General features: G+C 36.4%; 5 protein-coding genes across 8 annotated transcripts in view; all 5 read left to right on the forward strand.

Annotated features, from left to right (window-relative positions):
• Positions 1-11162, forward strand: part of LOC131435053 (uncharacterized) — a 14815-nt gene extending 3653 nt beyond the window's left edge. The window contains exons 2-3 of the mRNA XM_058602538.1: positions 9744-10767; positions 10841-11162. Coding sequence (XP_058458521.1) covers positions 9744-10767; positions 10841-10854 — 1038 coding nt within the window. The 3' untranslated portion in view covers positions 10855-11162. The remainder of the gene's footprint in view (positions 1-9743; positions 10768-10840) is intronic.
• Positions 11163-14635: 3473 nt separating this feature from the next.
• LOC131434100 (uncharacterized) lies at positions 14636-16040 on the forward strand. Its single transcript, XM_058600745.1, has 2 exons — positions 14636-15950; positions 16010-16040. The coding sequence occupies exons 1-2, from the start codon at positions 15472-15474 to the stop codon at positions 16038-16040; spliced, it is 510 nt and encodes a 169-aa protein (XP_058456728.1). The 5' UTR covers positions 14636-15471.
• Positions 16041-34885: 18845 nt separating this feature from the next.
• Positions 34886-43764, forward strand: LOC131437738 (antifungal protein-like). Its single transcript, XM_058607277.1, has 3 exons — positions 34886-34954; positions 43299-43410; positions 43478-43764. The coding sequence occupies exons 1-3, from the start codon at positions 34937-34939 to the stop codon at positions 43612-43614; spliced, it is 267 nt and encodes an 88-aa protein (XP_058463260.1). The 5' UTR covers positions 34886-34936; the 3' UTR covers positions 43615-43764.
• Positions 43765-47531: 3767 nt separating this feature from the next.
• Positions 47532-49140, forward strand: LOC131437986 (uncharacterized). Of its 4 annotated transcripts, none has more exons than XM_058607711.1 (4): positions 47532-47647; positions 48462-48588; positions 48760-48962; positions 49026-49140. In XM_058607711.1, the coding sequence occupies exons 1-4, from the start codon at positions 47633-47635 to the stop codon at positions 49080-49082; spliced, it is 402 nt and encodes a 133-aa protein (XP_058463694.1). In that variant the 5' UTR covers positions 47532-47632; the 3' UTR covers positions 49083-49140. The 4 variants fall into 4 exon arrangements, with proteins under 4 accessions (XP_058463694.1, XP_058463695.1, XP_058463696.1 ...); XM_058607712.1 differs by having other exon boundaries at positions 48462-48552; XM_058607713.1 differs by having other exon boundaries at positions 47542-47678.
• Positions 49141-59123: 9983 nt separating this feature from the next.
• LOC131438718 (zinc transporter 7-like) overlaps positions 59124-61418 on the forward strand; it is a 4373-nt gene continuing 2078 nt past the window's right edge. The window contains exon 1 of the mRNA XM_058608924.1: positions 59124-59386. Coding sequence (XP_058464907.1) covers positions 59372-59386 — 15 coding nt within the window. The 5' untranslated portion in view covers positions 59124-59371. The remainder of the gene's footprint in view (positions 59387-61418) is intronic.

Raw genomic sequence — 61418 nt, forward strand, 5'->3', positions numbered from 1 at the left:
TATTACGGGGCGGCATACTCCCCAGTTAGTAAGGGGACATAGGGAGGGTGGGACCTACACAGTATTGAATTGAAATTTGAATACATCATTGGTTTGTGGCATACATCTTTTAGACACATTTTGCGTTCGATGAATCTTCATGTTTTGCAGCTTGTAGCAATGAAGAGATTATTCTGGATTGGGATGCTTCGTTGGTGTGTTCTGACGTTGATGTGACGTTTTTGGGTAGCTTCCAGCAACTCAGTCAGTTCAAGGCAGGTGCATGCTCCGAAGCATCGTTTACACAGGCCATACTTCCAGCAACGTAAAGAAGAGTGCGGTAGAGCTGTAGACGAGAAAGAGATAGGGAGAGCACTAAATTTGAGCATTGATAGTTTTCAAGAAGTTATAGATGAGAGTCATATAAGGAAGATTTCGAGTTGCCAAGACGTCGCGGACTGGTACGAAGGGTGGTATACCTCGGGCCCGAAGGGAACCTATGAGTTGGGACCTGGCATCACAATACTCGACACATGTCCAAACAACATGTTCGATGTCATGATAACCCTCACCGCAAACGCAGACACCACTCTCAGCGAGCCCCACACGACGGAGATGCGCGCTGAACATATAATGATTAGACATGAGCCTTGACATTACACGAATAAAGTCTCGGCTCACGTCTAACCCCCGGAACCAAGCTTTCGTCGATACCTGTGGGACTATTGAGTGTAACCATCGTCCCAGAGTTCCACTATTCCATGTATTCTGCCAGCTGGCTAGAGTTTTCTGACGACAGCAACTGAAAAATTCATTGAAGCAGATTGGTCTTTCATAGATATCACCTTCTAGTGCGCCCACCTTGGCTAACGAGTCCGCCCTCTCATTGCCCCGTATGGAACAATGTGAGGGGACCCAAACCAAGGTAATCTGGTATGATTTTGCAGATAAAGCACTCAATTGTTCCCGTATTTTCCCCAGGAAATACGGTGAGTGCTTTCCAGGCTTCACTGAACGGAGAGCCTCAATGGAACTGAGACTGTCCGATACAATGAAGTAGTGATCTGTGGGCAGAGTGTCAATGATCTCAAGGGTATACTGAATTGCAGCTAGTTCTGCGACGTAAACTGAAGCTGGATCACTGAGTTTATAGGAAGCGGTGAAATTTACATTGAATATACCGAAGCCAGTGGACCCGTCTAGATATGATCCGTCAGTGTAAAACATTTTATTACAGTCGACTTCTTTAAATTTATTATTAAAAAATTTTGGGATCTCTTGAGGGCGTACAGGATCCGGGATTCCACGAATTTCCTCTTTCATGGATGTGTCGAAAAACACAGTAGAATTAGAAGTATCCACAAAATGAACACGATTGGGAACAAACGAAGAAGGATTTATATTCTGAGCCATGTAGTCAAAATACAAGGACATAAAACGGGTTTGTGAATTAAGCTCGACGAGCTTTTCAAAGTTTTCTATCACCATCGGATTCAAAATGTCGCATCGGATTAGCAGTCGATATGAGAGATCCCAGAACCTGTTTTTCAACGGTAAGACGCCCGCCAGCACTTCAAGACTCATCGTATGGGTTGATTGCATGCAACCCAAGGCAATACGTAAACAACGATACTGAATTCTTTCCAGTTTAATGAAATGAATATTCGTAGCGGAGCGGAAACAGAAACATCCATATTCCATTACTGACAATATCGTCGTTTTGTACAACCTGATCAGGTCTCCTGGGTGAGAGCCCCACCAAGTTCCGGTTATTGTACGAAGGAAATTGATTCTCTGTAGGCATTTTCGTTTCAAATACCTAATGTGACATCCCCAGGTACCTTTGGAATCGAACCAGACCCCGAGATATTTAAATGTGAAAACCTGAGCTATGGTTTCACCCCCTAGTTGAAGCTGTAATTGCGCAGGTTCTCGCTTCCTTGAAAATACAACCAGCTCAGTTTTCTCCGTAGAGAACTCGATACCCATTTGAAAAGCCCATGTCGACAAGTTGTCGAGGGTATCTTGCAATGGTCCTTGGAGATCGGCAGCTTTGGGTCCTATAATAGACACAACACTGTCGTCGGCAAGTTGTCTTAGCGTGCAAGATGTGTTGATACATTCATCAATGTTATTTACGTAAAAGTTGTATAAAAGGGGGCTTAAGCATGAGCCCTGAGGAAGACCCATGTAACTGAATCGCTTTGTCGTCAAATCACCATGCTCAAAATGCATGTGTTTCTCGGACAATAGATTATATAAAAAGTTGTTCAAAACTGGTGAAAGACCATGCTGATGCAACTTCTCAGATAGAACGTTAATGGAAACTGAATCGAATGCCCCCTTGATGTCGAGGAAAACTGATGCCATTTGTTCTTTACGAGCAAATGCCATTTGAATTTCTGTTGAGAGCAACGCTAGACAATCGTTCGTTCCTTTGCCCCTGCGGAACCCAAATTGTGTACCTGAAAGCAATCCATTTGTTTCGACCCAATTGTCTAGACGGAAGAGAATCATTTTCTCCAACAATTTCCGGATACAGGAAAGCATAGCAATCGGCCGATACGAATTGTGATCGGAGGCTGGTTTTCCAGGTTTTTGAATAGTAATAACTCTCACTTCTCTCCATTCGTGTGGGACAATATTACCCTCGAGGAACTTGTTGAATAAATTCAGCAAGCGCCTTTTGGCAGAGTCGGGCAGATTTTTCAACAAGTTGAATTTAATTCTGTCTAACCCCGGGGCTCTATTGTTACACGACAAGAGCGCAAGTGAGAACTCTACCATCGAAAACGGTGTTTCGTTTGTATTCAATGTCGCGACGCGGGATATCTTCTGTTCCGGAACAGAATCAGGACATACTTTCTTAGCGAAATCAAATATCCAGCGGTTAGAATATTCCTCGCTTTCGTTCGCGTGATTTCGATTGCGCATGCGACGGGCCGTATTCCAAAGAGTGCTCATTGCTGTTTCTCTCGTTAATCCGTCAACAAACCTTCGCCAGTAACCGCGTTTCTTAGCTTTAATAAGACTTTTCATTTGAAATTCTAACGCCGCGTATTTCCGATAATTATCTGGAGTTCCGTTCTTTCTAAACGAGATGAAGGCTGAAGCTTTTTTCGTTTTCAGCTCTGAGCACTCTTTGTCCCACCATGGGTTGGGAGAACGCATACTAGTTTGCGCGCTAGGTACTCGTTTCGTCTGAGCTTGAATTGCGGTGTCAAGAATCAAGCCAGCCAAAAATGTATACTCTTCCTCCGGAGGAAGCTCCTGTGATGTTTCTAGTTTCTCAGATATCGAGCTCGCGTAACGTTTCCAATCAATGTTTCGTGTGAAATCGTACGAAACATTGATTGTTTCCGATGGTCTTCCACGGTTGGTGATAGAAACTATGATCGGCAAGTGATCGCTACCGTGAGGATCACAGATTACCTTCCACTTGCAATCTAACTGTAGCGAAGTCGAGCAAAGGGATAAATCCAGCGCACTTGGTTGTGCTGGCGGTCTAGGGTTCCGTGTCATTTCTCCCGTGTTTAGAATTGTCAAATTGAAGTTGTCACACAGATCTTGGATTAACGAAGAACGATTATCATCATATAAGCAGCCCCATCCTGTACCATGCGAGTTAAAGTCCCCTAAAACCAGCCGCGGTGAAGGAAGAAGTTCTATGATGTCTGCAAGCCGACGATGCCCTATCGAGACTCTGGGAGGAATGTAGATAGAAGCTATACATAGATCTTTGCCTTTAATATTAATTTGGCAAGCAACAACTTCAATTCCCGGTGTCGAGGGGAGGTTAATACGATAAAATGAATAGCACTTTTTAATCCCTAAAAGTACCCCTCCATAAGAGTCTTCTCGGTCCAGGCGGATTATGTTAAAATTATGGAAGTCGAGGTTGATGTTAGAAGTAAGCCAAGTTTCACTCAAGGAGAATACATCGCAATTATGAGTATGTATTAAGTGTTTGAAAGAATCAAGTTTTGGGATGATACTTCTGCAATTCCACTGAAGCACAATGATCATATCTTCGATTCTCAGTGGTAAATTATCCATCAAAAGATACGATCGCTGCAAGGAGGGGCCATTGTTCAGTCAACTGTTTTAAAAATGTCCTTACTGTTGGCAGTAGAGCAGTTAGGAAGCTTTTCAGAGGATCAGTAATATTGAAGGCTGTTAATATCCAGTCCACGATATCAGAAAATTTCAATAATCCAGCGTTTGTTGGATTTTCTGGTTGTGCTTTGGGGTCATTCGGGTTTTTTGATGCCCCAGGAAGTGCTGGGTACTCCTTATCATCCCTAAGTTTTTTTAACCCAGGAGGTGTTTGCTTCGGTTTTGAGTCAGCACTTTTTGTTTCCGTTTGGTTCTTTTGTGACGAAGAGGACAGTCTGAGGCCTTTACGAGGAAGCTTGGGAGAAGCCAGATTTTGTCTTTTCCTGCTTCCTTCAACCTGTGTGTAGGAAGGTCCTTCGCCTGGGTCGTCAGAGGTATCCTCTTCAACTGGCAAGATTGCAAACGGGTTCTCAGGGGTCGATGGAGTGGTTCTTTTTAAGATTTCCGCATAAGAACGTTTGGAACGTTCTTTCACGGATCGCTTCAATTTCTCCGCACGCTGTATGTACGTAGGGCACACCGAAAGATCATGAGGATTCTCCCCGCAGTAGCAACACTTTTCCACTGCTCTTCTGCAGAGATCGTCCTCATGGGCCTCTCCGCATTTGCCGCATCGCAGTTTGTTGCAACAATAGGTTGCCGTATGACCTAACTGTTTGCAGCTTGTACAATGCATTACCCGCGGTACATACAGCCGAACAGGTAGACGAACTCCACTCACTACCAAGTAATTTGGAAGTGCAGATCCGGCAAAAGTCACGCGAAATGAGTCCGATTGGTAAAATTTACCATCTATCGATTTGGAGTGCAATTGCTTGCACTCCAAAATTTTCACTGGATGAAGGTCGGGGTTTTTGAAACGGCCTACCCCGTCCTTCATCAGATCTTCGATTGTCAGACTTTCGTCACGGACCACACCGTCGATCTCCACCACATGAGACGGGACGTACACGCGGTACTCCTTCGTGAACAACTCGTTGGTAGCAATCGCGTTTGCTTGCTTCAGGTCGGACACAACAACGCGTAACTTGTTTGGCGAAACCTTATCTATTGTTTTTATTGCCGAGTAATGTTTTTCCAGGTCCCGAGCAATATTTAAAACTCTGAGAGACTTTAATTTGGGCCGGAAGTATACCACCCACGGACCCCCCGAGCCATCATCTTGGTAAAATTTTTGGCGGGCAGGCAATATCTTAGAGGGAGATGGAGGCATCGGAGAGGGAGATGGCATCGGAGAGGGAGATGGTATCGGAGGGGGAGATGGTATAGGAGGGGTAGATGGCATCTCGGAAGCAAACTCAGCCTCTAAATGTTCTTCGTTCATTCGTTCAGCTTCGCCCTCCTCCGAGACACCCCCACTGTCATCAATATTCATATTTAAAGTGCGGGAGTAAAGAAGTCTCCCGCACTTGAAATGAGAAAGAAAGAAATAAAATGAAAAGAAAATATATGAATAGTAAAAGTTGAAAGAAAAAGTTTGAGAAAATACTTAACAGTATGTCACGGTAAGCTGTTAGGTGAGTTGCTCCTTCACTCCTTCGTTGTGCTTCAGCGTGACCTTGACTCAGGATTTGGCTGCTGCGATGCGGGTAGCAAACAATAGAAATAACTGCTGCCCGAGGATAGCACAATAGCGTCTACTGTTGATACCGATACAAAACCGGTGCACAGACAGAACTCACTTGCGGGGATGCTACTTTTTATCACTTTTATTTAATGCCTATACTACAGCCTCTGCTGTGATAGGCACCTTCGTCTTACCGATGTCGATTGTTAAAAAAACGCGTGTGCTCACTTCGAACATTCGGTTACGAATGCTATGATTCGACTTGATGATTCTCATACTAGGTTGCAATATTTAAAAACCCTTGTGTGGAGCATTCACATACATTTTCATAGACACAAATTATACAAAGGTTATAAGCGCATAGTTAGAATAAGCGGCAATAGTAAAATGATTCTATAGCAATTATCCACTGCCCATACAGAATCGGATCGCGAAACGAGAATAAGCGACCGTTTGTTGCTTCAGAGAGAATCCCCACAGCAGCGTGCTAGCCGTTGATTCTCAGACGGTTCACCGAGAGAAATTCGCTCTCGCACTAGTGTCTATTCTATGTTAAATGTAATATGCCGGTTTTTTTGTTGTTGTGATGATCTCGATTCTCTTTGATGGCACCGATTTAATCGTGGAAGAGTTGCGAGTGAGCATTCTTCGATGCGATAAAAGCCATCCTTGCTAGTAACACTATATAATTAACGTTTACAGAAGACGGATGTAACCATAAAACCGCTGTTATCTCAAAGTGATGCCTAATTACGCAAAGCCTTGACAGAAACAAAACAAAGATCGCGGTTGAACTCAATTTGTTATATTTCGATGAAAAATCTTTTTAGGTCAATAGTGCCTTGTTTGGTATCTTTTCACGCTTTTGCGTTAGCGATACATAATTAAAGCGTAAAGCCTTTTCAGGTTGACGCGGCCGATGCAAATGGTGTGGAATGGTCCGATGACGACTCGATTGAATCGCCCGATCGCACTTCAGCCAATCATGTCAAAATACGCGTTTTTTGCCTTTCTCATGTAGAAAGGTTACGCAATCACTTGAAAAACCGACTAGTGAAAAGTGTCATATACCATTCGACTCAGTTCATCGAGCTGAGCAATGTCTGTGTGTGTGTGTGTGTGTGTGTGTGTGTGTGTGTGTGTGTGTGTGTGTGTGTGTGTGTGTGTGTGTGTGTGTATGTGTGTGTATGTGTGTGTGTCAAATAATCTCACTAGGCTTTCTCGGAGATGGCTGAACCGATTTTGACAAACTTAGATTCAAATGAAAGGTCTCGTGGTCCCATACGGAATTCCTGAATTTCATCCGGATCCGACTTCCGGTTCCGGAATTATAGGGTAAAGTGTGTTCAATATTGTACACCGTCACTTAAACCGGCGAAACAAAACACGTAAAAAAATTTCTAAACTGGTCTCAAAACTACACAAATCGAAAGTCATTATCAGTAGGCAACTAAACAAACCGATTCCGGCTATCCTGGTTCCCGGTATCCGGTTCCGGAAGTACCGGAAATAGTGGTCATGTATACCAAAATAGATCTCACTTATCTCAGCGATGGTTTGACCGATTTCCACAAACTTAGATTCAAATGAAAGGTCTCGTGGTCCCATACGGAATACCTGAATTTCATCCGGATCCGACTTCCGGTTCCGGAGGTATAGGGTAAAGTGTGTTCAATATTGTACACCGTCACTTAAAATATTTTTGGATACAACAAACATTTAAATCGTAATTTAGAGTGCGTACTAGAAGAGTTTGTGTGTCATGTTAGTTGGTGGCCGTACGAACCGACTTTGGTTTGTGGAAATGTGGATGACTCACGCAATCAAAGCATTGTTTTATTCTAGTTAATGCACAAACAATCTTTTGGTTTGTTTCAAAAATCGAAGAGATAAATTTTGAATGGAATACCACAATATTATATGTACATGAGAAAGGCATCATTACACCACTAGGTGGATTAAAACAGGTTTTATTTGTGCTTCAGGGGTTGATTTTGAATTTTTCATGTCTTCAGAAGAATTTCTGTTTGATATGGTCCGCTTCTTTTAGTATACTCAAAATTGTCATTAATATTCCTACAAGTGAGTCATTAATCTCCTACAATGTTCAAACATGCTTTTCTTTAAAGTGTGTTTCATATAAATTTAACCGAATTTATGTTGTGACTAATAATTTTTTAATAGTGTTTTGATCATACTTTCAAATTCGAAATTCGAAAAATGCATTGAAAAAAGTTATGATGGAAAAACTTTGGGGGTCTCTAATAAACTATGCATCATATCTCGACACCAATGCATTTTAAAGTGTTCATGTCTTCGACATGTTTTCTTGTTTAAATATGATCTACAACTTTCCTGAAGACATAAATACTCTATTTCGTATTGTGTTCAAAAAAATTTTTTGAACTCACTTGTAGGTGGATCAATGACAATTTTGAGTATACTAAAAGAAGCGGAACAAATCAAACAGAAATTCTTCTGAAGACATGAAAAATCCAAAATCAACCCCTGAAGCACAAATAAAAAAACCTTGTTTTGATATGATTGGGACCACTGTGGATCGGGCCGAAAAGGGTCGACAAAATCCTCCGGGTGTTTTGCTTTTTGGTTTCCAATGATTGGTTACCAAGAAATGTGATACCCACCAACAAAAAAAAACAAATCAAACGAGTTTGAGTAGCTGTTTTCAGAGCCGCCATATTGAAAAAAAATGTATTAAGTTTTATATATGCATTTTTATCTGTAAAAAGCACAATTTTGAAATATTGTATAAATCATAAGCGGAAATTGGAGGAGCCTGGCCTTAGAAGGTGTTTATTCCGATATATTTGTGCTATTGTATATTATTTATGCAAAAGATAGGAATTTCGTAGCTAACAACATCCTTTTGCTCGATTTGCTCGTTTACTATGTTTAGATAATTTTCTCATAAAAAAGTTATAATCGAATTTACGTATTTTTCGCTTTTAGCAAAACACTAACGTAAGCGCTCTCGTGCAGTAAACCCAGCCCAACATTAAAAGATCATAGCTCAGCTGGTTAAGTGAAATCAAAATAATGCACCAGTGTAAATGAAACACTAAACATTAGATTGAATTATCGTAAAGATTAATTATAGTTATAGTAAACCGTAACCAAATAACGGAAGTTTGAAGTACCGCTTTTTACCCACACGAGAACGTTGTAGGGTTAAAATCGTGTAATTTTTATTCTGATAGAGACTGTATTTTGGCAACATCCAATTTTATCGTAATTTGAAACAACCACGTTTCGATTCGAAGCTAATACACATTCGCTTCGTAGGTGGATTGTTCTAATAGGAGCAGTCTATGAAACGGATTTGATAAATCGATTTTTAATGCTATTTGCAGATCGATAGACGCATATTATCGGAGAACATAAGTGCAAAGAATCAAAGCCGAATTTCAAATACTTTCGGAGTTATAGCTCGTTGAACTTACTTCCACTCAGCCATGAAATATATGTCTTCTCAAAGAGATCATGAGACCTATTATTAATGATATTATGAGCAAAATGATTTAATTCATGAAAATTTTTATGGAATTTGCTAACAAAATTCATCGTTTCATGAGAAATAATGTTTCATGATTTTCATGATTTCTTAATCACCATGATCACTGGCAACGCATTTGTATTCGTGATCCTGACTTTCAAGCGCGTGTTCTTAAAAGCCCTTTTTAGAGTTCGTTCACACGATGAAAGCAAATTGAACCATCATTTGTATATTTCAGACTTCTTCTTCGAACTATATCGAGAAAGAAGACAATTTTTTTACAACCAGTTTCGGAAGATATTTAATATGGTCGCCATTGTGAATTCTTTGTTTAAAAATAAACACATTATCTAATCCTCAAACTTGCATCTACAGATATTCTAAACGAAATTTTTAAGGCTTTTCTTTTTCTGTTCATCAAAATAACGGAAACAGTTTGACACTCAACCACGCACATAGAGTTAGAAAGCCTTTTTGACCCGAGAGATAAGAGCCATCCGGAATAATCATGCTTTAATAAAAAAACATTAAAATATTTCTATTTGTTTATTCTCTTTGTCTACGTAGATAATCATCTTCTGTGGATTACTGATGACATCATCATGTTTCCGGTCACACTCTAAGAGGGAAACGACAAGTTCATCCATCTCACCCGAGCTTTTGGAGAAGTATCCAAATGGAGCGTTCGATGACAAAAAACCAGTTCCAGATCCGAGCAATCAAGATTTCAAAGAGTACGTTAATGTCCTAACCCGGTTCGATGATTGGGTAACCGGTCACACTCATGTTCGAACTCCACAGGAGGTACTTCCGGACGACGAATTCAATGATTTGAAACCTCCAGTAGATCCTAATAATCAACGTTTCAAAGATTATGTGACTGTGCTAACACGTTTCGACGACTGGGCTACTGGTCACAATCACGTTCGCGGGCCACAAGATATTCTTCCGGATGACGAGTTTCATGATCTAAAACCGTCAACGAACCCAAACAACACAGCCTTTCAAGATTATGTAAAAGAGCTAACACGGTACGATTCGTGGATTACTGGACAAAAGGTTCCTATTCCAGCGGACCCTAGTACGGATGCATTACATCAAGATATCGGCAGCTTTGAGCAATCAGATGCAACTCGGAATAACAGTGATGAAGAACAGTCTTATAACGAGTATGCAAAGACGTTGAAACTTAATATATCTACTCCAACGTTCCCAGTAGGAACGAGTCAGGAAGATGTTCCGTTCAATGATAACAAACCAAGTATTCTCCCTAGTTCTGCGTACAATGATTATGTGAAGGTGCTAACACGTTTTGATCCATTTATTACGGGTCAGAAAGTACCGATTCCAACTGATCCGACCACAGATGCTCTACACCAAGTCTTTCGAAGATCGTTAATAAGTCCTGAACATCATTTCACTGATCAGATTACCAGTAATTCCCCAGAAAATCCAACCGCCAATCAAGCGTATAACGACTTTGTGAAAGAACTGAAGCGTTTTGACCCATGGATCACTGGTCAAAGGGTTACCATTCCACGAGACTCCGTAACTGATGCTTTACATGGGATTAGTAAACGGTCATTCATTGGTAGTGATTCCAAACAATTTTCTCGAACTCGTACCAAACGAGCAATAATTTTTCGTCCATTTTTCGTCTACAGGCAGCAAGAACTGAAGAAAGTTGTCAATAAAAATCGTGCTTCGAACGATACAAGGACAGATCAAACTGGTTTGCAAACGTGATAATCAACATAGCATTGCAGTTCAAATATTGTTCAACATTGATAGATGGTTGATGAGATAACAGTAATTCGAGTGTGACATCTTTGTAAATAGTGTAAGTAGTGAAGCGTATATGTTCATTTTTGAAATTTGAAAGGAAATGATCTGCATTGATAATGTATTTGAATACAAATCTGTTTGCTATACTTTATTTACAAGAACAATTTATTTTGACAACGAACAATGACCAGCCCTAATTTCACGAAGCTTCGAATATCGCGTTTTCACATTTCGTGAACTTTAATATCATAACATTCAAAAACTATTGAATTGTAAACCATCGATAGGTCCTGAAATATGTGAAGCTTATTCGAAAATTATAGCTTAGTCCAACAAGTTGCCAAGAAACTGGAACTATCCGTTGAGACCATTTTAAAAGAGAAAAACCTATTTTAATCCACCTAGTGGTGTAATGATGCCTTTTTCATATTACTCATTACATCATAAATATAACCGTGAAATTCGCAAAAACAACTGTTTATTGAATAGGAATAGGATAATTTGTTCGGATCTAATCTCACAAACTCTATAAATTCTGTTTAGCCTGTAGTTCCGGAACCGAAAGTAGTATCCACAACAAATTAAGGAATTCCGTATGAAACTGTAAGACTTTTCTTTTGAACCTATAAGTTTGTGAAAATCTATTCGGCCATCTCCAAGAAAAGTGAGTGAGATCCTTTTTGCAGTTTCTAATCACTATTTCCAATTCTCCCGAAACCGGATTCAGATGAACGGAATAGCCGAAGTTGGTTCGTTTGCTACCAACAAATTGGAACAGTTTTAAACGTAGTTAAACTTATACTTACTATCTCATGCTCTATTTCGTTTAAACCAATCTAAAACAAAATCTCACGAAACGAACCTGCGTTTCTGTTACTCCTGCGTGCTAAACAGCACGAATCAGCAGCATGAAACATGTAGTAGGATTGTTATTATTATTATTGACATCACTACACAACGTGTACAAAATAGAACAAAGCACGCCTTGTTCGTTTTGTGTTTTCTTCTTCTTTCGGTGTTGTACATATTGTCACTCTATATGGCGATTTGAAAACTTTGACACTCATTGCCCTGTAACTGCGGAACCGGAAGTCGGATCCGGATGAAATTTCACAGTAGGTTTAAAGACAGTATGAACTTTAATTCAAATCAAGATTTGTGAAAATCGGTTCAAGCATCGCAGAGAAATCGAAGTGAATTTATGTCGTTTTCGTTTTTAAATTGCACTACACTGGTGTAGCGAAAGCTGCACTGAAACCGTTCGTTTTTACCAATTGCACTACACCAGAGCTACACTTTTTCTGCACCGATACCACTGGTGTAGCACTCATCAAAAGTTTGGTGTAGCTCTGTGCAATGGAATCGTTTATTGTAGTCAATGGTTACTGTTTGTTTTCGTCATTTTTGTTCGTTTATTCATGCCTCAGTGTAGCACTGCACCGGTGTAGTGCAAATTAAAAACGAAAACGCCATTAGTTTTAGGAGTTTTTCTTTTCCGCTTTCGGTGCTCTCGGAACAGGAAAAGAGGGGACCAGCAGTGCCGAATTAAGTTTTTATGCCCACAAACTAACAAGTTCTGCAAACTAGAAGAATTTATCAGACTGTTTTATGGGGTTTGTACCTGTTTTTAACCATCGTTCGTGGAAAAATACTAATAAAATTGGTAATTTTCCACTTATCACGCTTTAGTTCCGGAACCGGAAGTCGGATCCAGATAAAATGTTCCAGAAAATTTTAGAATATTATAAGACCTTTCATTTGAATCTAAGTTTGCGAAAATCGGTTGAGTTGTTCCAGAGCTAATTGAGTGTAAACTTTTTCTCAAATTTTCACATATTACCATATAACTCCGGAACCGGAGGTCACATTCAAACGAAATTCAATAACAAGCTATGGGATTATAATACCTTTTATTTGAATCTTAGTTTGTGAATATCGGTTCAGCCATCTCTGAAAAAAGTGAGTGCATATTTTTTCACTTTTTTGGTACATATCATCCTCTATCTCCAGAACCGGAAGTCAGATCGGAATGAAATTCAATAGCAGGCTATGGGACTATGAGACATTTCATTTGAATCTTTGTTTGTGAAAATCGGTTTGGCCATCTCTGAGAAAAGTGAGTGCATATTTTTGTTACATACACACACATACACACACACACACACACACACACACACACACACACACACACACACACACACACACACACACACACAGACATTTGCTCAGTTCGTCGAGCTGAGTCGAATGGTATATGACATTCGGCCCTCCGGGCCTCGGTTAAAAAGTCGATTTTCACAGTGATTGCATAGCCTTTCTATATGAGAAAGGCAAAAAAGAAACAACATCAAATAATACAAGATCAAAACCATAATGACGTCCGCTACAGTTCGAATTAAAAAAAAACAGCGATGTTGGATACTTCATATATTATTGAGAAAGCTTTTAAACCGTTGAATATTTAGGAAAGAATAAAGACCTATAAACGTAATAACGATACCGGCGCCACTGTTTTGAAACGTTACGTGAGATGTTACTTTAAGATAGAAAAGTAATTGAAACGGCGAAATTTGGCAAAAAGATTTTACGTGGTAGGTTTTCTGCGGTAAAAAATAGTTTCTGTGGTAAAAAATAGTTTCGTATTTTTCATCATGGAATTGCATTTAGTTCCTTAGATCCGTCAACACGACTGTTCTGGTCAAACGGTGCATCCGCTGACTACACTTATATTACCTTGGATCTGAGTTAAAGATCATATGTAAGTCGGAAGGCATTGCAGACAACTCTAGAGAAGCGAATTGTGGGAGTTTGTTTTCTGAATAATGAGACAAATGTAACTATCATACGTATTACCGTTTTCAAATCGGTTATTGTTAATAAAAATAATAATTTCAAATCAAAACATCCTCTTTCGTGAGCGAACAATTTCCCGAGTAAACGTTTTAACAATATCCGATACTGAAGTCCCGGGAAATCTTGATTCACTGTTCTTATTATTTGAAACTGAAGAAACATTTTAAACGCTATCGCGCGGAACGAAAAATAACTTCCTTATTTTTTTTTCTCTAAATTGAGTGCTGCAGTACGTAGAAAAACGAGTGAATAGGATTTAGACAAAATAGTTGATTCATTACAAAGGCATATTAAAATCATCCGAAAGTTCTATTTAACAGATAAAGTACGTATAGTAATTATTCTATAGATTATATCAAATCATTTTAAATTACCTAACAAAGGTTAACTATAGTATTTATATTTGCCATGAAAAATGATTAATTGGGTATACTAGTTGATCTGAGCAACCGAGAAAGTTTATTGATTTATTTACTTCAAATCTGCAGTGTAACTTCTTCTATGGATAATGGAGTTAGGTGATCATACTATATTTTTAGAATTTTCTTACTATTTATTTAATGTACCGATCTATGTTAACTCTGTTATTGACATTACACTATGAACGGATCTTGGCGATAGTTGATTTTTATCATTCAATTAATAATATTCAATGACAAGCAACACCATTGAAGAAGAAAAAAATACCAAATAAAACTTTGCTCAGAATGGAAATGAATAAGAAATCATTCTGTCGATGCATGAAATACTCAAGCATGCATAGATGTTTATTTGGTGAATTAACATCTATTTTCATGCACATATTTGGAGCAGACAATTAAACATATAGTTACTTTACAATTCTCTACGTTTCTATATAATCTAATCGCAAAACTAAGCGTGAAATGAAAGATACAGTTCTATTCATTGAGAATTCAATGCAGTCCAACTTAGTTTTGCATCGATGGTGGTTTTCAATCAAACTTTCGATTCTACCCACGTTTATTCCATGTTACTATTGTTTTACATGTCGTGCAAATTTCATTATTTCTTTCTGTGTGACAAATATGCTGATCATGTTAGTAGATGATTGCAAAACACTATGGCAATAGCGGAGTACTCCGTTACGGACTCAGTGGCCAAGAGACACTGAAAACTAACTTTCAATGATTTATCAGATATGACTGAATTGCACACTTCAAAGGATCTTATAACTCCAGTTACAGTTCCAGAATTATGGGGCAATGAATGTTAAACATATCTTATCATCGAAAAGTCTATGACGTAAAAAAGTTATGAAATTTGCAACACTTGCCTTGACTTGATTTGAGTAATACGGTAAGTAATACGGTTCATCCCACCACTTTACAGTCTTCTGTTAGAAGAGGAAGAAGGAAGGAATAGTGCAAAGTTTAAGCATTAACGGGTTCTACCTGTTATTTGTTGATGCACATAATAATTAATATTTCTAACTGCGTTCATAATAGCAATCTACTCTGTTGCACAATTTGTTATGCTGAAACAAAACTCGTCCGAATTGTTCGTAATGAATCGTTTCCTCCAGAAAATGGTCAAAACTAGTTTACGCAATGTACAGGTAATAAATAAGTTTGCCATTTCAGTTCCAGTGCCCTCAGTTCAATTCAAACATTCTTTCGTTCAACTTGTATGATTCAAAATGTTGCTCAAGTCATTGGTGATCACCGTTTTCCTGAGTTACCTGTGTACGTTCCACTTCTCACAAGCATGGATTATTACTCGAGCCATAGATGCTCAAAAGGCTCTTATCGAACGTGAGGAAGCTCTTTTGGAACAAGCCAAAGTTGCAGTCAAAGACAGAACAGATAGCGCTTTAAATACTGTCAAAGAAGGCTTGATGAATGTTGGTGAACAAATACTCTATTATGTTTCATTTCCTGTACGCCTAGGCGATCAAGTTAGGCAAGGATCAAGAGGAATGATAAACAATGCGCGAAGCATGTTGCAGCAGTACATAGTTACTAGCCTGGCACCGAGATTTACAGAGACTGGCCGAAGTCTGAACGATACAAGTAACATGCCTCTTCTGAGGATAAATGAATCTCCAGAGGAATCTTCTGATAGTCTAACGACAGATAATATTTCTACGAATGTGCCTTCGGATGGATCTCTTCATGAGTGAGTACAGCCAGGAAAATTTATTTATTCGTTATTAAAATAAATCAATATAATTTCAGAATCACTTCTAATGATGCGGAAACAGTATGATCTTGATTGATGAATATCTTTAATAAATAGGAAAATGTACAAAATCAACTAATGATATGTTTTTATTAGTGCAAACACACCACTCTCATATTAAACTCGTATTTATCAAAGCAATCACTGTGGAAACCTACTTTCCAACCAGTATTCCAAAAAGTGGTACGAAATCATTACAGCTGGTCCCAAAATTTTATTGTGTCTTGCTAGTTGTTGGAAAACTCGGTTCTGTTATACCGGTCCCCAGTTGTCCGTTTAGATTGCACCGAGAAAAGAAACTTTTAATTTTGAAATTCATATTTCGATTTTATTTCACCACTTGACCAATTAAATGTCATGTGAATTTGTTTAATAATTCTCTGCACACGGAAAGAAATCCGTAACTGTTATAATGATTAGAAAATCATGAAACCATGAGCAATAACTGTTCTCACATGAAAATTAATCATGGTTCGAAAATGCGTTACTCTAATTTTCTATCCGGATATCACTTTGAACCCTCTGCCTCAAGTGATATGATAGATTGCTTAATAGATTAATGGTAAAGCATAAAGCAGACATTGCAAAGCAAGACCTACTGAAAATTTTTACTTGATCCTGAAGCATGTTCATTTAATAATCGTGTTGTTCCCTTTCTAATATAGAATGGTTGTGCAATCACTTGAAAAATGTTGTAAACTGAACTCAAAACCGTCATTCCCAATCTTAGGGTTAAATGAAAGGTCTTATGGTCCTACCAAAAATTACTGCATATTTTTGGATACAACAAAAATTTAAATCGTCGTTTAGAGTACGATGACAAAATCTTATGAAATATAATAAAATTTGAATAAAAACTAGCAGAGTTTGTACGTCATGTTAGTTGGTGGCCGTACGAATCGACTTCGATTATACCGGTTCCCGGGTTTTCGGTGCCGGAAGTGCATATAATACTAAACCCACTTCGATTTCTTAAGGATGATCTACGCGAGCAAAGCACTGTTTCATTCTGTAGGTTATACTAGTTAATGCACAAACAATCTCTTGGTTCCTCCGAAACTCGAAGAGAAAATTTTTGAATAGAATACACTAAGGTCTCTTTTTACACGGTTTTTTTCGCACGGTTTTTTTATACACGGCTTTTTCTACAAGGATTCCGGAATTAACACGGTTTTTATTTACACGGTTTTCGCAATTAACACGGTTTCTGATGAGAGTTTAAAAGGAACTGTCATTTGTTTTTTGAGAAAAAATTTAAAAAAGGGAACTAACGATTATGAGAGCGAATTTAAAGTTTGAAAGCTAACTAAAATCATTCATTCAACAATTCACGGGATCATTGACTGTCGTTCCATAAAATGATTTGATGTCTTTAGATCTTGAATCCCTGTTGTAAATTACACGACAACGTCTCTTTTGCTCAGTTGTGGTGTATGATGTCAGCATCGTCATTGATATCATCGAGAATTTCGTAGCGTTAAAGAACTAGTCGGATTTACTAATCTCGTCAACTCTTCGTCATATCAAACAGTACAGTATATTATACCCATTTGAATTCTATAGCTCTAGTAGTATTATGATTTACGCCGATGAAATGAGTTTCTTCAGCATGACACATAGTAATAACTTTTCTAATTTGATTCATAGAGATGAATTCTTCCCCTTTGATTCTGTCGCTGCGTGCATAGATCTTCACCCAATACCCATGTCTTCCCTCTCAGTTTAGTTGAGAATTACTGTTAAGATCGTTAGTGTTTACTACACATCGCACCTTCGGAATTGAAAAGAACTTATTCTCAAGCTTTTTTTGTAGTGAAAGTGTTTATGGGTTCTAATTGTACGTATTATCGTTCTTTTGAAAACTGAATGCAATATACAGAAGGCATGAGCCATTTAGAATAATTTGCTTATCGTACAACACGTTTCCTTAAGTGTTTTAATTTTAATTTGTCATCCCATGTGTTTTATCAAATATGACTGGACCCTTCTCGTAACCTCAGGCTGTTTTTTCAGATTTCCGTTTTTATTGGGAAATAACAGTTACATTTTCACAGTTATGTGCACCTTGCATAAATTTGGGGGTTAAAAATAATCTTTTTTCCCTTCAAATGATCAAAAGTTATATTTCATCCAAAACAAAACAAACAAATAATCAAATCTGCGGTTTTTGGAATTATAACGTCCAATTTTCCACGCGGTTTTTTTTGCAATTAACACGGTTTTCTTTTACACGGATTTTTTTTAACACGGTACGTAACCCCCGTGTAAAACGAGACCTTAGTGTACCACAATATTATACATGATAAAGGCATCATTACACCACTAGGTGGATTAACACAGGTTTTTTACCCACCGGCTGATAGAGAATTAAACATAACATAAAAATAAAGACAATGAACCGAAAATTGTCATCATAAGAGACTAAGCACGGGTACGCTTTTCATTTGACAAACATCAATTTTACATTCTGTTTGAATGTATTCTTACATATTGTATGTGACCGTTGTTGCTAGAATAATATTCCGAGAGCTAGCGTAAACCAAAAAATAAATTCGATTGTGAATTTGGAACACCATCTAACGAAAATGCGAAAAATATTTTTTTCAACCACATTGATTAATTTGTTTCATAGATATAACAACATAAGCTGTATTGATTCACCTAAATATTTTAAATAAGACGATTTTGCGAACGATGTTTTGAAAACATAAAAGGAAAAATCGATCCGCGGTATTAGCAAGAATTCAACGTAGAGTTTCTTTTCAAGAGGTTTGATTCACACGTGTTTTTTTCATGCAGTTCGTTTAAGTTTTTAAATTCTGAAACACAAAATCAAAACTGAAGCAATAAACGAAAGTAAACACGTTATTTTAGGCGTCGTTTTCAAAAACATAATATTCTAATTGTTAATGATTCTGATTAAAAGAAGTTCGTCTTGCTTTTCACTGAATTTATGCAGGTTGCAAAAATTACCATTATGAAGCTGTCATAATGTTATTTGGGATGGGTTTTATTTGCATTCGTTTAATGCGCAATCCGCACTGCCAACGGTTTACTATACTGATAATTTCATAATTTTTTTCTAAACGGATTATTTATACTTCCGATTTGCATATTTCAACGAAAAATAATTCTAATAGTCCTTTTGGAAACCCTTACAATGTAATCGGCCATTGATTTTTCTGCGTCGCTCACGTTTCAGTGTATTTCATCTCGAATGCAAACGACCAGCAGCTGGATGATGACGCAATCGCTTATATATTTCATTTCATTGAAAGAAATTATCAAAATGCTGTACGGGATTCATTTCTGACATTCAGAAGGACCAAATGGTCTGTAGGAAGGATCAAATTGTAGAATTGTAGCAACAAATATAATTTTGATGTCGGTTAAGTCCGGATTTGCATATTTCAGTGAAAGTAACTATCAAAATGCTGGGTTTCATTTCTGGCATTCAGAGGGACCAAACTGTAAAACTGTCTTTACGATGTTAAACATTGTTCGGGACATTTTTCTCGAACGTGATGCAGCAAAATGATAGCTAACGTTCGTTTGGTGCAAATTTCGCACAGCGAAAAGTGCACAAAACTAATTTAACTATTCAAGATTTACACTAAACGGATGAGTTTCACCTTCGATTTGCAAAGAAGCAATCTTAATAGTTCTTTATATAACATTTAGAGCCATTAGAACGGCTGATTTTGTATAATGTTATCCATCGTTGCGATTGTACAACAGCAGATATGCTCACAGAAAAACTAGTTGTTATTTTTCCGCATTTATGCTCAAGGAACGAAACCTCATATTCGCCATTGACCAACACCTGTTGAATAATGTCAGGTGTAGTTCAACTGTCTTCGCGTAGATGGCATCCTGCGCACCCGATGTGTCTCCGTTCATGGATTTTTTTGTTCCTGATTTTTAGTGTCTAAGGCGCCACCTATGTCTCAAAACATCAACCAAAAGCGTCAAGTCAGAAACCTAAATTCAGGGACTAAAATACTTCTAAAAAAATTTCGAATTTGAAATAAAACTTTTATCAATTTAACTCGTAAATTTTTTCAATCCGAATACTTTTGTGGATGTCACTGCTCGTATTGTGTCGTTATAGGGTAAAATGTGTAGTTCGCCATATATGAATAATATATTTTCATCAGTCGTTATATGGACGATCAAAAATAACACTTTGGGCATAGTGTTTGGCACATTGTCGCAAAGCTGATTTACCGGTAGCGACAACTGCCAATGAAAAATGGAACCAAGAAAAGGAGGATTCTTTCGGAAATTTTCATATCGGCAGTAGTGATTTGCAACATTTTTATCGTTTATTCAAAAGTACAAATAGATATTGGCAATAAAAGTACACTCGAAGTAAAAGAAAATTGATTTCAAAGTGATTACTACTCCTTTTGTTAGTGCAAACTACGATTAAACATGGAAAATCTTCAGAAATGAGTGAAATTGGGTAAGGTTAGGTTTTTTCGGATCAACATTTTTTTAAACAGAAACCAGTGTAATGTTGATTTCTCGAGTACTAGAATGTATAGCGATCGAGAACTATTTATTTCGGATACTTTATTTGTTATTTCCAGGCATTTGAAAAATGGTATCAAACCAAGTTTAATGCTCTATTCAGAATAAACGGTAGATTTCGCACAATGAACTAAGATCAACATTACCACCTCAGAGTAAAAACTTTTTCTTCAACTTCTACTATGATTGTTCAAATGAATTTGCCCGTTTTCAAAAGAAATCGTTGAGAAGGTGGAGTAATTAGAAATTTTCCTACCGATTTGGCAGCTCTTGCTGAAAGTATCATCTCTAAACAAGCAGCGCCTCTACATTTCAGTTTTGCGACAGTATGCCAATAGAATCATAAGGTAGGTTGTATTATATTGAGTTGTTTTGTAGTTATGTTCGATCATATATACAATTTATCCTTTAATCCCTTCCCCCCTAGAAATTTCTCATTAAACCATCTTTTTCAGAGATACTCATTAACAGATCGGCTGAAAAGTTCGTATCGTTTCTATGAGAGGGCGCCATTAGAATTAAATCCATACCATTTTCAGTTAGTACCAACCTTCAAAAGATACGTGTGTAAATTTGACAGCTATCTGATTATTAGTTTGTGAGATATTGCATTTTGAGTGAAGCTACTTTTGTTATTGTGAAAAAAATGGAGAAAAAGGAATTTCGTGTGTTGATGAAACACTACTTTTGAAGAAAAAAAGTGCCGCCGATACCAAAAAATGGCTTGATGAGTGTTATTCAGACTCTGCACCGGGCGAAGCAACAATTCGTAAGTGGTTTGCAAAATTTCGTACTGGTCATATGAGCACCGAAGACGATGAACGCAGTGGACGTCCAAAGAGGCTGTTACCGATAAAAACGTGAAAAAAATCCACAAAATGATTTTCAATGACCGTAAAGTGAAGTTGATCGAGATAGCTGACACCATAAAGATATCAAAGGAACGTGTTGGACATATTATTCACGAATATTTGGATATGAGAAAGCTTTGTGCAAAATGGGTGCCGCGTGAGCTCACAATCGATCAAAAACAACAACGAAAAACCATGCTGAAATTGAACGAATTGGGCTTCGAATTGCTCCCTCATCCACCGTATTCTGCAGATTTGGCCCCCAGTGACTTTTTCCTGTTCTCAGACCTCAAGAAAATGCTCGCTGGTAAAAAATTTAGAAGCAATGAAGAGGTAATCGCTGAAACTGAGGCCTATTTTGAGGCAAAGGACAAATCGTACTACAAAAATGGTATCGAAAAGTTGGAAGATCGCTATAATCGCTGTATCGCCTCTGATGGCAATTATGTTGAATAATAAAAACGAATTTTGGCAAAAAAAATGTGTATTTCTATTAAACGATACGAACTTTTCAGCCGAACTGTTATATCTACCCTCTACAAACATCCTGAAGACCATATTTGAGTTTTACATAAAATATGTATGGCCTTCAAAAAGCATTGATTCTCGTTAAATTAGATAAATTATACTATGACCCCTACTGCTAAGAGCACTTGCTACACACTCTCACTCCTAAAACTGAAGATCATGAAGTACCTGTGCCAAGTTTGGAGACAATACGTTCTGTAGTTTCGGAGATATGCCGTTGTAAACATTACCCCCCTTTTTAAAGGCACTTGCTACATCCACCCCCCATATAATCATATCATATGTATGCAAAATGTTTCTATGGTCTTCAAAAAGTATCGATCCTCGTCAAGCTATATGCATTTTCCATGGCCCCCGCTGTAAATGGCACTTGCTTCGCTTCCTTCTCTATAAAAATATACCTATGATCATCTCTGAAACGCAGTACCTGATTAAAACAGGTTTTTCAAAATTCATTCAGATTTGTTTTATTTCTCTACTTCTTCCAGTTCATGTAGCAATTAGATAATCACTAATAAGAAAAACTAAAAAAAATAAATTAATGCTTGAATTGAATTATGCAAATTGTATTTACCTTGTCCCGGCAATTTAGGTCGTATCGCCGGCGCCAGCGCCGTAAACCGTCCTCGTAAAGTCCTCAACGTTTGAATCATTCCCCTTTGAAATACAAAAAAAGTAAAAACGCGCTTATTACATTTGAATTAAAATACTTTCTATATTCGAAACTGAATTGTTACGTTGTTGTTACTGCTGCCGCATGTTCGGCTGCCGTTTATACGGCTGTCACTATGCCTAAAGTATTATTTTTGATCGTCCATATAACGAGTGAAGAAATTTTTTATTCATATATGGCGAACTACACATTTTACCCTATAGCGACACAATACGAGTAGTGACATCCACAAATTCGGATAAAAAAACTTTATAAAAACTGTTATTCATGAATCGATATCAATTTTTGGTTCCTGGCTTGACGCTTTGTATTATTATGACATAAATAGCACCTTAGGCACTAAAAATCAGAAACCAACAAAAAATGTTTCCTGGATTTTGGTTCCTGGCTTGATAGAAGCAGACCCTGTCAGCTTGGAGCGATATTAATCTTCAGTTGTGCAACGCTATCGCACGGCATCACATTCAACATATCATGTCAATTGCATGGATGCGCAGTGCTGCTATTTTGGATCGCACGAATTTGACATTTCTTCTATATAAGAGATTCGATGCGGTCTCGACTGAGGACGCCATGCTAGCGAAAAATAATGTTGCCAATAATTTGTTCAGGAAAATTGAGAGCTGGATATCTTGTTAATATGAGGTCTTTGATACAAGCCAACAGGGTCTATTTATAGAAACGGTTGATTTTGATGTTCCGTGTTTGTATCTATATTTTCCATATTCAAACAATGTTTTCATAAAAAAACGTGGTATTAACAACAATCTTATACCCTTTTCTATTCGTTTCATGAAAGAATTACTCATTCAGAGAAAAAGTTATTAGGAAATAAAATCCACTAAAAATTAGTTAAAAAACGTAGGGGTCTAGAAAAACATCAAGTACAATTAGGTAACTTGGATTTTTTGACTTCACACTGAGATACAGTGGGCACCACAAATCATGAATTCTAAAACGCTTCCTCGAAAATTAGTTCTCAATATTTTTTCACTTTCATATTTAATTTTTTTAACGATAGCTTTAAAATATTGCAAAAATGGTGTTTTTTCATACATTAGACTTATGACAATTTTCTTATTTTGTTGTGGTCGGCTAACCGATGAGTTTCAACTGCTCTTTATTAGCGCAATTTCTACTGCGGTGACGTTATAAGGTTCTACCGCAGAGAACATAAATTCAAACTCATACAAACTTTTTTTAAGAAATCTGTGTAAAGCATACAAGTGAAAATTCGTTAAAAATCGCAGTTGCTTACGACTTTGCATGAGTTATTATTGCCTACAAGATCGAACGCAAGAGCCCATAAGCGATTACTGGGCTGTTCAGAGCCTCTATGAGCGAATTGCTGCAAACGTTGAATTTCTTACGCACATTGCGATCTCTTCTTGGATGTCTGTTCTCTCACTTACTACTCGCAATGTTAGAAAAAGCAGATATTTATACCTGGCTTCAACCTAGTTGCGGTCGTTCGCCGGAGCATTCCGCTTCATAAATCTTCGGGAAAAAACATATTTAAAAAAAAAGAGCTAAATGAAATAATACTTCTTTTTTGAAATTCTGCTTAACGAAGGCGGAAAAAACTGGTTGTATTCCCAAGATAATAAATTATCTCTTGATACGTAAGTATCGACATCCACTACCAACTAGTGCTACCACTAAAAATGAAAGTCTATTGAACGCTATTGAGCGAAATGTGCTTTATGCTTATTGGAACTGTTTTTATTGTGTTTTTCTTTTGTAAAGTTGAAATTAAAATTTTATCAAAAATTGTCCTTTCTCCACCCGAAGTTCAAATATACTACTGGTATGTACTCTTTATTTTAAAAGAACTAGTCTAGTAAAACTAGTCCAACGGCGATCCGCCTCGTATTTAAAATGGTTAAAATGGAACTGTCTAAAACTGCTTGCAGATAAATTATCGGCAATAAACATTCATTGGACCAACAGTTTAACGTGTTAGATCAACAGTGGATTCTCTTTGGATTGTTTTTTCTTACAGGAAATAAAATGTTTAACAGATTGCCTATCCACAGGCGATATCTTTATTTTTATGGCTACTCAAATGCTGACACATCAAAGCATTTCCCATATAAAATATTATTTCTGCTTATGATTGAAACTCATCCTTCTATTTTAAATTGATTTTTAGTTTTCATACATTTACATTCCAAATGTGTGCTGAAATCTATAGCATATGTTTTTTATAATAGTGAGGATTTAATGAGTACATACTTTAAACGTGTTTTAGTGTCATACTCTCAATAGCATGTTCATACAAGCACTGATATTATTCGCTATACAGAGATAATAAGAGGTTTAGTAAATATGTTCAAATATGAATGATATATTATCGATTGTCGAAGGGTAACGATTCATCGTAGCTCCACCATTCATCTCATATACTAAAACCAATAGTTCGAATGAAATCTGATATCTCCGTCATGCGTTGTCTCAAAGGATAAAATAAAAATTTGTGCATTTGTTCCGAATTAAAAATCACTTTAAAGGTAGTATTGAACATTGTCGAGATTTTTTTTGTTATAATGCAAAAGCTGAAGCAGAAATATTGATTCTGTTCATAACACAATTCGTTGAGACTTAAAAATCTCACTATAGATGCTCACTTATAGAGCTATTGAACAGATTACTACAGATTACTATAGAGAATAAACATCTATCCGTAAAATAGAATGGTGACTCTGAAAACGATGACTATTGATTCCGTTTTTTTTTCTATATATAAAATAATGTTGGAAAATGTGTATGTAGTAAGTGTTCTCTGGTATGCACGAGCTTGAGCGACCACCCCTGGTTGCTACTCCGTTACTGATCAGGATTAGCTGAAATTGTACAGGGAGTTGCTAGATGATTCGACCTGGGACTGGTAAATCATCCTTCAATGTACATCTTCTGGTAATCCCAGAATTCATTGATCAGTATCGGCGCCGGCCAGGCCCGAACGTAGATCGACTAAGGAATGGGAAGGGATGTCAGTCCAACACTTGTTCTTACTAGAGGCCGTATATACTACTGCACACTCCACATATGTCACGGGAGAAGGATATTTGTTAGTAAAAATTCAGTATTTGTATTATTTGCGCGCGACTCAGTATGTTCCGGTTTCAAGATGCTCGGATGCACCACTAAACTCACCGACTTCCTGAGTGAACGTTTCAACAATATCCTATATTAAAGTCCCGGAAAGTCTTGATTCACAGCTCTTAGTCGAGGAAACTGAAGAAAAATTTGCAATACTATACTTCCCTATTTTAATGTGGAACACATTTTTGTTTTCTATATAGTGGTGCAAACTAGAAACTCAAGAAAAATACATGTAGAAATGTGGTCAGGTTTTGAACAATTACAGCTCAGTCAATTTTGTATCAATTATTAATATCATGTCACCATTTGTTTGGAAATATTTCTACGCATTGATTTGAATGTTCATAGCCATGTATTTTTAATAGTATATAATTGAAATGTTGATTAATAGCTAGCAGTGTCCTATTTTGCATGCAAAAAATCTCCGGCATACCGGATTTCCCTGCCATAGTCGACGGTTTTGAAGGAGTAAGCGATATATCAAAGGGAAAGCAGCGCTCTGATTGGTCAATCGTTGCAAAAGCGAAGCTGTTGGAAGCACACGAAGCTATAAATATAAGCAAAATTATAGCTAACGTTTCAGTCCTACACGTAGCTTGCTAGAGGTAGGTTGTTGCTACACAGCAAGACAAAAAGTGCCATAAAACGATTTGAAGCTTTAATTGGTATGCCCTGATCTTGTGTCATGAAAGATTGGATGAAATCCCATGTTATGTCGTTTCGCCTGAGAAATTGACAACTACCCCAGTGTAAATTTTGAGTGCATAAGATTAATTTCTGATTTATATAAGATGAACTCGATTGATAATGAGAAAAAGTTTATCGCTTCAATCGAAATCGCAGAATGGTAGTAATGGATGGTAGAGAAACGCTATAAAAATAACTACTTGCATACAAAATTTGAATACAAGCTTGGCGAAAAGAAGCTTAAATATCGATATCTGTATCGCAAGCATATGCAAACTTATAATTGCATACATTTGGGCTATTAATGTAATTTCGTCGGCTAAAAAACAAATACAAATCATGACAAATATAATCCATATTTTGAGTTCGCGTGTTCGGTGTTGGTTCATAATAAAGACTAAGCAGACTCTCGTGCATTTGCAGATTCAAAAGTGTGACGATTAATTGAAAATGTCGATCATTAGAAATTTTGGTTGCCTTGTTCCACATTAATGGCTCGAACAACCCCATGGGGCTGATCCTTGTAGTTTTTTATAAATGAAATTAAGTGATACAAAATAAACGAGTGAATAGGATTTAGACAAAATAGTTAATTCATTGCATTGACATATTGTAAACAGTTGTTATAGAATCATTTTAAATCACCGAATAAAGGTCAAAAGATTTCACGCGCGTCTTGATTCTTTATTATTTCCGCTTTATTATTTAAATTATTTATTAAAATTATTAATTGGTTATATTGGTTGATCTGGCAGCCGGCTACCGAGAAAAATATTTATTTATTGTTTGAAGTATTAATATCAAGTAGTTTTTGCTATGTATTCAATATACCGATAAATGTTATCTCTGTTATTAACTTTGTAATATCAACGAATTTGCGCAACAGTTGAGTTTTATATCATTCAATTTATAATCCTGAAAGACAATCAATAGCGTGGAAGAAGAAAATATACCAAATAAAACATTTCTCCGAAGCTAGACAGAAATTGACAAGTTGAATGGAGTTGAATGAAGAGATAATTTAGTAAAATAGAGTAATCAGGAATGTAACATTGAAAATATCTGATAACTGAAAGGAAAAAGAAACTCCTGTAATTGTCGCCTTCTACGACATGGAAGCAGGAACCCAGTGGATCTATTCTTGGTTCGTTTTTTTTTGTCCGCCGGATTCCACACGGCATTTAGGCTGCTAATATGTACTATCAATCTCCTAGTGGACCCCAGCCCCTTAAGTGACGTTTATGCGAAGGTTTTAGGGTACATTACATTAACAAAATCCATCGGGAAAAGGAAGAAAATAAAGAAAATTTTTTTGTGTTGCAATGTTGGTCCGCTGTAGAGCAAAATTTAATTACTAGCTCATTAGTGAAGTATATTGGCGCACAACTAGCTACTTTGTATAGAAATATTACTGAGCCTACATAATCCAAGTGCTTCACTATTTCGTTATGAAGGACAATACTTCTATCTGTGCGAGAAAAAAGGCGGGTGGGTAATGTCACAGACATAACTGGATGTCGTGAACACGAAAACAACTGACAAGTTCCTTAACACCTCCGAATATCAATTAGTTGATCAATTGTATGAATTATGCAAGCATACCCCTTTTTCACAGTTTTTGCACAAACAAAGAAAGCTTCACTTGATCTCGATTACTGTGAATTTCACACAGCGAAAAGTGCACAAATCTAACTAAACTTTTTTAGATTTGCACTAAACTGAGGATATTTACCTTAGACTTGAGAAAAACAATTCCTAATAGTTCTTTAGAAAACTTTTAGAGCCATTAGAACGGCTGATTTTGTGTGATGCTCTTCACCGTTGTTTTTTCACCAATGAAAATGACTGGCAGCTGTGACGTAATCGCTCTTGTCGGAAGCGAAACTAACTTTGCAAACGACACAAAATACATCTGCTCGCAGTGGCGATATAATCCAAACTGATTCAATTTTCGCTAGGAGCTTTCTTTTTACGTGATTTTGTTTGTAGCTTTTTCACTATTGGGCGGTCCTAACGGCTATAAAAATGGTCGCATACAGAATTTTAATGTCGATTATTTCATCTCGGATTTGCATAATTTATTGAAAGAAACTATCAATATGCTGTAAGGATTCGTTTCTAGCATTCAGAATGACCAAATTGAGGAACTCACTACGATATTCACCACTTTTCGGAACATTTTTCTCGAACGATTTGTTGTACAGCAGCAGATATTTTGTTCTCTTCCTGAGAACACGTTCTGATTGGCTGGTGTTGACATGGGTCAAATGAGACAGGTTTTTCAATAGTGTACTATTGAAATACTTCAATGCTTTTGCTATACACGTTTAAGTTGAAAAATTTCGATTCTATTGGTAGTTAGATTATATAAATCCCTTCACAGATCACTGAGCTACGAGCTTTAAAAATACGAGAAAGACAAACGCGCCTTATGAATTATCCTCTTTGATACTCGTTTATACCAAACATTTCAGAAAAGTTTAATTTTGAATTATTTGAGATTATGTCACACAACTGAAAATTTTATCATAAAATTGTGATCATATTCCCGATGGCATGTAGCAAAAATTATCTTGATTCGTTAGATACAACAAGATATATTCACGATCAAAAACTTATCACTCTCTCAGAGGATAAATTTTGAAAAGGCACCCCATAGTAAAGTAAGTCGTATCCACGACAAAAAAACTATTCCATTAAACTTCAACGATCGTGAGCAATCATAACCACGTTCTTCTGAAACCAGCTTTTGCATAGGTCGTTTGATCACTTTTGAGCAGTTAGACGTTCATCGGAATAGCTACAGGTACAGAAATAAACGGAACAAGTGCAGAATGTACAGGAACACATGTAGAAGGTACCTGAATAGGTACTGATAGTACAGGAACAAGTAAAAGAACAAAAATAGAGTACTTAAACAAATACAAGAACAAGTATAACAATGAGAACAGGTACAGAAAGTGCAGATAGCACAGGAACAAGTACATGAACAAATAGAGAGAGCTGGAACAGGTACAGAAAATACAGAATAATGTGCAGAAAAGAACGAAAGTACAGGAAGAAGTGCAGAAAATACAACAATAAGTACATAAAGTACAGAAGCGAGTGCAGAAAGTACCTCAACAAGTACAGAAAAAAGATTAAAATTTAAAAGTTAATGGCAAATGTTATCGAAGCAACAATATTGACTGGCAAAGTAAAAAGTCGAAAAGATTTTATTCGACGCATTTGGATTTAAACTTCAATCTCCCATCCGATTGGTTTTCCTGTTGCCGCCAATTAAGCTCAATGGTAGTCCTTAGAAGTTTGTGGCATGAATTTGGAATTATTTTTACATAAACAATTTTATGTTGGCTGTTTGCGTGTCGTCAAACCATCGGTTTTATAATACAGCATCTATTCCCAACCTGTGGTCCACGATATAAAAAGGTTATTAATTTTGTACCAGTCTCTCTACTTTGAAATAACTTTTTAAGGTCAAGAACAAGGCAAGGAGGATGATTGATTGTTTCGATTTGGTTTGGGCTGTAAATAAAATTAAAATAAATCGTTCGGCACGTCAGTATAGACATTGCATTTCGATGCAAAGAAAACAAGTGTTCTGTAAGTAGCAGAAACTTTACGTCTGCTTAGCGGTTCAAATTGAACTGCCGAGTTTTGCATAAAGCAGTTCAATTTGAACTAGTATGCACTGATGAGTCAAAGACGAAACGTAAACATATTAAAATAAATATTTAGCTTTCATAAATTTTAAGTGTGACACGTTTTCTAATAAAAAATTGACTGTCCGTTATCAGTAGTGAGATATATATATATAAGTATTTTTTTGTTATTCATTGGAAAAAACAAATATGGCAGATTCATCTATAATAACTATTACCATTGTATAATATTAAGGTATTTTTACTACTCTTACAAGCTCGAAAAAATACAAATAAAAAAGTTCTGTGGATACATTGTTTTTTTTTATTGTTTTTTTTTTTAATGAAGAGATACTGGTCAGTTGAGTGATTGTGGTATTTTACGACATGGAGACTACACACTTAATTTCGTTAGGTAATTCTTGTCTCTTTTGACGAGTTTTGAACAGCCGAACTACCGAATATTTCCATTCTACTGATATATCAGCACAAATGAACATTTGTTGACAGCAATACCTCAAGGTACCGCAGTGATAAAACGTGAATTTTACCGATAAAATCACCTACCGAGATTTGAACAGCTGAGGTCGGTAATCCAATTTAAGTGTGTACACACTTAATTTCGTTCGGTAATTCTTGCCTCTTTTGACGAGTTTTGAACAGCCGAACTACCGAATATTACCATTCTACTGATATATCAGCACAAATGAACATTTGTTGACAGCAGTGCCTCAAGGTACCGCAGTGATAAAACGTGAATTTTACCGATAAAATCACCTACCGAGATTTGAACAGCTGAGGTCGGTAATTCAATTTAAATGTGTAGAACCCAGTGCACCGGCTATTTTGACGCAGGATTCCACACGGCTTCTAGGCGGGTCCTGTCCGGAGAATGATAACAGGAATGATCAATATCCTAGTGCGTCCCCAGCCCCTGGGTACTATTGACAATGAAAGATTATGAAAAATCATAATCATTGCAACAATCTATAAGCAAGAAGGTGAAAATAATGAGCGCAAAGTTGACACAAGACAAGGTTCATATGAGCAAACTGAACAGTTAATGTAAGTGACACTTCGTCTTCGACCAGAGAAGTCGAATTTAAAAATTTGTTTTTTAATAAATGTGTAATTTTAATATAAGATTTTCGTTTTAAATTCAGAAAGATTCAACATCAAATTTGATGATTCAATCGCGTATCTATCAATTTGTCAAATATCGGTATACTACACACTTAAATTAGATAACTGATCACAGCTGTTCAAATGACGCTAGGTGATTTTTTCAGTAAAAATAACGTTTCATCACAGCGGTACCTTACGGTGCTGCTGCCAACAATGGGTAATAGTATACATTTTGAAATGAGAAACTGTAGTTTCCATCTCTGACTATTAGATTATTCATGATAACATTACATCAGACTATGGAAAGTGGTGCAAAGTTATTAAGAACAACACATAAATAATGAAACAATTCACTGGTGAGAATTTTGTGTTAATCATTTGGGATATTTCGTGTTGTAGAATGTGTAACCGACACTATCTGCTACCACAGAATACTAAAGCCGACCTTAATATAAAACATTTGCCAATCGCAGCTACTGTTATTATATTTGAACTATTGACATTCCTGCAACCGATGATTTACTCTTAGCTGATAAAGGTTGTTGAATCACTGATTTCTATACGGAGTTTACATCGTGCAGATATATTGGTAATATTTTTATTTTAAGGATCTAGAGTAAACCAAGTTTCCTGGTGTTAGAAATTTGTATATTACTTACTTCATGCTTGATACGTATTTCATAGATCTACACCCCAAACCACAAAAATGAAGATGGTACAATTTCTTGCACTTGCAATGGGTAGTATGGATATTAATGGATACAATCAAAGTTAATTTTTAAGTCCCTGCTTTGAATATATGATATTCTATTCCGCTGGAATTTTAATAGAAGGTATATAAATCTTTATTTTGAAGCAAAATTTGCGAGAGAAAAACCATATAGAAATGCTTTAGTTGCTGATGGAATGTGTGGTAGTGCAAGGAAAAAGAAACCAAATTATTTTTCACTAGCAGTTTTCAGCAAAATGGAAAGGGTTTTGTTCAAAGTTTCTACTTTTCTTGAATTGCCATTATACGCAGAAACGACTGATTTTTTTCATTTTCAACTATATGATAGTTTTATCTGATCAAATCCGGAAAAAAGATGGTGGAACTTGTTTTTACGCACTCATTATTGACATTACCTAATAGGTAATACCTATACGCTTGCAAGGTGTCTTTCCCCTTAAAGCATTATTGTGCCAATATATCATATGAATCATATACATATATATCTTACTGTCAAATGTGATTATATCACATGACCATTACATTTAACAATCACGATACTAGATAATCGCTATGTCAAATATCCATTATGCCAAATGACATCATACCAAAGAAACTATTTGTTCATTCTGTTAGTACACGCAGAAAAAAATTGTGAAAATAAATAAATATTTACCGAATAATGCTAATGATTTTTTTCTATTGATATAGTGACAATAACAATTCTAGCTTGATTCAACCAATGTATTTTTTTAAACAACCAACATTTGTTTGGAACAACCACATTCTAGTTAAAATCAAGCATATTTTGTTTGAATCTGCGATATCTCGGCTTGAAACAACTAGTTTTTGGGTTTGATGTGCAACTAATCGTTTTGCTGTTTTAAACAAGCGGGATTTTTCTGCGTGTAGATAGATATAATAACCAGAGGTGCCGTTTATACAGATTTATCTGTATTATACAGATTTTTACATGCTCATACAGATTATATACGGAGTACAGATTTTATACAGATTACCTTAATTCAATACAGATTTATTCAGATCTCACAAAAAGTAAGAAAGGAAAAATTAAACTTTTCTGTCTGAGCTATCTTTTAGTATTTGATTCCAGTGACGAGATAAAAGTCTGTCACAATTCATGGACAAATCACCAATTGATATGGAAATCTGTTGTGAAATCCATTTATATTATAATTTGAAACCAATTTGAACTGATATTCAAGGAAGTAATGGCATCATGAAACTTTACCGTCAAACTGAGAGCTGTATGACCCGACTTGACGTTGCATATTGGGCGATGAAATTGTATGTCAAATAATGAAGTCAACAATTTCCAACTAGGTAAATATCTCGGTTGATTTTTCGGAAGGCCATAAGAGCAAGTGACAGTTTCTCTTTGACCACTTTCTCTTCTATTAATTACCAAGCGGTTTACATGTTTATCACCTAACTCTTTGTATAGAATAATGCCCGAAACTTTCGAATTTCAAACAACTGTGAAATCCAAGAAAATCTTTTTAATCGCATCACAATAATCGAAAGAGAGAGTAAACAAAGATAACTGTCACTTGCTCTTACGGCCTTCTGCAAAATTAACCAAGATATATGGAATTACAATTCAATTGTTGTGGATAAAAAAAACTATGAAATTTCGTCGTTGAATATTCTTGTGAGCGCGGCAATGACTGATTGAGTCAACCATCCTACAGCCACGTTATAATGGAATAACATCTTTTGGCATCATTTTGTGGTACGAATTTCATTTTATGAGTGAATACAGATTAATACAGATTTTTTATACAAATATCTGGCATCTCTGCTGCAGACAGAGTGGACGCGAGAATTTGTTTCGAGCTGGTGACATTAGCAAACCTAAAGCGGGAATGATATTAGCAGCAAATCATTGGAGCCCTATCAGATTCGATAAATTCGCTCACCTATATTTTTTTGATAAAAAAAATAAAAAAACGATGAAATTTCGTCGTTGAATATTCTTGTGAGCGCTGCAATGACAGAGGCCACGATTGAGTCTACCATCCTACAACCACGTTATATTGGAATAACATTATTTTGTGGTAAGAATTTCATTTTATTAGTAAATACAGATTAATACAGATTTTTTATACAAAGCAATACAGATTTTCTATGAAAATATCTGGCATCTCTGATAATAACACATAGGTGTTTTCAATCAATCCTTATGGCCTGTTTACACTTCTGCTGGCTGCCAGCATGCTGGTGTCAGTGTACTGCCCTCTTAGGAAAAAACGTTCAACGGTGGTCCAATGATTGAACGTATTGGACCAACGAAGGACCACCGTTGAACGTTTTGCCTAAGAGGGCAGTACACTAACACCAGCATGCTGGCAGCCAGCAGAAGTGTAAACGCTACATTAGAACCGAAATAGAAAGAAGTAAATTATGAGTATTCTTATCAGAACACGGACACTAAAAGAGAATCAAGAATAAGACATTTAAAATTATGTGTAAAACCCCCCGGAATCGATTTGTTTTCCACAAAAAAATCCTGGCAGGAACGAAAATATCGAGTGACAATACAATACTTGTTTGCTCTCCACAACTGGCTGAACATCAACAAATAAATTGACCGACTGGACGAACACTTGATTGTTTAGGGTAAGATGAGAAACTATAAGCTGACAAGGTTATCTTAAGGCGACTGGCTATTTGTAAACAGAGCGCTTGAGAGCAAACACCCATAACTTTGATCTCATGTTTTCATTGATTCATCTTGTCTTCCTACCGAATTGTGGTGAATGAGTATAGCCAAAATAAACCAATTTTTTCGATAACGTTTGACCACGTACTTCAGAAGACTGGGCAATGACACATTTTTTTCGTCTTAAAATTAATGCTTATTTGCTGTGATGTTCTTCCGTGCCGCTGAAGTCACTATTGCTTAACCGTCAATATAATCCATGGAGCCGTTGAAAACGTATAGCAAATTGGGTATAAAAGCTTGATGACAAAATTTCAGCGGCATCAGTACGCGTCTTAGTTTTGAATTAATTAGTAGTTTTGTGCAGTTGCAAAATTCTTTATCCAGCATGGCTAAATTCTTAATGGTATGTTGATCAGGATAATGCCACCAGATTAAATTTGTAGTTAATTTGAAAATAAATAAACGTGAAATTGTTTTGCGTTTCTCATATAAAAAGATTATGCAATCACTGTGAAAACCGACGTTTGAACCAAGACCCTGTGGGTCGAGTGTCATATACCATTCGACTTAGTTCGTCGAGTTCGCAAAGTGTCTGTGTGTGTGTGGATGTGCGTATATGTGTATGTAACGTTTTTGATCACTAACTTTTCATGAAGATGGATGGGCCGATTTTCCCGAACTTAGATTCAAATGAAATATCTTTTGATCCCTTACAATTTCCGGAATATTATTTGGATCCGACCTTGGTTCCGGAATTATGGGATAAAAAATGAAAGATCTTATGGTCATATACAAAATGCACGAATTATGTTTGGATCTGACTTCCGGAGTAAAATGTGCAAAAAATATCAAAATATGTGTAGGGGAGACCGGGACTAGTTAGCCGGGGGCTAGTTTCATCTGAATCCGATTTCCGGTTCTGGAATTATAGGGTGATTCGTGTAAAAATTCCAATTTCAAAGTACTTACTTACATTTCTCAGCGATGGTTTGACCGATTTTCACAAACTTAGGTTCTGATAAAAGGCCCTTCAGGTTCCGGATTTATAGGGCAAAGTGTGTTAAAAAATTTATACCATCACTTAAAGGGGCGAAACGGAAAACGTGGTAAATTCTAAATCATCCTCAAAACTATTCCAACCGGTAGTCGTCAGTAGACGGCCAATTAAACCGATTTCGGTTTTTTTTTCAAGAATTGAAGAAAATTATTTCGAAGAATACCACATATTATGATAGTATGATTGATATGAGAAAGGCGTCATTACACCACTGGGTGGATTAGAACAGTTTTTTTGTGAAACGATTGATTGATGCAATGCCTTAGTTGTGTAAATATCCCAAGTAGCATGTTAAGTTGCTGTCCTGTATATTTCTACTGATTGTGCAATTTATCAAGTTAATTTATACCACTATTCTATAGTAACTGTTGTGTTATGGAAAAAGCGCAATTTTTCTGTGTTGTGCAACATACTTTCAAGTTCATCCGTTATTACGAACATTTATTCACAACGATTGTGCAACTGATACAAAAACTCATGCGTCGATCCCATCAAAAACGCAGTAATAAAATCAGCGAAAAAACAATTGTGAAACTCGTGCAATCTACTACGTAATGTGAACAAGAAATGGAATGACGTTTACAAAAACATAACAAACATAATTTCCAATAAATAAGTTTCACATTTGATTTTCAATACAACTGCTCTCAACACAAACATCTGGTAAAATAATGTCCACATGCAAAATGATAATGCTACATATTGTAGAATTGATCTTTTGTGTTTTCGTAAATGAAAAATCGACAACGAACTGCATTTTTATGGTGAAACATCTATTCGTACGCCCGAAATTTTCAAGCGCCTTTAAATTAACGTGTTTTGATGATTGTACACAAATTTCTGTGAAAATAACAGTCTTATTTTTAATGCGAATCATCGGAATGGTGTTTAAAATACGTGTATTCAAACATTCTTTAAAATTCTCAGACGATTTTGATCAAACTAATGTGTAAAAAAATCTCGAAATGATTTTTCTTGAATATTTTCCAATATGGCATCGATTGTAACAGTGAGTTGAATAGAAAATGGTTCACCCAACGTAATGACATATATTATCTAAATAACAGGAAACATTAACTTGTTAATATTTCGGAAAGAAATTCTCTACGTTTTGTTTTTTATCAGTTTTAATCTTCTAGTTGAATTAAACAACAATACAGTATAGTCATTTATCTTAGAGGGCCAGACTTTTGTGATATACACTGTATGTATTATTTTGGCAAATCCGTGTGCTGGAGTTGCAAAAACAAGTTGCACAAGCGGTAATATATAAATAATATATTATATCTTCTTGTCACACTATGATGAAATTAACTTTCCGTTAAATAAGTGATGGCAGGTTTGCTTAATTGTTTTCGCTAGATGAAATCCGAATACAAATTATCTGATTGATTTTTGTTTTCATTGCGTATATAAAGCTGTATTCCTGCAACTTTTATGATAATAATCTCATGTCTGCAAGTTTTGCGTTCAATTCAAACAGATAAATCTTGCACAACTTTTTTGTAAGTTTTGAACTTTATATAAATGTTTTTTTCTAAAACTGAAGAAAACTGCGCACACTGATCTAAAAATTCATGAGGCAGCCAAAACAATGCGGACTCTGCAGAAATATATTTTTTACAGCATTCGGCTTAGCATTTTTTGCCTTGCGGAGAGCATCAATCATTTCACTAATTTTTCTTCCACAAAAGAGTTATAGTAATTTCGACGTATATTGTGCCCGGTACAATTATGACAGCCGTTTGGAAAGTTTTTGATAAGTTGCACAATTGTTACACTTACTCCCGTTTTACATGACGATTTACTGCACAATTGTTTTAGATGCACTTAAAGTTGTTCTACAGTGATTTTTTCGGTGATATTGTGACACTTAACAGTGATAAGTTGCACAACCAATTTTAGAATATATTTCTAAACATATCTTACATAAATAACATTTCTAAATCAATTGTAAAACATCTTGAAAGATCAGTAAGTTACATTTGCTACTTGGAATGTAGGCTCGTGTACGTTCTAAAACAGATATATCATTGCATGGTACTGAACTTATTCAATTAAATTTTAGCTTTTTACTAGTTAACAATGAATGTGTATGATCTTAACTATGATGGTTTCATCTGTTGATTTAAGTAGTATTAAGTGTACCCAATATTATTGTATTGTATTCCTTACTCTTCTTGTAACTATCATGCGATTGGCGAAGCGCATTTTGAATGTTTGATGTGCAACAAGCTTCTAAAAATAAGTTCAATAACAGTTGTGCAACTAATCAAACGTCATGGAAAGCTCGATATGTTTCATATCAGTAACACTTGATCAGCGAATATCGAATTGGAAACTACTCGAATCAACATATTGCACAACCAGTTTTAAAACCCGATTTGGAACTTAACTTATTCAGATTTTCGGAAAAGTTTCATAAACAATACTCCTACAAAAAGGCTTGAAAAAATCAAAACAGTTACAACAAAACAATTATTTACGCACTCGTTAAAAATACGCGTGAAATTACGTATCTAAAATATCTAACAAATATTACCATTCTAGAACAATATTCTCACAAGTTACCTGAAATTACTGCTTGGGTAATATTTATATTATTAGTTAGAAGTAAGTTTTTTTTTATTCAAGATTATTTTCTTTTTTGTGAAATGCCAGGGCATTTCTTATATGTACTTAAGACTAAGATGATTTCTTTAGTTGTTACATTGTCTTATTTGATTTGATTATCGTATGTTAATTATCGCATCTTTGGGGGATCCAGTTTCCAGCTGGTGGTCGTCAGTGGATTAGGCAAGTAATGGTTCGTGATAATAGTTCGATAGTTTGTTGATTTGATTTTAATTAAATTTCCAGATCACACGTTCATTCAATATTACAATGTGTAAATTCAGTTTATAATTTAAAATATTCTTCAAGAAAAAGGAAAAAAATATATACCACAAGAACCAAACTCAACCTAGAATCAAGCTTGAATGAACAATAGCGTTGAAAAAATAACTTTCGTTTGGCATTGTCAACTTTTTGAAAGCGAAAGATGAGCAGGAAGATTTGTAAGCGGCATTGGGGTTCGATGAGTTCTTCTACACGTAGGAAAAAATTGTTAATATAACCAAATTTGGATTTCACGCAACGATTTTTTTGTTAAAATAGTGACAAAAGAAAATCTGGCTTAATTTAGAAAACATTGCCGCTTGAAACTACAAAACATGATAATCAATTTTACTCAGTGGGTTAGTTTGTTTCGATCGACACTTTGATAAAAACAACAAATATTCTACTTGAGCGTTCCTGTAAATTTCTTGGCAAACTATTTCGCAGTAAATTCAATTTGAAAAATTTGTTAAAAATGAACGAACTTTGGATAAAGTTAAGAATTTTTGCGCTTTAAATTTACAAACTTTTAGCTAAAAAAAATTACCTAAAATTTAGCTATTTCAACTAACGCTTTTGTTTGTTGAAATCATTTTTTTTTGTTTTTAAGAATAAAACGATTTCTTTGAAATTAATTTACTAGGTAGTGTTTTATACCTCTTTTAATTCGTTTTAAAATTCCTTAAAAACAATTATTTATAATTTTTAAGCCGTTTCGTCATTGACGTTGGTATATGGTCGAATTAGACCGGCCAAAATAAAGATAGAATAATTTATGTAAAGGAAATGTGTTATGTTATGATATACAAATTTATAAAATATTATTAATTATCAATACATACACTTTATCTTATTTATCCGCGGGAGACTTAAATGCTCTGGTTTATTCACGCGAGAAAAAATTGCGCTGGTTAATATGAAATAAAACTGATATGGTTCATTTAAATAGTAAACTTAGTTTTATTAATACACAAATAAGATCATAGATCTATTGAACCAAGTTTTTTTTATATAAAGCTATAACAGGATTGAGTCAACAAGGACATTGCCGTTTGCATTAACTCAATTTTAGTTGTCATGTAATAAATAGTTAGTTTATTTCAACAATAAACTAAATCTGAACAAATATATTTTTCGTTTGGTTAAACCAAAATTTTGATTCAAATCAAACAGAGATCATTGTTTTTGTTGAAGTGAGAAATTTGTTTGTAACAGTCATATTCTAGTTTGAAATGAATATCAGTCTGATCAGAGAAACTCTGCAAAGAAGTCTGATCAGAGAAACTTTCCGAGGAAATTTTACATTCTACTAGCACCTCTAGCTACTGTCTAATAAGACACACTTGAATTTAGTATTTTTTCTTGGATTGTTTGCAGTCTAGCAGGTTTCTGTAACGTCTGAAAATATATTTCGTCAACGATTTTAAACTATTTCGTCTTATTATCATCTTATTTTACATCTGGAAGACGCCAGAAAACACACAACAATTTAATTCAACTATACTATCCTTAAAACTGTTTTCCAGAGTAAATCTAACGTAAAGGACCTGTTGTACTGTGGTATTCAAAATACAATTTCAAGGATCACGTAGAATACACAATTTTCAAAGCTTCTAAGATGTCTGGGTTTATTATTCTTGTCACACTGGGACTTTAGTGAAACATATTGTGAACGGAATCCTTCTGTCATTTTGCTGTCTGGGCTTCAAACTACCAACGCACCGAAACTATTAAGTATATATTTCTTCTTTTCGTAGGCTTCCTTCGAAAGATCTCTGCAACCTTCCAAGCTATCAAGAACAATGTAAACTTATCGATCTTGATGTTGCTATTCGATCGCCATTCTCCAGTGCAAATTTTCGTGGCAGATCAATTACAATATTGGACTGATTGCAATTCGTCTTCAACTCATTAGTGCGCTATCAGTTTATTTTTTAAGTTGCTGGCGTGACTTATAAGTTCAACATAAACCTTTAAACAGACGTAAAATTAATGGCACATGCAAAACTCATTCCTGTAATCTTCGATCTCATTAACTTATAAGAATTCAGTACGCTCTCATTTATTACGGCTTTTATGATCCTTTATCCAGTATATGTCGTTTTCATTCGATTTTCCCACTTATTTGATTTGCACCTGTTTCGCAACGCTATAAAAGTTTATTTGTAAACTCCTTCCACAGTATTTTTCGTTACGTTCTGCTGTCGGGGCAGTTGTAAAACTTTGTACTCAGCTTACGATAATCGTTTATATGTATCTGTTGGATTACTAACTGTAGGCATACATAGATTTCCCATTGTACGGAGACATTACCAGCGCTTCAAGTGAGAAACGGGTGCACTTTTTCCATTAGCTACTGTCATAAATCAAATAAACATAGATGTCCCAGTGTGATAGCATAAATTAAATAAACCTAGATTCCCCAGTGTAATAGTAATAATAGTTGAGCAACCCGTGACAGCAAAAGCACCGTCTGGTGGAGAATGGGTGCGTAAATGCTCCTGAAATGCATGCATAAAGTTGCCTGCGCATTTAACACACTGCACAGTGGTTCAAAAGCACAATTTCACGCTCTTAATTGATAACTCATAGGATCGTGGTTTTTGAGGTACAGTATCTTCAGCAAAGTTGCTCAGAATTATAGACGCCATCTTTTAAGAAATTTTATTTATGTGATTAATCCTCCTAAAAGTGAGATAAACATTTTATTTTAGCTCAGGGTCAATATAGGGGCTAAGTTACTTCGACAAAGTTGTGCAGAAAGTTATTTCAAACAAGTTTGCTGAAAGTACTATTCCCGTAACTTGAGTGTAACTCAAGATATAATGTATTTACGAAAAGGATGTCCAAAAACCAGTTTTTGTAAGAAAACATATATATTTTCAATTTATATGAGTTTTTCATGTTATACAAAGTTTTTCGTCCTTAAAAACTACACAACTTATTCGAACATACTATGCTGCTATCATTTCAGTTTAATGAAATATAGTCATTTTTCATGTTATTTTTAATAAAATTCTAACTTGTCTATTATCAAAAGGCGCAGGAAGGTGCACATGAAACTACTTACATATTAAACTACTTCAAAAGGGCTTTCATACCGTGGTTGAATTACTCGTCTGCGATCGTCTGCAGGCGATATATGTTCTTTTCAAATATCCTTGTCCTTGACATTTTCAATGATAAGGTTCATTGTATTTCAGATCAGATTTCAGTATATATTCGTTACCATGGAAACTCTTACAATAAAAGGTTTTTATGGACATCGAAGTCTACAAATAGAAAAGTTTAGTAATAATTACAGACGGTTTTTTGAAAGTAACTGTCCGACGTTTTTTAAAAGTGAGATAAGAAGCCACGACTTTGAAAAAAGGCAATCATCATGTCGAATTACGTTATGTCATTTTTTGGTAAGTTTTTTCTATAGAAAAGCTCTGTGGATAAATATCTTCTACTCATCATTTAAAGTGGAGATCGATAAACGCTTGCTATATTGTACTGTTCATAATGATTAGGAAGTTTCTTTTATACAGATGTCGGGAGTATTATACACGCGAGCAATCCAGATCACTTACGAATCGGGATCCCATGAATTGGTAATTAGTTTCATTGGATCCTTTGGTTACAAATATTCGTGAATGGCCAAAACAGTCCAAGAAGAATCTGTCGAACGATGCTAAGAGTCTTTTAGCTGGTTAAGAACATTGCCAACTATCATAAAATGAATACAAATAACTAAAAAATGAGTTTTGATCATACTTCTCTCGACATAACTTAATTCGATTTGATGATGACTTTTTTAAAAGTTGTGACAAAACATTTACTAAACTATTCAATTTATAGACTTCAATGTGCACAAAAAAATAATATTTTGTGGAAAGTACCATAGTAATGAATATATACTGAAATCTGATCTGAAATACAATGAACCTTATCATTGAAAATGTCAAGGACAAGGATATTTGAAAAGAACATATCTCGCCTGCAGACGATCGCAGACGAGTAATTCAACCACGGTATGGAAGCCCTTTTGAAGAAGTTTAATATGTAAGTAGTTTCATCTGCACCTTCCTGCGCCTTTTGATAATAGACAAGTTAGAATTTTATTAAAAATAACTCGAAAAATTACTATATTTCATAAAACTGAAATGATAGCAGCATAGTATGTTCGAGAAAGTTGTGTAGTTTTTAAGGACGAAAAACTTTGTATAACATGAAAAACTCATATAAATTGAAAATATATATGTTTTCTTACAAAAACTGGTTTTTGGACATCCTTTTCGTAAATACATTATATCTTGAGTTACACTCAAGTTACGGGAATAGTACTTTCAGCAAACTTGTTTGAAATAACTTTCTGCACAACTTTGTCGAAGTAACTTACCCCCTATGTTGACCCTGAGCTAAAATAAAATGTTTATCTCACTTTTAGGGGGATTAATCACATAAATAAAATTTCACAAAAGATGGCGTCTATAATTCAGAGCAACTTTGCTGAAGATACTGTACCTCAAAAACTACGTCCTATGAGTTATCAATTAAGAGCGTGAAATTGCGCTTTTGAACCACTGTGCACTGGGGAATCTAGGTTTATTTTATTTATGGTGTAGGGCTTTTTTGCTCCTAAAAACTATAGATAAATTACTAAATTCAACCCAAGTAGGCTGTTTCTACCTTCCAATATTACTTTCATTTCGTGTTAGGTCGGAAGAATGAGGTCGTATTTTCGTAATCATCAACGAGCCTGGGAAACTTAAAAAAACAGTATATAACGGAAAACGAAACTCTCAATTCAATCTTTTTTTCATTTTAGTTGTTCACATTTTTATTACTTGCTCTGGTTGCAATTGCTTCTGCGCAGAAAGGACATAGCGGCCATGGCAAGCAGGAACATGGTAACCATGGCGCAAGCATAGGTCACGGAGGTATTTTGATATGCTACCACTAGAAGACTCATTTGACATAATTGGTTATTTATCTTTTATAATTAAGGTGGTCGACAAGGACATAGTGCAAATCATGGGCATGCTCAACCGCATGGACATGCACAATCTCATGGACACGCTCAAGCTCACGGGCATGGACATAGTCAAGGTCACGGACATGCTCACGGTCATGGTCGATTCTAACGATTAGGTGGATAACATTATGTAAGAGATAGGCTGCGTAAAGTGTAATCCAACTAAGTGTGTAAATGACTTTAAGTAAATTAAACTGACTAAATAATTTAAAATATCAACATACAGTGATTGAATAGATCCGAAAGAAATTAACAATATCGGAAACAGTGTATGAAGTCTATTTCGAAAATATACAAAAAATGCAAAAATAAGCACTCAATTTTCTTGGAGATGACTAAACCGATTTTAATAAATTTAAATTCAAATGAAATGTCCTAGAAGGAAATTATTGCATTTTATTTGGATACGACTTCCAGTTCCGGAATTACAGAGTGATTCGTAAAAAATAAATTTGTTTCTAACTACAAATGGCGATGCAAAATAGAATAAAATCCTTTAAGCTAGTCCTGTAATTCGTACAATGTATACGTCTTATCTATTTTCACAAACTTAGGTTCAACTAGAAAGTTAACTGCTATTACGTTTCATCTGGATGTGACAGCCGGTTCCGGAAATACAGGGTGGACTGTCATAAAATTTTCAAACTGTCATTTAAACCGATGACGCCAAAAAGGGAAAAATTGTGCTAAATTGGGTTCAAAACTGTTTCAATTTGTTGATTATGTTAGTTGCTGGTAAAACATACTGATCTCGGTTATATCGGTTCGCAGTTCCTGGTACCGGAAATACTAGTCAAATGTCCAGTAAGGAACTCACCAAATTTTCCTAGAGAAACCCGTTTTTTACAAAGCTGTAAGATTCAAATGTAACGCCAATATTATTGAATTTCATTCCAATCCGACTTTCGATTCCGGAAATACAGGGTGAAGTGTGCTTAAAATTTAAAATTTTCATTTAGAACGTCATGCACGATGCAAAATAAAAAAATTCTACTAAATTTTGTTTAAAACTGTATCAATTCATAGCTAATGTTAGTTTACGCCCTAACAAGATTCAAAGATTGGTTTTTTGAAAAACACCGCAATAATATTTATGAGAACATAAGTAATATGAGAAAGGCATAATTATTCCACTGCTGCTATTGCTGCTTAAAACTAGAAAACATGAGAATGTGGATTAGTTTATTTTAATCAATCTTTGATGAAAATAACAAACATTTTACTTGTGCGTTCATGACAATTTTTTGACAAACAGTTTTCCAGTAAATTCAATTTTAAAAATTGTTTTTAAATGAATGTACTCTAGATAAAGTTAATAATTGTAGCTCTTTAAATTTGCAAACTTTTCAGTTGAAATAAATTAACTCGAATTTAGTTATTTCAACTACGCTTTTGTTTACTAATTTCATATATTTTTGTTTGTTTTTAAGTATAAAATAATTCCCGAAAGAAAAAAAAATGTTGATTCCAAAAGTCTTAGAACTGCATGAAACGTCGAGATTTAGTGTCATCTCGAAATTTTTTTTTATATCGACTTTCTGGGACTTAGAAAAAAATATCAAAATTAAGAATCCAGAAAGTCGTTTTTCTCATAAAAAAATTTTTTTTGGGATAACATTAAATCTCGACGTTTCATGCAATGTTAAGATTTTTGGACGGTAAAAATATCTTCGAAAAGTGCACACACACACAGACATTTTCCGATCTCGTCGAACTGAGTCGAAAGGTATATAACACTATGTGTCTCCGAGGCTCCTTTCGAAAGTCGGGTTTTCCAGCAATTCTAATACCTTTCTATAGAGAAAGGCAAAAATATCAAGTGAAAAATGGCCCAAGACGGCCGACTCTCCCTTTCCTTCGCCAAACCATGTCAGAATCGGTCGACTATTTCGACGGTAAGGAATCGTGCTAAAAATAAATCATAACAAAATACCTTACAAAAGGACACTGTTCAAAATCTTCCAAGTACTAAGAAACAATTGCATACAATAGCATAAAAATATATAAAATTTGTCTTACTTACATCACATCGTCATGCAGCAACATTTCGGCATTGAAACGTAAATGATAAGTAAAACATATACAAATATCGTTTCGGATCCAGATGTCCCATGAAGACTATTTTGATCAGAACTGGCCCAAACAATATTTGAGGTCTAGACCTCTTTTTGCCCTCGGCGAATGACCTCATGGTTAAAATCGAGATGAAATAAATTTATGTACAAACGACGTTTTCTCATTACAACGAGTTGAATCGATTTGTATATGAAACTTGAACCCTTCAAGCCGAATTCTACAGCTTTTTGATGTCATTGTGAAAAAATAAAACATAGAAACTCTACCGAGAGGATAAATTTAGGTCAAACGTATCAATACTTCTTCTTTCTTTCGAATTGTAGAGTACTAGTTTGAAAAATAAATAAAATTACTCCACAGCCCGGTTCACCCAAATGCTGTTTTACAAGTAATGGACAACAGTACAAATGAAGATTGAGAAAGAAATCGCATCATTATTCAAGTTTACAATCGAAATCGTTGATTCCTGATTCCTGAAGCTAACACATTGATATTGTTGAATGATCGTTGAAATGTAAATAATTACAAATTCGTTCAGTTCCGCTACGATTGACGCTTGTAATCAATATTGTTTTCTTTTTCTGATGCACGTGATGTATACACAAGAAAAAATTAATAAGTTCATAGGTGATGCAAATATAATTTTGACACAATTCAAAGGACGTAATTCATCGAATGACTGAATTTTACAAGAATGACTTATGTCGTTTTTGTTTTTAGCGCTGCACCGGTGTAGTGTAGCAGAGACTATATTCGCTCCACTTTGGGTGTAATCAAGGCATCCTTTTCTTCCCTACACCGGTATAGTTCCACCGTTAAAAACGAAAATGCCATTAAATATTGATCAGCATTTGAAAATATATCAGAATGCATGGACCTTGTGTTAAGTCAACTGTAAAAGTTTGTCATCTTCGACGAAGACATATGTCGGTTTCAGAAGAAGTAAATTCAAACGATTTTTGTGTGTACGTAATATGACGCAGTATTTCACTTTGGTTATGATCAGGGCCGCCGAGAGAAAATACGGGCCCTTTGTTCATGTATTGGTCTGATGGGTTCGCCAAATTTGTAGATCGTCCTCAACGATTTTGAATTTATCGGCCACAGAAAAAGTAAATTTACACGATTTGTTTTGGGTGTGTATGTATTATATAGAGACAATAATTTAAATAGTAAGAAAACCGGTCACTAATTTTTTTACATAAAATATTTGAAATGACAATGACTGTAAGATTAAAATCTTTAAAACCGAGCTCTTTTGTGTTTTTACCTATCTCATATAGAAAGGTTATGCAATGTTATGTTATTATCATCTGAAAAATCGACCAGTAAAAATTGGCCCGGAGGATCAAGTGCCACATACCATTCGACTCATTTCGTCGAGCTAAGCAATGTATGTGTGTGTCTGTGTCAAATAATTTCACTAGGTTTTTTTAGAGATTGAAGAAACGACATTCCCAATCTCTAATAATGGTCTAATGGTAGATCTTGGTAAAAATCGTCTAAAATCTTCAAAATTTGAATGAAAACTGGTAGAGTTTGTTACCAGTTCTCGGGTTCCGGTGCCGGAAGTACCTACTATAGTGAAACTCATTTCTCTTTCTCGTGTTTCATTCATTCTGAAGGTTATACACAAACAATCCCATGGTTTCTTTCAAAAATCGACGAGAAACATTTTGAATAGAATATCACAGTATATATGTATTAGAATATAATTGATATGACAGAAGTGTCATTACACCACTAGGTGGCATTAAACAGGGTTTTTTTTTTTCAGATAAAACCATGTACTTCTTTGTCGTAAAATTATAGCTCTTCTTGACCCACTTGAAAGGTGAAATAGGTGCTATGCAAATACAGAGACGTATTGGTGCAGGGATTCCCAAAGTAAAGAATCAGCCATAAGAATACAATTCAATCGCATTTCCCTATAAAAAGCATTATCAGGCATGGAAACCGATCATAGAAACAGAACATTTCAGTCGCTACAGTGCCTGTTGCATCAGGAACAAGTTAAACGCGGATCGAATCTAATACAAAATTTCATCAACATGTCTAAATTTATGGTATGGCATTAATCTGATTAAGTCTACTATCGTGAGTACTATCATAGGTGTTTTATAAAAACAAAGTGATACCGTTTATGGAATGAATATGTTTTAAGATGTAAATATTATTAGATGATGGTTCGTTGGATCGTTTTCATTATTTCATGGACATATCATGTTGCTTTCATGAACAGGATTAAAATAGTTCGAACAGTTACTAAAAGTGTTTGCGTCAAATTATTAACGATATTTGAACATTTAGTGTTTTTTGTGATATTCATTTGAAACTCTTTTATGCTAAAATTAGCCCTTTTACACGATTTTTTTTGTCTTGATTTGTCAACGAATGTGAACCAAAAAAAATTGCATTTTCGGAGTGGCTGTACAATTATTCTTTTAACTAAAATATAATATTTTTAAATATTAGTGTGCGATAATTTGTGTTATTTGTTTTTCGAAAACTATTACTCGATCACGTGAAATGAAGAAAAATACTTGAAAAATAAAATTTTAAATTCAACTAAGTTAAAAAAAACTTTCGGTCTGATGTTTACGCTTGTAGATGTTGAGAACAAAAATGCTAAGAATAGTATCGGGAATTCTTATTTTGGATTTCAACGAAGTTGTCTTACAAGTGTTTAAATTCATCGAGAAGGTGCAAAGTCAAAAAATTTGCTTCCTAGGCTTAGGATATAATCCAAATTAAACTTGAGCCCCATTCTACAAACTCTAGATCAAACTCTGATCAATACTTCTATAAAATGTTTCCTGTTTTGAATTGTGTGTGTTTTTTAACACATGATAAATTTAAAATTACTTTTTACTTTCGCAGTTATTAACAATCTTCGCTGTTTTGGTGGTAACAATGGCTGATCATCACAATGGCGGAGGTGGTGGTGGTGGAGGAGGATATGGTGGCTCAGGTAAAAGCGGTTACACCAAGAAATACGATGGAGGAGGTTTGTAAATTGGTTTGCCTTTTATTCCATACGATGTAGAAAACTAATGAAATCCTTATAGTTGATATTTGAATGGTAAATTCTTTAACACATAAATAATTGGCAAATACCTACAAGATAGAAATTTACATTTTTACAAAAACAAAATGTAATAGAAATATTGATTGTTAGGACATGGGCAACAGGGATTCGGTCAAGGAGGACACGGACAGCAAGGATTTGGTCAGGGAGGACACGGACAGCAGGGATTTGGCCAGGGAGGACACGGGCAGCAAGGATTTGGCCAGGGAGGACACGGGCAGCAAGGATTTGGCCAGGGAGGACATGGCCAACAAGGTGGGCATGGTTTTACTCACGGACAGCAGGGAGGTCACGTAAGTTTTGAAAATAATTGGCATAAATTAAATACTTACGAAGTTTCACTATTTTCATCCTAGGGACATGGGAAAGACCACGGACATGATCACGGTGGATACAAGAAGCATGGATACTAAAATAAATTAAAAAAGCTTTGAAAAGCACTATACACAATAAATCGTTAAAAATACCGAATGAGCGTATTTTTTCTGCACCGATACTGCGCCATTTGCAGTTAAGGTAGCCTCTAGTTTAAGCACAATTAACATCGTGGAGTCAGCACCTACTGGAGTTGTAGCACAGAAAGGCTATACTGCTTTCAACTTTTTGACGGTAGTATCACATAGCTTACTGAACAGCATTTTTTCCACTGACCGTTCTTTGACCATAAACAAAAGGGTAAAGTTACTAGATAACAGATAACGAGATCAGAGATATAATATCCATATGATTTTTTGTTCTATGATCCGATATTCTTGACAACAGCGACATTGCCTGTTAAAGTTCTACTTACAAACTTAGGAAAACAGGCAATAATAAAAAGTTCCATAAAAACGTTTGTATCATAAGGCAATATACATAAGTTTTTCTTCGCCGTAGCATCCACAATACATGGTACTTTAAAGCTAATATATTTCGAATATCATAAAAGTATGTCGGAATACATTAGTTAATCTAAATTGTATTTTTATCAAGCGATTTGCTATTATAAATTCCATTAAATAAAAAAAAGATTTATTTTGTACATGATTTTATGACTATTTCAGGTTTATTTGTATCAGTTCATCACATTTTATCAATATAAGATAGCTGGCTATTGGTTGAACTAATGGAAGAGGAAGGAGTCTAACATAAAATAAAAATTAGGCTGAAACTCCAATGGTCTTAATGAAATGATAAAGAAGTTTCATGTAAGGAAGGTTACGACAAGCAAGATTGTCGCGAATTGGGACATTGGATGGTCTACCTTGAGTACGCAAAGAATTTATTAGTTGAGATCTGATATCACGGTACTCCACGCATGTCCAAACGACATGATCAATATCGTGATAACCTTCTCCACAAGCACAATGATTAGTCTCGGAAAGTCCAATTCGTGTAGTGATTGGAAATGAGTCTGGACATCACACGAATGCAGTCCCTACTCACATCCAGTTCCCTGAACCATGCCTTTGTGGATATTTTAGGAATAATTGAGTGCATCCACCGACACAGATCATCTCTATCCCAAGAAGCTTGCCAGCTGGCAAGTGTGCTTTGGCGAGATGCGCTATAGAATTCGTTAAAAGCAATCGGTCACTCATAAATTTCACCCTCGATAGCACTACGTTTGGCTAAAATATCGGCTCTTTCATTGCCTGGAATGGAGCAATGAGCCGGGACCCAGACTATAGTGATTTGACAATTATAATTCAAGATGTCGTTCAAGCGCTGTTTTATTTTTCCTAAGAAAAAAGGTTCATGCTTGGCAGTCAGGTTTGAGCGAATGGCTTCAATTGCACTTAGACTATCTGAGAAGAGGAAATAATGGTTGGGAGATAATGTGACGATTACACTCAAGCTGTAATGAACTGCTGTTAACTCTGCTATATAAACAGATGCAGGTTCTTGAAGCCTAAATGAGGCCGAAACATTATTGTTGAACATACTAAACCCAGTAGCCCATTCAATTCGTGATCTGTCCGTGTAAAACATTTTCTCAGTTTTCTCTGTCTGAACTTACTTGAAAATATTTTTGGGATTTCCATTGCGCATGGATGTGTCGAAAAAAATTAGAGGGTTGTATTCAAGACACGACCGAGCACTATAACATTAAAAATGGAACGTTTCTAGGGTCTTCATAATACATATATACAAAAATAAAGAGATGATGATACACTAAACTAAAAACTTTTTCAATTGACCAATTACAAACTTGCTCTAGTTTAAACGCTTAGATTGTTGGCGAATGATAAAATTGACAATTAGATTCTTTCTTGATAATTAATTATATTCAATTTTGATCCCTTTCCACAATTTTTTACATTGTTAAGATTTTGAATAACGTCCTTTAACTAGAATTCAAAGTTACTTGAAAGCTCAATTTTAGATACAAACAACCTAAAGATTTAATCCTGAATATAGTTAGCAATATTTAGTTACTTACATAGATTTTCGCTTTGGCATATTAGGAATATACGAAATGGATACGCAACAAAATTCAGAAATTTTGTTCATATTGTAACTTGATGTTATTAACACATGAATGAACATTGTCATAGTTACAACGCGTGTAGCCATAAGACGCTTATTGTTTTGAAGCAAATAATAATTGAACTGAAACTGGCGGTTAACCAAATTCTACGAGGGTTCCTATTCAAACGAAATCGTAGGTAAACTTACCTTGAGTTTATCTTTGATATTATATGATATTGCATCTAATTGTACTGTATGTGTGAGCTTGTGGAACTCATTTATACTACTAAACCGAGGAGACCGCTTTTAGATAAGTTTCAGAATTTAATTTTGAATCTTTTGAAGCGTTTAATTCCTGGTGGGACAACAACTTGTTCAGTCACATATAATGAAGAAGAAGTATCTATGATTATCATCATAACACAACTTTATACTGAATCCATTTTCGCGCCACCGTTTTGTTCGTATGGGAATGGAGATTTAAGTATGCAAACCGATCCGTTGACAAATTAAAACATTTTTAAGCTTACAATATTGAAGCTTTGGAATCATTTAAATGAGGAAAATCCATTAACAAATCATCGAGGAACAAGCGCTGCAAATTAGATCCGAATTAGATCTATTGCCGATAATACTAAATTAGCCTGATAGTTACCAGAGAACCAAAATAAAATACTCAATTCAAATAAATTTTTCAATGGAATGCAATTGAAATATTCAAATGAAGTTAGCTCATAAGTTTAAGTTAAATGTTTCCGAATCGATTGGTTGTTGAATTATATAAATCCATCAACAAATGACTGAGGTATGAGCGTTCAAAATTATGGCAGAAAAATGTTACGCGATTAGTTTTGCATGTTTTAATTTGACACCCAGTCTCGGGAAGCGAAGTGTAAGGCATTTTTAATGGCAAAATCGACCAACAATTTGCTAAATACATGGGATATTTCAAAAGAACCGATAACCACGCTGATTCGGTTCTTCAATAGCTAGATGATATATAAGATATTCAATCGAACACGAAGCGGTGTTGTGCAGACAGCAGGAAATTTCACCAACACATAATGCAAAAGGGACAATCCAGCAAGTGAACGCATATACAATCCAGTCATCAGCTCACTGGACGAGCTACTTGTTTCATTCGCAGTCAAACATCAACTAGGCAAAGAAATATTGTGCCGCCTATATTTATAGATTTCTCTTCATACTACGCAGAACGATGCGGTGTTTTTTATGCATGACGCAAAGCCTCCTATGCCGAACAAGAAGTTGACGTCATTTTGTAAAGCAGGGATTGGTGGATGAAAACATAGGTCGATTCCAACAATTTTTTCAATAGTATGCTTTTGAAATACTGAAACGACGTCGTCATACATGTTTAAGTTAAAAGTTTCCGAATCGATTGGTTGTTAAATTATAACAATCCATCAACAAATGACCGAGTTATTAACGTTCAAAATTATGACACAAAAAGGTTACGCGGCTATTTTTAAAACTTTTAATTGACACCCGGCCCCGTATAGTGAAGAGTAAGGCATTTTTAATGCCAAAAAAAGTTGAGTCAGGAGGACAAGTTATCTAAGGTATCTTGCATCTTTGATTTCAGTCTAGGGTTACTAGACAATATCGTTCACGTAAATACAGATGCCATTTGTTGTTTTTGAGCGAAGGCAATTTGTATGTCAGACGAAAGTAATGCAAGGCAATCATTCGTCCCTTTGTTTCTACGGAAACCAAACTGAGTATCTGACAACAAGCCGTTTGTCTCGACCCAAGTATCGAAACGTCGACGAATATTTTTTTCGAACAATTTTCTAATGCAGGACAACATGACAATAGGTCTATATGAGTTGTGATTGGAAGCTGGTTTCCCCGGCTTTTGAATGATGATAACTTTCACTTGCCTCCAGTCAAGTGGCCTCAAGAAACTTGTTGAAAAATTCCAACCCAGGTCTCGTGACCGTAGAGAACAACCGGTCTAATGAGCGTTTTGTATATGGTCAATTTTGTGCGGTGGCGTACTTTTCTCGATCGAAGGGTATTTCTGAGTCCAAAGTACGCACGATTCCCTGCCAAAATACGTCTATGAATTTCTCTTCTGGTGTATTCATCGGCGGTTACCAGTGAGCCCAAATACACGAACTCGTCAACCACCTCGATACCGTCAACGTCTATCAATATTCGTGGTGGGAGGCGTAGTGTTTCTTCTCTAGAGCCTCTTTCTCTCATGTATTTTGTTTTCGACGCATTTATGGCCAGTCCGATACTCCTAGCTTCAGCTTTCAGTCCGATGTAGGTTTACGTCATCTTCTCAAGGTTACGTGTCACAATATCAATATCGTCAGCGAAGCCAAAAAGTTCTACGGACTTTCGGAAGATCGTGCCACTCGTGTCGATCCTCGCTCTTCGAATTACACCTTCCAGGGCAATATTGAACATGATACAAAAAAGTCCATCACCTTGACGTAGCCCTCTCCGAGATTCGAAGGGACTCGAGAGTTTCCCAGATACTCGGACGTAGCACATCACTCTATACATCGTTGCTTTGACCAATCGCGTCAATTTATTCGGGAAACCGTATTCGTGCATTATCTGCCATAGCTGTTCTCGATCGATTGTGTCGTATGCCGCTTTGAAGTCAATGAATAGGTGATGCGTGGGTACGTTGTATTCATGACACTTCTGGAACACTTGTCTTATCGCGAATATGTGATCCATAGTGGCGCGGGCTCCAGTAAATCCCGCTTGGTACCTACCAATTCCTTAGCTATTGGTGATAGACTACAGCAACGGATTTGGGAGAGTACCTTGTAAGCGGCGTTCAGCAATGTGATTGCGTCGTAATTGCAACAATCTAGCTTAACGCCCTTTTTGTAGACGGGATATACCGCTCCATCCATCCATTCCTGCGGTAGAATCTCCTCCTCCCAAATCTTAGAAATCATCCAGTGCAGCGCTCTAGCCTGGTAACTGGTCATTGCCCGTGGCTTTGTTGTTCCTCAGCTTGCCGATCTCCTCACTTATCTCCGACAGATCAGATTGATTTCTGTTCCGTTCTCTGTATCTTGTGCTTTGCCATTCAGATGCTCGTCATAGTACTGCCAAATACAAATTATAATACGGAATACTTCGAAAAATTTTCAAGGACACATTTTGCATCGTGCGGTACACTGTCATGATACACTGTCAGAGTGACAATGTACTTTAGCGAGTTTTCTATAAAACTAGCAACACTGAAGGGTAAGAACAAGTTCACCATAGTTACTGTTTATTGTAGTGAAAAATTAACTTGAACTATGTTGTTGTGTATGAGATATGGTGAGAATTTTAATTGTATGCATTCCTATTATTAACGTTCTGTTACTTGCAGGGTTTAACAGTTTATTTACCTATAGATCAGTTTTGGAGAGCACTTTTGAAAAAACACTGAAATGCTTCTTAAGAAAAACTACCATGACAACCGACAAATACACAGATCCTAGCACAGATTAATCAGACGCTAGCAATGTTTTTAAAACGGGCAGAATGGTTATGTAATTCTCAAGCGAATCATTGTCTCCAATAATATCCACATCCGCTTTGAAACCAATTTATATGAATCAAATGCCTATTGATATTTCTGCAAGTGACTATTACAATAATCTCAAAACGTACACATTTGGCAGATTATCACTTTATTTACCCGTAGTTAGCAGTTCAGTGGAAATCGTTTCGAATGCTAGGCTGACTCACGGATTCATCATTCCTCGCCGGCAGACCAACGGAATCGGTCTCCAAAGTGATATGGAATGTTCTCAATCCAACTGCATGTTCCACTGTCTAGTCTGTTGGGGTTGCCGCTAGCTCAACATTTGGTTGCGATCGCCATACTTAAGGCTATTCATGAAAGTGTACCGGGATATGATCGGTTGGAAATGACCGATTGATATATATGCGAATGAGGTAACGAAAATTGGTGGCTGTATTACCAAGTCATTTCTAGGAATACAACAACTAATATTCAAAAATAATATTTTTATTTGCAGTATAATTGCAATTATTCCATATCGGATTTTGTTTTTTGTCCTCCTTGGCTTTTCAGAAATTTGCTCCTTGGCTTTTCGGAAATTGCTCAGTATTATATGTTAGAATGTCTCTTCTCATTGCAAATCACTCCCGTCAGAGGAGTAAGACTTTTTCCAACATCTTCTAAATGCGGGGAACCTTTACGTCATAATACTAATAGAGAATAATTCAATTAATAAGTTTATACATCGTGAAAGAAAAACTGCTGTGTCTGCCACCGTTTGAGCTATAATCAATTTGTCTGGATCACGCATAGATGAGTGACTATTGGGAAAACGCATACACAGCTTGCATCTGTTTCTCTTTTAACTTTTATTTTATCGTGTAGAGCGCTAATCGCTGTTTCCGTGGTTCGTATACGAATCGTACTCATGTTCCACACCAAGGCCCGTTTATGAAATAAAGTCCCATCACTGCCAAAATATATCGCAATTCTTCATCCATCGATTAGCTGGAGTGTACCTTTGAATTTGTTGCAATACAGCAACGGAAAACATAAACAAACAAACTTGTTTTGCGCCGTAGCAACTAGCATAAAGCGTTGCCAGAAACGATCTCCTTCCACATTTTCAAACTATCGCAATGAAAGGGAGTAATTTGCTAGGCTTACTTGTTCAGGCTGTGAACCAAACATTGGCGGTTCGTTTGTATGGGACTTAGGGGTATTATTATTTGTATTTGGTACTGCTTCCACTTGTCGATCACCTCACGTTCGTTCGTGAGAAGGTTACCACTGGTATCTCTGCACATTTCGGCCTGTGGCGTGTAGCCTCTACGTGAGCGGTTCACCTTTTCATAGAACTTCCATGTGTCATTTGCGCGGTACAGCTGTTCCATCGTTTCGCGATCTTGGTCTTCCTGGTGGCGCTTTTTCTTCCGGAAAACCGTGTTCTGTCTGTTCAGCGCCTGTCTGTATCGTTCCTCGTTCGCTCTAGTGCGGTGTTGCAGCATCCTCGCCGTTGCTGCATTCTTCTCTTCGACCAACTGCTGACATTCGCCGTCAAACCAGTCATTTCCTCGATTCGATAACCTCGTATCTAGAACGGTTGCAGCAGTGCTACTCACGGCGGATCTTATGTTCCTCCAGCCGTCTTCAAGAGTCGCCGTGCCAAGCTGCTCTTCCGTTGCGACGAGTATTATGCACCGTCGATAGTTTTGAGCGCATACAAACCGCGATAAGGTAGTGGTCAGAATCAATATTGGCACTGCGGTAAGTGCGGACATTGATGACGTCGTGATGAGAATCGCCCGTCGATGAGAACGTGGTCGATTTGATTTTCCGTATGTTGATCAGGTGATCTCCAGGTGACTTTGTGGATATCTTTCCGGGGGAATAAGGTGCTTCGAACTACCATTCTTCGGGAGGCTGCAAAGTTTACTCATCGTTGACCGTTGTCGTTTGTTACCGCGTGCAGGCTCTCCAGCCCGATCACGGGCCTGTATATTGCCTCCCGGCCTACCTGAGCATTCATGTCGCCGATGACGAGTTTTACATCCCGCCGTGGACAGCTGTCGTAGGTTTGTTCCAGCTGCGCGAAGAATGCTTCCTTCTCGTCATCGGGTCTCGTCTCATGTGGGCAGTGCACGTTGATGATGCTGTAATTGAAGAAACGGCCCTTGATCTTCAATACGCACATTCTATCACTGATTGACTGCCACCCAATCACGCGCTGGCTCATCTTGCCCAACACTACAAATCCCGTTCCTAGAACGTTGGTTGTGCCACAGCTCTGGTAGAAGGTAGTCGCTCGATGCCCACTTTTCCACACCTTCGGTCCCGTCCAACAAAGTTCCTGCAGTGCTACGACATCGAAGCCGCGGATTTGAAGCTCATCATGCAGCATTCGGTCGTATCCTGGGAAGCCAAGCGATTTGCAGTTCCATGTGCCAAGCTTCCAATCGTAGTCCTTTGTTCGTTGCGTAGGTCTTTGCCGATTATTCCGAGTCGTATTTCTTTCTTGAGCGTACGTAACATGTGTTTTCCGGGCGGCTTGTCAGGCCTGCACCAACCTCCTGTCTCGCCGGAGGGCCATCGTGTCAACACTGTTTAGAGTCCCACACTGACACAAGGACGGTAATCAGCCGCTCCTAACATGGAGAACAGACGCTGTTTCGAGCCGCCCCAACATGGGGAACAGACGCTCGGGTAGGCTCGCTCTCTGTAAAGAGAAGGCAAGCCCCCCCTTCCCTGTCAGCATACGACCAAGGTCCCACCGGGGTTGGTTACTCGATCTTTCCTATGGTTACTCGTACCCCAGCCGGCATCGCGGGGAGGTAGGGATAGGAGTTACTGGACAAGAGGCTAAGAACCACATTGGGGCCTGAATCGCGCATTGTCTAGTCGTTTACCAACCAACCAACCAATCCAATAACACATTACTATGTTATAAGCGTCCAACATTATGACAGAAAAATGTTACGCGGCTTGTTTCGTATTTTTTAAGTTACACCCGCATAGTGAAGAGTAAGACATTTTTTAACCCTGAATCACAACTTAAATTTGAAGTCGCATTAGTATTTTATTACCTTTTTAGTTAGAACCTTCCAACCCGTCTAACAAAATTTGGTAGACTAAATTCACTACCGGAAGCAATATAAAACACTTGGCCGGGAAGGCTTTATAATCGAAGAGCATAATTGTTACCGAAGGCACAGATTTCGATTTTCTTCTTAGAACAGATTTTCAAAAATCATTCCCTTTATTTCACTGCATCCCATGAGAACTTTAATCGCGTGGCAATGAATACTTAAATCTTCGGAACGGGTATTTGTTCATTTTTTCTCTAAATATTCTAGCCTTTGTGGGACTGCACAAATAATTTTAGAAATAAGTAAAACAAAAAAAAATCGTGAGATATAAATAAAAATAAGACAAGATCGCTATTACTGTTTGAATAAAATATGCATTTTAAATATTGTAGTATCTAACAATGCGTATGTCTGTACCATAACGATCAATTGACGTCTGTAGATAATTTAACAATTAAGCTTGAAAACATTGATCATCAGCAGTCCAGAATGACGATTTCAACTCTTTATTCATTTTTTTTTAAAGCACACATATTCCATAAAAATATTCGCATTCATTCTGAATAACATGTAGAAAACAAGAAGTTTGGACGAAATATTAGATAGTTGAGTTTCATTTATCTCGGATGGTTAAGAATAGTATTTTTTTAAAATGATTTGAGTCCAGTAAAAATGATCATCCCTATATGGAATCTTCCTCCCAGGGCTTTAACTGCTCGTTTATCTGTTTTCGCAGCATTCACGTTACATATTTGAACTTGTATCAGAGTTCAGGAATGCGTCTAAAACGTAATCGCCAAAAACCTGTCTTCGTTACTTTATATATGTAGGTATTTACGAACCAGAATCGGCCTTAAGTGGACAAACCAACGGCGACGGTAAGCCATCGCGGTATCATTCAAGGCGAAGATGAAGTGGTGTAGTTCTTAATTACGTAACCTAAAATAGATACATAATGGGAGATAATTTTTCAAAACCAAACGTTGCTTGAGGAATGGTTAAAATGAACACAATTGTGATATTATCAGATGAATAGATTACTGAGAAAAAAGATGTTCATTGTTCGTAAATTTTGTACAACAATTGACAATAAAATAGTTCTGATTGTTGTCAAACTTGTTAGACATGATAGGGCGACCAACCCACTTCGAGGCTCTGCAATTTCTACAAGTTAAACTCACCTGTTTTGCCATTTTATGAATAGAATTGCTTTCTGAAACAAACTATATTTTGATGTTCGTTCACACAAATGCCAACAGACTGCACAACTTTTTTTCTAAACAGCAGAAAATTTTCTTACGTTACCCAATTTAAGGAGAGCCCTGAAGCAGAGAAGACTGAAGAATTGTATAGAAGTACGAGAGCCATCGCACACAGTCTGTGATTTTGGTCCACAGTGGGCAGGTTGCGGCGATAAAGTTGTTTGTTGAATACACCTCGCTCTTTCTTCCTTTCTTCTACTCGCGGAGTTCTTTGCTAGAGGTCTTTAATTAAAGTACATGCATGTTAAACACTTTTTCGTAGCGTCTGTTTTGTTTGTTGTTCTTTATTTTATGTATAAAAGACCTTGTTAGGGGTGGATTAAAGTTTAGTTCATGAAAAGTGCCCGCGAAGTTAAGAATAAACGACGAATTACTGAAAAACTACACCACGAAACATGGTTAAGTTAATGGTTAGTGAAGGTTTATATATTGATCACCATTATCTTTGGATTATTTATGTGGAAAGTTTACAATAACAGTTTACATAACATAATATAACAATTGGCTGAAAAATGGAAATATAAAATTTCTCAATAAAAAGATTGAATTATCATGAGTGAGCACTTCGTCTCGTATTGGTGTAGAGATAATTAGAGTATTTTGTGAGAAAGAATAAATTTTGATCTGTTTTGCGGTGGCTTGGTGTTGCAACACCGCTAGGCTGTCATTAATAGTCTAGCGGAAAGAAAGTCCATTGCATTGGACTATAAACCAAAACTGACTGGCAAAGCAAAGTTTTGGTATTACATTTTTTTTGTGTGAGATTTGACAATTCTGTTTCAACAGGCAGCCGTTGTTATGCATAGTGCAACAATTCTATTGACATAACGAATCCTTTCAGGACGATGATTGATCATATCTGGCATGTAAGACCTTGAACACAAACTGACTGGCTTCGTTTGTGCGCCATTAATCGGCGTCAGCTCAAGTGAGGTCACGCTATCGATAATAAGATGAAGGAATCATCATTAATTTGCAATCTTAATTGGGTGATAGGATCAATGAACTCTCACTTTAGATTAATGCCATAATAATTTGAATAAATGAAACACATCTCCAAAATAATTAAATCAAAGACATCGTCACATTGAAAAAGAAGAACCATTAGTCTTTGGTGTAGATGATTTCTTGTCCAGTTTATCTCATGGCTTATCATAGTGAACAGGTTTCTGGCAATATGTAACATTTAAGTCTTTTGTCCCTTTTGTAGATGGAGCATTCGAGTCCATCTAGCCCTACCGATCACATGGTAGAGTTTGTCGCACAGTCACTCTAGAGTTTTAGGGTGAAGCCAGAGTGGGAGCGACAAGTGACGCGAAGCGATGCGTTGCGTAACGCGAAAATTTTCAATGCTACATAGTAGCCATAGTAAAAGCAACTAGAAGCGATGCTTAAAAGCACCAGAGGGAAACAAAAATTGACTTTCTCTTTCGTTTTCAATAGAATGGATTCGGACGAAGAGTTTTTTTTAAGTCTGAGGGCGTACGCAACTATTTCTTCGGAAATCATAAAGAGTTCGGAATTCATCATATTAATCGAAACAGTAGAAAGTTTGGTGAATATCACCATCTGTACAAAGAATTGGTCAAAGATTCTCAAAAATTTCATGACTATACTGACCAGTAGTTCCTAATATTTCCAAAACTTCTTCACAGGAGCCCGTTTTCGGTAATTACGATATTGTTGATCTCAGAGCGCATTTTGTTTAAAAATAGCACCGATTAGCGCTTCAACATCAATCGAATTATCTTGTTCCGTCATGACAAAAATTAATTCAACCTCTGTTCGCTAGCAGATCGCGTAAAAACTTTACACGTGGTGCTTGGTCGCTTGTCGCGCTGAAAATCGCTCGTTGCTACGCAACGTATCGTGTTTACTGTGTCATGCATGTTTGTTTTTTTTAAGTGGACGAAATTCGGTCGTGCCTCGCCGTGCGGTCCTTTAATATTCGCATCGCATCGCGTCGCTTGTCGCTCCCACTCTGGCTTTAGTCTTAGGGTGCAACCAGAGAGAAAGCGAAACTTGACAGATCGCACAGAGTCGCGCGGCAGAGCTCCGTCCATTTAAGTTCAGCAGAAAAATAACATGTGTGTTAGAGTGAGTGCGATGCGGTCGGTCAGTAGTCGCTTCGCAACGCATCAAGTTCACTCTGACATACTTGTCATTTTTCTGCTGAAGTTGAGTAGACGGAGCTCTGCCGCGCGACTACGTGTGATCTGTCAAGTTTCGCATCGCTTCGCGTCGCGTGTCGCTTTCTCTCTGGCTTTACCCTTAGAAGTTCGGCCTATATTTTGTTCTTCCTTGCGGCCATCCCGATTTTAAGATATCGTTCTGCCTTTCAGATTTCGTCTAGCGTGAGCGTGTCCACAGCTTGTCCATCATCCTCAATCTGCAATCTGTTCATGCTCTCTTTACTCGATCCTTCATTCAATAGAAGCTTAC

The sequence above is a fragment of the Malaya genurostris genome, chromosome 3 (genome assembly GCF_030247185.1).
Source record: "Malaya genurostris strain Urasoe2022 chromosome 3, Malgen_1.1, whole genome shotgun sequence".
In the NCBI taxonomy this organism is placed as follows: domain Eukaryota; kingdom Metazoa; phylum Arthropoda; class Insecta; order Diptera; family Culicidae; genus Malaya; species Malaya genurostris.

Bases quoted from the DNA above. Each gene is read 5' to 3' on its own strand.
- LOC131437986 (XM_058607711.1), top strand. The intron at 48,589-48,759 runs GTTTGTAAATTG...ATTGATTGTTAG, and splicing joins CAAGAAATACGATGGAGGAG to GACATGGGCAACAGGGATTC. The intron at 48,963-49,025 runs GTAAGTTTTGAA...TTTTCATCCTAG, and splicing joins ACGGACAGCAGGGAGGTCAC to GGACATGGGAAAGACCACGG.
- LOC131437738 (XM_058607277.1), top strand. The intron at 43,411-43,477 runs GTATTTTGATAT...TTTATAATTAAG, and splicing joins CGCAAGCATAGGTCACGGAG to GTGGTCGACAAGGACATAGT.
- LOC131434100 (XM_058600745.1), top strand. From the start codon at position 15,472: ATGTTGCTCAAGTCATTGGTGATCACCGTTTTCCTGAGTTACCTGTGT. The intron at 15,951-16,009 runs GTGAGTACAGCC...ATATAATTTCAG, and splicing joins TCGGATGGATCTCTTCATGA to AATCACTTCTAATGATGCGG.